This window comes from Schistocerca americana, chromosome 5 (assembly GCF_021461395.2).
Source record: "Schistocerca americana isolate TAMUIC-IGC-003095 chromosome 5, iqSchAmer2.1, whole genome shotgun sequence".
NCBI lineage: Eukaryota > Metazoa > Arthropoda > Insecta > Orthoptera > Acrididae > Schistocerca > Schistocerca americana.
Window position 1 is genome coordinate 406,919,390 of NC_060123.1, and position 72,089 is coordinate 406,991,478.

The window sequence follows — 72,089 nt, forward strand, 5'->3', positions numbered from 1 at the left end:
AAGATACTAGTTTTGGTACGGGGTACCCTCCGCCACGCACCGTATGGTGGATTGCGGAGTATGTATGTAGATGTAGATCTAGGCACCGATCAAAGTTTTATACCGCGTAAAAAGAAAGGGAAAGGCCATCTACAGCTAAGACACAACACGGACTGAAGTGTGTGTTTAGTGATCGTGACAGACGGTCATTGAAAAGGATTGTGACGAGAAACAAGACGATTGCAGCTGATGATTGTGATTGCAGAACTGAATGATGCACTCTAGAACACTGTCAGCACCAGAACAACTAAAATAGAGCTCCTTAAGCTAGTAAATACAGCGCCATCTGCAATTTCAAAACCACCGATCAGTACTGCAAATGTCTGCAACAGGAAAATGTGGTACCGCAGCCATAAAACCTAGACTGCGGAGTAATGGAAGAAACTCATGTGGTGAGATGAGTCTTTTTTCACACTGTTTGCAATTCCTGGCAGAGTTTACGTTCCGAGAGTGAAACGTGGCAGAGGTTCGGTGATGGTTTGGGCAGCTATATCAAGTGCCCACAAAACCAGTTCTGGACGATGCGAGGTGTGTTGACAGATGCCCTGTCGTCTTGGAACATATACTGTGTGATCAAAAGTATCCGGACACTTGACTGAATATGACTTCCAAGTTCGAGGCGCCCTCCATCGGTAATGCTGGAATTCAGTATGGTGTTGGCTCACCCTTAGCCGTGAGGTTCCACTCCCGCAGGCATACGTTCAGTCAGGTGCTGGAAGGTTTCTTGGGGAATGGCAGCCAATTCTTCACGGAGTGCTCCTCTGAGGAGAGGTATCTGAGTCGGTCGGTGAGACCTGGCACGAAGTCGGCGTTCCAAAACATCCCACATGTCTTCTATAGGATTCAGGTCAGGACTCTGTGCAGGCCAGTCCACTACAGGGATGTTACTGTCGTGTAACCTTTCCGCCACAGGCCGTACATTATGAACAGGTGCTCGATCATGTTGAAAGATGCAATTGCCATCCCCAAATTGCTCTTCAGCAGTGGGAAAGAAGGAGGTGCTTAAAACATCAATGTAAGCCTGTGCTGTGTTAGTACCACGCAAAACAATAAGGGGTGCAAGCCCCCTCCATGAAAAACACGACCACACCACAGCACCACCGCACCCGAATTTACACACGCTGGCAAATGACGTTCACTGGCTATTCGTCATACCCACAGTCATATCGCCAACAAATCTACACTTCATATCTACACCACGACCACGAAAAAATAGACAAATGTTATCATCATGACCAAGTTTACAAGATCTACGAGTCCTAACACACAATGGTTTATCAATAAAAAAATTTGTCGATGTTTCTCCAACACCACGAACTTGAGACATTGTAATCATGAACATCCTCGAAACACAGTCTGTCCTTTGAACACATCAACCAGAACGGACGAACTGACGTTCATATTATATTCAGCCTCGACGTCCAAAATAGACTTGTAAATAGTAGGCCTCCATCGGAAGACACGATGTATCCGGCGACGAGGCATGCTGCCGACTGCGCGCCAGCTACCGGAAACACGCTATTTATAGCCGACACGTCACCCAATGTCACGGACTTAGAAAAATTCGCAGCAGTAACGTGCGCTTATCCCATACTATTATATACAGTCATAACCCCAGCAGATTTGCACTTCATGTCTACACCACGACCACGAAAAAACAGACAAATGTTATCGTCATGACCAAGTTTACAAAACCTACGAGTCCCAACACACAATGGTTTATCAATAAAAAACTTTGTCGATGTTTCTCCAACACCACGAACTTGAGACATGGTGATCATGATAGTCCGATAACTCAAAACATCACGAGGAGGTACCTGCTCCAAATACGTTGCAGTAGACTTCGTAGTTGAATCAATACGAATTGTTGCAACAGTCATCCAACACTAACCAACAGGATTGTCAGTAACAGAAAATGAAAAGTCAAAACGACCTCCTCGAAACACAGTGTACCGTGATTCGTCACCCCACACAACGTTTTCCCACTGTTAAATCGTCCAATGTTTACGCTCCTTACACCAAATGAGGCGTCTTTTGGCATTTACCGGAGTGATGTGTGGCGTATGAGCAGCCGCTCGACCATGAAATCCAAGTTTTCTCACATCCCGCATAACTGTCGTAGTACTTGCAGTGGATCCTGATGCAGTTTGGAATACCTGTGTGATGGTCTGGAGATGTCTGCCTATTACACATTACGATCCTCTTCAACTGTCGGGGGTCTCTGACAGTTAACAATCGAGGTAGGCCTCTACGCTTTTGTGCTGTACGGGTCCCTTCACGATTCCACTTCAATATCACATCGGAAACAGTGGACCTAGGGATGCTTAGGAGTGTGGAAATCTCGCGTACAGACATATGGCACAGGTGACACCCAATCACCTGACCACGTTCGAAGTCTCTGATTTCCAAAGCGCGCCCCACTCTGCTCTCTCACGATGTCTAATGACTACTGATGTCGCTGATGCTGAGTACCTCGCAGTAGGTGGCATCACAATACATCTAATATGCAAAACGTATGTTTTTGGTGGTGTCCAGTTACTTTTGATCACATAGTGTAGCATCGCCTTTCGGGAACAAACATAACTCCGTTGGGTGGAGCTCATCAGCAAAATGTTCACCTAATGCTTGGCATTAATGCTTCTTTCCAGAGTAATCATCGGGCCGATGGAATACCACCAGACATTACTGAGCCTCTCTGGCGTACTTTCGAGAGAGGGGTGTGTGATCACTATCCACCTTCACCACAGTTACCTGAACGTGCCACTGTTTTGCAGGAAGAATGGTGTAAGATTCCCTTGTAAACCATGCAGGACCTCTGTTTATCCATTCCGAGATAACTGGAAGCTGTTTCGAATGCCAACGGCTTCCCTACACTGTATTAGGTGTGGTAATGTGTTTTTGGTGTTCCCATATTTCTGTCCAACCCTTGTATTTCAGGCAGTGTTCTTGAACTGCAGCGCTTTAGAAAATCAAGGCGCACGTATTAATATACTACCTAATCATGCTATTCACATAATGTACACACTGTAACAGATTTATCCTTCGACACAGGTTCATTTTCCGATTCTTAACCCCCACTGACACACACGGCTAATGTACGTAACCTATCAGCTGATGGATAAGTAACTGTATAATGCACCTGGTGATGGCAGCATGTTGCCGAAATGCAATGTGCTAATAAAATATTAATAAAAGTGACTGCAGCGGCATAAGTTATTCCACATAATGTTCTAGCTGTTGTTGGGCCTTGCCTTACTTTAATTTCTAGAGATACATGTTTTGTTACGTTCTTACTTAATGCTTATCCTTTTGCACTTTACTTATTACTTCTTCTATCGCCGTTCGTTTTAATCTGTCTGCTTGCACCAGTCTCTGAGGTATTTAACCTTTCTTATGTTTGCAGTTTACCTATATGTGTTGCCACCTAGTTTCATTCATTGTTGATAAGTGTATTTGATTTTTTTTCATCTAAAATTCGTAGGTCTCTTCGGTTCGCTACGGTCTTTATTTCTACAAGATGGCTCTGAGCACTATGGGACGTAACATCTATGGTCATCAGTCCCCTAGAACTTAGAACTACTTAAACCTAACTAACCTAAGGACAGCACACAACACCCAGTCATCACGAGGCAGAGAAAATCCCTGACCCCGCTGGGAATCGAACCCGGGAACCAGGCGCGGGAAGCGAGAACGCTACCGCACGACCACGAGCTGCGGACTTTATTTCTACAGCTAATTCTGAAAATACGGCAGTCACCCGCAGAAGCTGCAAACTGTGGTAGACTCTGTGATTTAAAACAGTCAAGTGACAAGGGCAATCTCTCACTTGTAACCGTTTTGATTTCGAATAATCGAAATGTTTCTCTCCTAAATTTTAATTTAGATACAGCACTATAATTATTGCATTTTCTGAATTATGTTCACAAGTTTGTGAAGAAAAATCTTTTCCAGATGTGTTGACTGGTTAACAATCTAACGGATCTAGCTCTTATGGTGTTTGTATATCTGCTACATTTGATACCACTTCTCTGATGGTTTCATGTACGGTTTGTGTAGCTACTGAGTCAATGCTTTCTTGAAGTATTACCGGTTTGCTGTTTAATATTCCGGGGGCGGGGGCAATAATTGATTTTAAATTGTACAAGTGTGATTTATTTAACCTTACTTGCAGGACGCCGGACTGCTCTGGACCTAATGACATGTTAATAACAGACAATATAGTCAGAGCTTAACTCGTACACTGGGACCGACTGCAGTATAAGTAATTAAATGATTTCTGAGCATTTGTATTTGCGTCGACAAGCACGGATTAAGGCATATAAATTTGTGTTACGAAATATCAGTGACAGTTTTCGCAGAACGTTTGCCAATAGACAAGACGCACAATTATTGATTGACAAACGTAATTCAGAGTTGCACTTACACGTGGTGTAGTTTTGACTATCCTATTCACTGTTAACAAGAGTCAGGTTGTACCATTCCTCATTTTATTTGTATTCTGACCATTCCTAATTCATTTAAATCATTTGTGATTTCCTTTGTTGTGTCACGTGGTACGTAACAAAGCTTACAAATTTTGGAATGCACTTCCGAGTGATCACGAAAGAGTCAGATGTAAATTGGCTGGTCTCTCTAATTATGTTTCTGGTTGGTGCGTAGTGACCAAAATATGGCGTTTTTACAGATTCTTCTTCAGAATCATCCAAAGTAATAGCATATTCCCCGTTGCAGAAACGAAAACTGTACACTATCAAAAGATCTAGAGGACTGTTCCCAATGCGGAACAAATAATTTGTTCTACAGGATTAAATAATCGATGTATTCGACATGCTATCATACCTGATTCCTGTGACTATAATGTTTGTTCAAGGAGGAAATTAAAAGTGATTCTTATAAACAATGGAGATACGATATCGAAAAATGACCCACCAGGAAACTCATACGTCTCCGTAAATTTCAGGTTTTCAAGCCACTAAAACGCAAACTTATCAAAAAATCTGATTTAACATTTTCTCGCTCAACTCTATATATACCGGAGTAGTAAAGGAATCTGTTTATTGCAAAAGTTTCACACTCTTGTAATAGTATGAGGCTCTCAGAAAATAATTTGCATAATATTGCATGCCCATTATAGTAAATTCTTGACGCCGTAAAGTATATATTCGCTCTGTAATTACTCGAACCCATTCACTTTTCACAACCAAGTCCCACGTGCTTCCTCGTAAAATTAAACATTGCAACCCGTGCCAAATGTAACGCAATAAAGCACTGAGCGTAAAAATCTTAGTAAAGTGGTCATAAAGTAAGAATTTCATTACTCAGTACTGAACACCTACGCGGCTGCATACACCCACATCACAGTTACTGCATTTTCGTTGACACAGCAGGACTTTAGTAACGTCTGGTGCGTGAATGTCAACATTGCCAACCCGTTGGCTACTTCTCTTCTCAGGTGACATAAATATCTACCTGTAATGAACATCAGATCAAGCAATTGCGACAAAAATGGTTGTAGGGACTTGTTGTATGATGTATAGGTATTGACAAAATGATATCTAAGACCAGTGTCCAGCAAATTTCAGTAGAACCAAGAACAATAATAAACGTGTATATACTATTGAATCAACACACCCATTCATAGATCAAAGTTCGCACCATATAAAAGGATTTGTAGTTAGTTAACAGAGCGTAGTAAATCTCTCGCTGAAAGCACATTAGACTTACTTCAAACAAATCATACGAAATATTTTTTCGGTGGAGTAACATAACTGGAGAGTCACCCTTACTCAAGACATTTAATCTCTGAATCCTACCATGTTGACAGCTTGCACAAGTACTCGCCTTTCTTAGTGATATTACACAACGACGGACGAAGGGAGAAAAGTTCTTATCGCTTTGCTGTGGAGATTTAGTGCCCTTCGTATGGGAACTGGCAGTTGGATACTGGTAAAACTTTTTTTCTAAAAACTAATGCTAATTCTAAGGTGCTTAGAATAAAATAAATGTTCTCATTATAAAGCAAACAAAATTTACATTTTTCATTTTCTCTTTGCTTCGTTTCAATGCAACTCAGTGCCTGAAATTGTTCTGCTGTTCGTGAATGAGGCATTTATTTCTTTGCCCCGACTGTCTTCCTAAGGCCACAGTGTCGTTTGAATCGGAATGCGAGAAGTATCATATCCTCTAGCTGTCTCAGAATTGCATAAATTCTGTTTCATATCTTTTCGTAATTTAACTTTGTGCTGTGTTACTGTCCCACATGTTGGCCACCAACGAGTGTGCGAAATTAAGAAGAAGTCCGCATATGATTGGCGTTAACCCGACGTGCTGGCCAATATGAGTCATGCAAATTACAGAACCTGTACTGCTAACGAACAGCTGCGTAGGATTGAAATTCAGTGCTTGTTAGAAGGTAGAGAGCAGAACTGAAAACTGTTGTTTCGACTACGTACTTTAAGAAGTAGCAAATGATGTCCGAAACAATGGCACTATGGGACTTAACTTCTAAGGTCATCAGTCCCCTAGAACTTAGAACTACTTAAACCGCACTGACCTAAGGACATCACACACATCAATGCCCGAGGCAGGATTCGAACCTACGACCGAAGCTGTCGCGCGGTTCCAGACTGTAGCGCCTAGAACCGCTCGGCCACCGTTAATGTTCGAACAAGCTGCTGAATGACGAATTAGACAGCTCTGGCTTGTGTCCGTTCTAAGCGTAATGAACAGCTCATGAGTTGTCTTCTATAGCGTGCTAACGAGTAAGAATCTACATGGTTAGCATGTAATATTTTTCCAACGTTTTACCATAGTGCGCTACAAGAAAGGCAGGTCGACGCTACGCATTTAAACGTCCACTTGGTGTTTTCTGCTGCAAGGGGTAACAACACCAACGTCTAATATTGAGTACTTTTAGTACATTATTTTTGCGACAATGCCATCTCATTCTCCGTATAACTACTTTATTATTTATTGACAGTTATATGCCATCCGTATCTGTAACCAGAGACAAAACAGACTCATGAAACGTATCTCGTACGGAGACGTGTGAGCCCGTCTGAACAGTGTATTCTTGCGAATCATGAACAGAAATGCCTATTCTCAGTTCGAATATAATGAATTTCCTTGAGACAGAGAAGTTGCTGTCCATGCATCAGCACGGCTTTAGAAAGCATCGCTCCTGCGAAACGCAACTCGCCCTTTTTTCACATGATATCTTGCGCACCATGGATGATGGGTATCAGACGGATGCCACATTCCTTGACTTCCGCAAAGCGTTTGACTCCTAACTAAGGTACGAGCATATGGGATTGGTTCCCAAGTATGTGAGTGGCTCGAAGACTTCTCAAGTAATAGAACCAAGTACGTGGTCCTCGATGGTGAGTGTTCATCGGAGGTGAGGGTATCATCTGGAGTGCCCCAGGGAAGTGTGGTAGGTCCGCTGTTGTTTTCTATCTACATAAATGATCTTTTGGACAGGGTGAATAGCAATGTGCGGCTGTTTGCTGATGATGCTGTGGTGTACGGGAAGGTGTCGTCGTTGAGTTGGCTGTAGGAGGATACAAGATGACTTGGACAGGATTTGTGATTGGTATAAAGAATGGCAGCTAACTCTAAATATAGATAAATGTAAATTAATGCAGATGAATAGGAAAAAGAATCCCGTAATGTTTGAATACTCCATTAGTAGTGTAGCGCTTGACACGGTCACGTCGATTAAATATTTTGGCGTAATACTGCAGAGCGATATGAGGTGGGACAAGCATGTAATGGCAGTTGTGGGGAAGGCTGAAAGTCGTCTTCGGTTCATTGGTAGAATTTTGGGAAGATGTGGTTCACCTGTAAAGGAGACCGCTTATAAAACATTAATACGACCTATTCTTGAGTTCTGCTCGAGCGTTTGGGATCCCTATCAGGTCGGATTGAGGGAGGACATAGAAGCAATTCAGAGGCGGGCTGCTAGATTTGATACTGGTAGGTTTGATCATCACGAGAGTGTTACGGAAATGCTTCAGGAACTCGGATGGGAGTCTCTGGAGGAAAGGAGGCGTTCTTTTCGTGAATCGCTACTGTGGAAATTCAGAGAACCAGCATTTGAGGCTGACTGCAGTACAATTTTACTGCCGCCAACTTATATTTCGCGGAAAGACCACAAAGATAAGATAAAAGAGATTAGGGCTCGTACAGAGGCATATAGGCAGTCATTTATCCCTCGTTCTGTTGGGGAGTGTAACAGGGAGAGAAGATGCTAGTTGTGGTACAAGGTACCCTCCGCCACGCACCGTATGGTTGATTGCGGAGTATGTATGTAGATGTAGATGAAATGTGCAGACTGACGCAGGGTAAGGAAGAGTCAGACGGTCAGCACTGCCCTTCTTCTAAACCAACAAAGCTGCATTGACCGTACACCTGTCACACGAAATCTCTTGTAGCGATAATGACAGCTGTTGGTCGATATGCGTCCATAAATTTTATCTGTAGGCGCTTCCATCAAGGGGAAACTGCCATGTGCTCCAACTGTCTAGCTTAACAATAGACGGTGTTATCAGTGGGAGATATCACTTGTGAAATGAACCAACGTGCAGGGAAAGACAAGGCAGACCGAAGTCAGAAACTCAGAAAAGGTCAGAAATGTTTCACTTATCGCCCCTACTCGAATTCCACAACTTGACCTGCAGGCAAAGAACGCGTTTCCACTGAGGGGTCGGTCAGCGTCCTGCATGGGCGACGGACAGCGCGCGTCTAGATTTGCGGCTCGCCAGCTACGACATGCCCGGGTGCCCTGCGTGCGAGCGACAAACTCCCACTGCAGCCTGAGCAATCTAGCTGACTTAAAATGGCGACCCGGGCCCGAAGAATATAGTTTCTCGAAATTACAGCGCCTAAATTCGCCTTAACTGAGAAAATAAGACGAAAAACAACGAATGGCATGTTCATGGCGAATTTCGCCATTTTTATCTGCAGATATGAAAACCACCGTGCAAATTCTTCGATACGCACAAACTAAAAACAGTGTACTTCTTATAGCAGTCAGTATGTATCGAATAAAGATTAATCCTTGCTTTAAATGAATTACTCATCCAAGTCGTAATCAGATTTTATACTGCGTACATGCATTTCTAAAGTAGTAAATTATTACCAAATTATTACCAACTGTCACCTTGCCTGGAGGAGAGATGTTGGTTGTCCCGCTGGCACAGCTGACGCAGCTACTGTGCAGGGCAAGCCGTGTACTTACTTGTCCTAAATAAAATCAAATAGCTCTAAGCGCTGTAGGACTCAACATCTGAGGTCATCAGTCCCCTAGATTTAGAACTACTTAAACCTAACTAAGGACATCACACACATCCATGCCCGAGGCAGGATTCGGACCTGCGACCGTGGCAGCAACGTGGTTCAGGACTGAAGCGCCTAGATCCGCTCGGCCACAGCGGCCGGCTACTTACTTGTCGCTGCGTGCAGTACGTTACACATACTCTCTATGAATCTGAGGAAGTATTATTAAATATTAATCTATTTTTTCATACCTAGTGTACCAAACTCTATGGATAATAAAATCATACTGCTAAAATTTCAGATCAATCATTTCACTACTTTCGGAAATAGAAATTTGTACCTAAACACTTAATAACCGTGCCGGCTGCTTGTGCAGCGAATAAGGTACTTTAATCTGTTTATCTATAGTATCAGTTGAAACTACAACCAAGCGGATAGGTTCATATAATCTGATTTTCTGGAATTTTCTTTGGTTGCATTGCCACAGATTTCTGACCTAACTGGAAAATTATTATTTCATTGTGTTTTGGAGAGGTTGAGAGAGTGAATGGAGGACACATGTTAAGTGAGAATGTGAGATTCTACAAAAACTATGCAAATGTTATCGTGAGAAAGCTGTGTAACAGGGGAATTTGTGACGTATGTCCGAGTGAACTTGATTTTACAAAAGGCAGCCAGAAGGGGCGTTGAGTATCAAATTCATTAGAAATTTATTTTGTGGAAAGATATAGTGTTTTGATTCATTGTATTTTATCTAGTTTCAGAATTACGAAATTTCTAGTCTAAATTGCTTGTGGTAATCTGATTGGCACACATTAGAAACACAGCGACAATAGAAGTGTTCGAGATGATCTGATTGGCTGCTTAGCTTACTAGTCGATAGGAACTCAACATTTCCTGAGCGTTTGAGTAGCGCTTGATGGCTCAGATGCAGGAGTAGATAGAGTTGCTCGGGAGCCGTCTTCTAGTAAAACATCTATGTTAAAAAGCACTGAACAAATCTGTACCAAAATGAAGAAATCTTCGCCTTTGATCGGTTCTTCTGTAGTTGATGAAAAGTGAGTACAGTGTTGAGTATTTTGAGAAAGTTTGACGTTTGTGAGTGATTTATTTTAGAATATTTCATGTGTGAACGTTTCAAGCCGTACATAAACTCCGCGTGGCTAGTTTCCCGCAAATTACGAGACATTATGGCGAGTACTTCTGTACAAGAGGCCTACTGAACGATTGACTGTGTCAACTCGCAAATAGTCGTGGTTCAGTGACTGTTAGGACGTTTAAAATATTGGGTCGGACTAAATATCTTCTAGCTGCTTTTGTCCGTAATATCGCATAATTAGTCTTGTGATATTAAATACGTACTTGATAGCCGTTTTCCTTGTTTTAGAGACAATAAACCAACAAAAATAAAATTTTTGACGATTGTTATCAAACAAGTCATGCAAGAATCCCGAACAATCGATAGTTTAACTAACTTTCAGCTACGATCCATGGACTGGAGTTATGTGGCGTATTTAACTGCCTTTTCGTCTACGCCGATTTTATCAGCTAAACCAGTATCTACCAGCTCAGAGTAAAGGGGCAGACAACCTGAAACCTATCCAGGTAGGTGGATTGACTGTTTAAAGGATAATGGGAGAGCAACCCGCCCCGCCGCACATTAAAGATCTAACATGCAAAATGCGACAACCAATTTCATGTGCCTTTTTCATTTAATATGAAGATGGTTCGGTAATTGGAGGATAATAATGGTCAGGGTATCAGTGAATACATTTTTATTAAAGTATATCGGATCGCAGTGACTCTACATACTGAGCTTTCTAGCTTTGTTTCTTTACATTTAACATGATGCCTGACAAACTTGTTTTTTGGATGATTTCTGAGAGCATAGAAACGCATAGCATGCTGGATTTGAGACAGGCAGAGCAGAAAATGCAGCGAAAACAGCCCAGATTGGAGTCTGAGGTAGTGTCTCTTGCCACCAAAAAAATGGCTCAGAGCACTATGGGACTTAACATCTGAGGTCATCAGTCCCCTAGAACTTAGAACTACTTAAACCTAACTAACCTAAGGACATCACATACATTCATGCCCGAGGCAGGATTCTAACCTGCGACCGTAGCGGTCGCGTGGTTCCAGACTGTAGCGCCTAGAACCGCTCGGCCACGCCGGCCGGCCGGCCTCTTGCCACCCATGGGACAGGCTACTGTGCGTTTTACAACCGAGCCCTGTCCAGCGTAGACCGCTGAGGCCCGGAGACGACACTAGCACCTGGAGAGTGGCGCTTTCTCATGTGTTGAAGACAGCTCTTTAAAGATAACCATGTCATGCTTTTCAGAAGAAACACTGATTGCAGAAAACAATGGCCTCGCCTCATGAGCAGCGTTCTAATTTCAGAGGTCCTCTGATATGAGGCTAAGTGTTGGGCACGAAAGTGCACCACTGGTAAATTTGTCAGTGACATCACGGAGATCGAGTTGAAGTGAGTTTTTTAGAAGTAGTAGAGTCCAAAGCCGCGCGGTGTAGCCGCGCGATCTAGGGGTCTTGCCACGGTTCAGGCGGCTGACCCCATCGGAGGTTCGAGTCCTCCCTCGGGCATGGGTGTGTGTGTTGTCCTTAGCGTAAGTTAGTTTAAGCTATGTTAAGTAGTGTGTAGGCTTAGGAACCGATGACCTGAGCAGTTTGGTCCCTAAAGAATTCACACACATTTGCAAATTTGAGAAGAGTCCATTCTAATGTGGTTGGCAGTTTATCACATGCATTGTCTTGGCAGAATTTTGTGTGCCTGAAGGAATCTCGCTATTGCGTTTACCGCTATTGTGGGGCATGTCCTGTATGCCAGGAAGAAATAGCAGTGTGTAAGGTTGAGCTAAAAATTAAGAGAACCGGCAAGAGACATGGGGGAGTGTAGTTTTTGTGCACATCTCGAAATTAGAGACCAAAGGGGCGATGAGGAGCTGTGCGAATTTTATGCATATCGGGTGTATACGTCAGAGATGGACAGCTACACGCATTTTGGCAGACAAGAGGTGTCCAAAGTTGTTGGGACAGCGCGACACTGCTCCTCTAACGCAGAGCCATTCTCACAATGGCGGCGTTCTACACGGATGTCGGTGAACAATTATCGTGATCATAATTAGTAACACCAGCGTGAAAGGGCTTTTCTCGGTCTGCACTCGCAGAAATCAGTATGAACACCTGTCTCAGGTCCAAAATTGTTGTAGTGAATGAACTGGCCGGCCGTGGTGGTCTAGCGGTTCCAGGCGCGCAGTCCGGAACCGCGCGACTGCTACGGTTGCAGGTTCGAATCCTGCCTCGGGCATGGATGTGTGTGATGTCCTTAGGTTAGTTAGGTTTAAGTAGTTCTAAGTTCTAGGGGACTGATGACCACAGATGTTAAGTCCCATAGTGCTCAGAGCCATTTGAACCATTTTTGAATGAACGAGTTTCTCAAAAATTACCATTGCCACAGGCACTTCTTTTCGTTGGGGTCAAGGAGATTAGAGGGTAGTTTTCAGAGCGCCATTAGTGGCATAAGGTCACACTTATTGTTGGGTCAAGTAACGCTGCACCTAAAAAAATCCACTACTTACAGCTTGCATGAAGACTTTGTGAATAAATTAATACGCATTCATGATCTGTTTGAAATAAATATGTTTTTAATGGTGTTTCTGTTAACACATTCCATTCATACTAGGCTCTGTTATCTGCTAAAGAAGAATTTCATAAATTCGTACAGCGAAAGACTAAACACTGCTTTGCTAGGATGTATAGCACGATTATGGGATCTAGAACTAAAGGCAATTATTATATATTTCGTATCTCAGTTTAAAATGTAAATACATTTTCATAGATCAAATATTATCCATTCCATGACAATTATTCTAATCGCATTCAATTCCCTGCAGTCCCCACCCCGACTAACAACAATCCCACTCTCCCTATCTCTTAATACAGGGCTTAAGAACTGGCCGGTTTTGAGCACGAGTACTCGCGTCTGCTCAGGCACGTGCTCGCGAGCAGGTGCAAGGTCGTGGAGCAGGGAGGGAGGGGAGGGAGGGGAAATGCACGCGCACGTTTGAATAGGGCCGCAGCGTGCCTATTGAATTCGAGCCGACTGTGTAACGTTTAAAGTACTACGATCACCTCTTAACAGTCACTTCGCTGGTTAAGAATCATGTCAAGTCGCCGTTGTGTAACCCCAACCATGCTTTCGCAGTTCAACCCCCATTAGGAGGAACTGTATCTGTTTACAGAAAAAGATGGTGTTGCAAAATGTTTAGTATGTCACAAAACGCTGAATACTTTTACGAAATTTAATTTGCAGCGACATTATATGTCGTACCACGCGAAAGACTACGGACGTGGAAAATGTGATTGACCAGATCGTGCACAGGAAGTTACTAAACTTAAAAGGAAGCTATCCGAAGATGATCTGGACGACGAAGAAAAATCAACTGAGGCAGCTCTCAGAGTGGGTTACAAAATTGCTTTGCTTTTAGAAAAATCCCTGCGCCCCTTATCTGATGGCGATTTGATAAAAGAATGTTTGGTAGTTGCAGCGGAACATTTGTGTCCATCTCAAGTTGAACAGTTTCGTATTGTGCCATTATCTAACATGACCATTATGCGTCGCATACAGGACATGGCAGACGACGTCCAGAGCCAGCTTGCAAATATCTGTAAAGATTTTATGGCGTATTCTCTAGCTCTGGACGAAAGTGTTGATATCACTGGAACAGCGCAGCTTGCCATATTTATTAGAGGTGTTAATAGAGATCTTCAGGTGAGGGAGGAGCTCCTCGATGTAGTAGACATGAAGAACACTACAACCGGAGTTGATATTTCAAGTAGTGTTGAAGAAAGTGTTGAAAATATAGGATTGTCGTGGAATTCTTTAGTTTCAGTGTCTGCAGATGGTAGAGGCATACACTAAGCTAATAAAATTATGTCGCACGTGTACATTCTCCTTTATTTGTTTCATTTGTCGCAGTAATAATTCGTGAGTGATATCCCTGCAGGTGGCCGCGGATTTACATCGACTGGCGGCAGCTGTTATGTACCCCACGTGACTCTCCCCACTCTCCGCCCCACTCTCCGCTCTGGTCCGGTAGTGGGGGTAGCGTGCTCACGCTGCTCCGTGCTCGCGCCTTGCTGCTCACAGCTTGCTCCGTGAGCACGTATGTTGTGAAGCCCTGTCTTAATACAATGTTGACATCTCTTTGTAACCTCCCCTCCGCCCCCCCCCCCCCCCAAATACTCACCCATAGAGAGACAGAGAGAGAGAGAGACGACGACGATGTCGACAACAAAGAGAGAATAGAAAGCGACAATCGTCAGATTGTGCAACACTTAATATAAACAGTTAGTCAAGAAGATACCAACTGAAAAAACAGTGTTAAGACGGAAATCGCCCACAGTTCCTGTAAGGGAACCCTGTAGATCTTGTCTGATCAACAGTGGTATTTGGCAGCAGTGCGGTAACTAAAACTGAAACTACAAAGCAAAAAAGTCGAGAAGTGAAGATGAGTCGAAGTTTCGTAGGTGACATTGCGATATCTGGTGAAAGTACGATCTCTGGTGTACGACCAGATGAGAGAAAACGCATATTTGGTCAAAGACACGAGCAACTGCGCTTAATAATTTATTAATTTATAAATCATGACGCGAACTATTTTCTGATCCATCGGTGTGACCTATAAAAACAAAACTGTATTATTCCCGTTTTTACCTACTAAAGGTGCCATAATATACAATTGGAAACGAGTGTGGTACATAGATAAATATTTATTGCAGCAGGAAAATGGCGTTTGAAATTATAAAATGCATATTTAAATATTATCGTTTGCTCAAAAATATCCTCTAAATAAAAATACTTACAATTAAAGTGCAGTATTATGTAATTTCCTTCATTTATGCACTTCTCATCACCCTACAGGTAGTTTTGGTGTAGAAGATAATAGTTTACCTTTTGTAAATTATGTAATAAAAATGTAATGATGAACGATAATCTTCAGCTAACATTATTACACTCCTATGATAACGATTACCAATATGTTACAGAGAGTGAACACGAGAATATTGCAGATTTGCTGAAAGTTGCGGAGTTCGGGTACTGAGAGTGTATGGACAGCATGGCCAAATTACGAAGTTCATATGTATGGCACGTATAACTTGTGGAGTCCTTGTGAACCAGTTACATGGTGCGCTGAATACATGGGGCACTGAAATTTGATTCATTACTTCACTATCACTAGCATATGACGTTTGTAGATTTTATCTTTTAGTCCTGTAAAGAAAGGGAAATCTACATTAGAATGACTTATGACTTCCTCCGCGTCAACCAGCGTATATTCGGGAAACATCTTTCGTGCGAAGTCCCGACACGCTTTTCCCACATAACATGTTGAAACCATGGATCAAGGCAGTCCGGCAGATTAAGTATTTCTTGATTACAGAAAAATGATTTAGTACTACACTAATACTTACTGACGAAAGTACGATCATACTGGTATCAAACGACGTTTTACGTTTTAAAATTGTAGTGAAAGCCGTTGAAAACTGATTCATGACTAATTTTCACTTTTTCAACTACCACTCCAAATGCTGATACATCCGTCTTCGAGCACCTGGACCGCCTCCTGCGTTTCTCGATTCTTCACGGAGAGATGATCCATTTCCTCTTCATCATGCAGACGCGTTAGACCACACTGGAAACTTCAGCGTCACTGTCTTATGATTGGTCAATGTTGCCGTACTGATCCAAGAAGTCAGCGTGCATTGTTGCTGTGTTTCTCCCCTTAAAATTCAGAAAACAAATTACCGTACAATACTCGACTTCATCGAAAGGCTAGGCCATTTTATCTTGGGTCCTCTAGCGTCGGGTTGTGGCAATGTACACGGGAATTTCAGAGTGTACCAAGACTACAAACATTTGCCTGCACAAGGAAACATTCATTACGTAACTTTATTTTCTCGAGGTGGTACTCAAAACTATATGATTATCCTTCGTATATCACGCGAAAAGAGTACTGTGGTATATCAGTCGTACTGTGGTATATCAGTCGTTATCTTCGCAAACACATTCTAATTTAATAATTGTTTCATAATGTGGGCCACAGTCATAATATACTTCTTTATATACTCAGTGATATACTCACTGATAAAACAAAGCAGTAGGCTTTTACCAGAAATATTGACCCTTAGACAATGTGTCTAGTAGCGTATTTTAAACACGACAGTATGCCATCTTAGGCACTGTATAACATTAAAACACTTGATTATGGCACTTAAAAGCCAAAGTCATGATCGTGGAAATGTAACACTGCAAATAAAAACAGTCTAATGGCGGTACTGACTTTAAAGAAACATTCTAATTTGTCTGCTTTATTCTCGGCTGGACTCGACAGACCAGCAGCCAACTGCCCGGACAAAGACTCGTGCATCGTACGACTATCGGAGTCCTTCTATGAAGGTGTTGGTTTCCGCGCTGCGCCAGAGAAAGAAATTGAGGCGTGTGTGAAACATTCTGCACTAAGGGCGCTATCACTTAACATAATTCGCCTTGTATTGCCTACTGTCCTGCATGGGATCACGACACTCGCAAACATTGCACTGACGGATAGGACGCTTTCTCTTAGAAGAGGAACAAGTGTCCCGTACCGTCAGCACCGACTGGTCAGTGCAACACTGAAGATTAGGGATTCACATCTCGTCGACATTGACTTAGGATTTAAGTCATATATTCTCTGGCAAGTGTGGAGACATCGATGATGGTGATATCTCTCAGAGGAACAGCGCGAATCTGCCGGAAGAGGAAGGAGCGGTGGACGGGTCGTCGACCAGGCGAGGCGGGCTCGCGCCCACGCAGGCGCGTCTGCAGCCGACAACAATAACCGCTCTTCGCGCTCCGCCGCCTCCGCGGGCGGGCACGCCTCCCCTACTGGAAGCTCAGGTCTTCTCTGGTCGAGCTCATGTTGTCCTCGACCAACAGCTTCTGTTACACTGCTGGCGAGTGATACTGCAACACCACGAATCTTAGCAAATGCGGAAAATTGGCGTATCAGGCATCCTGAACACTTCAAGATTATATGTGTGGGTGATTTAGGTATAGCCTGGGTATGAAGTGTAGTACATACGGCTGCCACCTCTGAAGCAACAACGGCTCTAATACGGCTGGCCGTCGAGTCGAACAGCTTGGATGACAGAAACGGATACGTCATTCCGTGTTGCTTGAAATCTAAGACAGAGCTCGTCCGTCGTAGCGGCTCGTCAGTGGCTCGGCAAGCCATGACCAGGTGTTTTAAATGGGCGAAATATCTGCAGAATGTTCTGTTCAGGTCAAGAGTCGACCATCTTCTCAGTCGAGGCATCTCAGGATAGCGCGGTCAACAAGTGGTCTTGCACTATCTTGCAACAAAACTTACAAGGTAGGACGTTTCTACCAGCCTTAACACGTCTGAAATGCAACGCCTGCTTTCCAAATTAACGGCTATCAAACGAAATGAGATTGTGTTATGAGCGTCACTTCACACCATACTATCGTACCAGGTTTGGGGCTACATACCGTTGAAGAACGCAGTGTCGTAACTTTCGTGCTCCTATGACCACTTGTATGTCCGTCATGATGCTGTGCACAAAACATGTGATCGTCTGAAAAACACGTTGTGCAATTTCTATGTCGTTTGGACCCACGTTCACGTGGAGCCTCATTATGCTGCTACCTCAGCGGAAGTCACATAAATGGTCGCTATGGTGACAGTCGAGGGCACTTCAGACGTCGTCGCAATGTCCGTGTGGATACTTGCTCTAAACATTTCCTGCAGGCCCACGCGAACATTGGTGACTTTGGCTCTTAGATCTTCATTTTGACCAAACTTTTCTCTTGACACACTGACACAATAAAAAAATCCTTTTAACAAGGAAATTACTTTCCGCTTAGCTTCTCCATTTGCTGCCACCGACATTGCCAGTCCCTTTTATTGTCCAGTATATTTCCTTTATTTGGAATCACGTCTCAACAGTACACCGTAATATTATTTTTTGTCAGTTTTTCCTGCAAGATTTTAACATGTTAATGTACACAGTATTAACATCAAGGACATCACCACCGTTTTTTACATCCCCTTCCGTTACTTCTTACTGGATTTTGTGAAAAATATTTAATGAAAGATGTCAACTCGAACCTCATTAAAAACATGTTCTGTTCGGTTTTATGTTGTCCAGTATTAATCTTCCTCAAGAATAAACGGGGAGAAGCTACACTTCACCTATCATTTACACGAAGATTATTGAACTAAATTAAAATTACTTAACTTTTCTCTCGTTGTCCATTGTACACGCTGTGTTCGTTTGTGTTCGTTGTCAGGACATGATTCTGACTTCGCTTGGCTGCGAAGGTGCTATTGGGTTCTGCTTCTGTGATTTATATCAACATGATGAATGAAAGTTGCAGTTGATTATACCACGTTTTCCAGTCTTGCTGTAGACCGACACCACTACTTCACATATACACAGCATTTAACCAACCAATATGTATCTCTTCTATCTAGGAACAGACAGACTCACATGCAAAGTGAACGACATTAACACGCCCCAAAAATCAACCACTTGGATACAGTAACAACAAAAGTCGTTAGATTGATGCATATGCTGTATAAGCTCTCTGCTGATATTGTACTCTAGTGTATCTACATAGTCTAGATCTTTGGTTGTGTAAATATAATAATTATGTTAATTATTTTGCCGTTTTAGGAAATTATGTTGTAACTGTACCTCTGATTTTATATGTAACACTCTGTGAATGTAATTATTTGTAGAAGTTCTATATATATTCTTTTTCTGGTCACCAGTCTTCTGACTGGTTTGATGCGGCCCGCCACGAATTCCTCTCCTGTGCTAATCTCTTCATCTCAGAGTATCGCAGAATCCTCAATTATTTACTTTTTATATTCCAATCTGTGTCTTCCTCTACAGTTTTTTTAAAGAATCTCTGTCTTCCTCTACAGTTTCTGCCTTCTACAGCTCCCTCTAGTACCATGAAGTCATTCCCTCATATCTTAACAGATGCCCTATCATCCTGTCCCTTCTCATTATCAGTTTTTTCCACATATTCTTTTCCTCTCCGATTCTGCGCAGAACCTCCTCATTCCTTACCTTATGAGTCCACCTAATATTCAACAATCGTCTGTAATACCACATCTCAAATGCTCCGATTCTCTTCTGTTCCGATTTCCCCACAGTCCATGTTTCATTACCATACACTGCTGTACTCCAGACGTACATTCTCAGAAATTTCTTCCTCAAATTAAACACGATATTTGATATTAGTAGACTTCTCTTGGCCAGAAATGCCATTTTTGCCATTGCTAGTCTGCTTTTGATGTCCTTCTGGCTCCGTCCGCCGGAAGTGGAATGATCACATAAAACAAATAGTGGGAAAAGCAGGCGCCAGGTTGAGATTCATAGGAAGAATTCTAAGAAAATGTGACTCATCGACGAAAGAAGTAGCTTACAAAACGCTTGTTCGTCCGATTCTTGAGTATTGCTCATCAGTATGGGACCCTTACCAGGTTGGATTAATAGAAGAGATAGACATGATCCAGCGAAAAGCAGCGCGATTCGTCATGGGGACATTTAGTCAGCGCGAGAGCGTTACGGAGATGCTGAACAAGCTCCAGTGGCGGACACTTCAAGAAAGGCGTTACGCAATACGGAGAGGTTTATTATCGAAATTACGAGAGAGCACATTCCGGGAAGAGATGGGCAACATATTACTACCGCCCACATATATCTCGCGTAATGATCACAACGAAAAGATCCGAGAAATTAGAGCAAATACGGAGACTTACAAGCAGTCGTTCTTTCCACGCACAATTCGTGAATGGAACAGGGAAGGGGGGATCAGATAGTGGTACAATAAGTACCCTCCGCCACACACCGTAAGGTGGCTCGCGGAGTATAGATGTAGATGTAGATGTAGATGTAGTTAGCTTACTGCCTAGGTAGCAGAATTCTTTAACTTTATCTACTTTGAGACTATCAATCCTGATGTTAAGTTTCTCGCTCTTCTCATTTTGCTACTTCTCATTGATTTCGTCTTCCTTCAGTTTATTCTCAGTCCATACTCTGTACTCATTAGACTGTTCATTCCGTTCAGCAGATCATGTAATTCTTCTGCACTTTCACTCAGGATAGTAATGTCGTCAGCGAATCGTATCATTGATATCCTTTCATCTTGATTATTAATTCGACTCCCGAAGCTTTCTTTTATTTCCATCACTGCTCCCTTGATGTACAGATGGAACAGTAGGGGCGAAAGGCTACATCCTTGTCTTACACCCGTTTTAATACGAGCACTTCGTTACCCCTACTTTTCTCAGAATTTCGAACATCTTGCACCATTTTATGTTGTCGCACGCTTTTTCCAGGTCGACACATCCTATGAACGTGTCTTGATATTTCTTTAGCCTTGCTTCTATTATTAACCGCAACGTCATAATTGCCTCTCTCAAGCCTTTACCTTTCCTAAAGCCAAACTCACCGTCATCTAGCGCATCCTCAATTTTATTTTCCATTCTTCTGTATATTATTCTTATAAGCAACTTGGATGCCTGAGCTGTTAAACTGATTGTGCGGTAATTTTCGCACTTGTTATCTCTTGCCGTCTTCGGAATTGTGTGGATGATGCGTTTCCGAAAGTCAGATGGTATTTCATGAGTTTCGTACATTCTACACACTGAAACGTCCCCTTAGAAAAATTATTGAATTACTGTGCTGATAAATCTCTTACATTATTTGTTTTTCAAACAGCTGAGAAGAACTGAACGTACTCAGACTTTTGCTCTTTACCTATTCTGATCAACACTAAACTGACACACAATATTTTTGGCGCAACGCAATTTGACTTTCAAAAATCCCTACAAAAGAATGGCCCTGACTAACATTAACCTATACCTTTCACAAATCACTTACTTCACAAAATCCTCGTTACTCGAACTACTGCAATACAGCGAGCGCCACTACTGCCAGCTAAATAAAAGATTCAAACTACTGAAGGCACTAACTACTGATAGGCATAGTTAGCAAATGAAGGGTTTTGATGGCGAACAAACAATGTATTTACCTTAATAGTGTTCAAATGTGATAATATATATATATCAGTCCATGATATCCATTCTTACAAATGTACTGTTTCTGACGGACACACGTCCAGATCATCCGCTATCAAAAATCCGCCATCTCACTTCCCCACATCCACCACTGCTGGCGGCTCACCTCCAACTGTACAACGCTATGCATTGTTAACAGCCAACTGCCCAACACTACAATAGCCAACAACAATGTAAACCAGCCACAGACTGCACACAGCACAGCCAGTGATTTTCATACAGAGCGCTACGTGGCGTTACCAATAAAAAAACCTATACAGCCTACTTACATAGCCCCCATGCTCCCCACAAAAAATTTTACAAATTGTTTTACACACTGGACAATACATATTTGTTAAAATTTTTCATAATTACAATAATAAAGATATCAAATGCACACACTTAATGATACAATGTTGGTCAAAAGCTAAAATTTTCTCACAGTCCATAAAGACAGTCGTGATCATTCATCACAGTAGTAACTGCAGTTTTTTTTTTCTCTAAGTCTGAGCAGTAAAAGAAAATGCACACGGAAGTAGTGGATTTCCATGCAGTCTTGACGCAGTAGTGTTGTCCTTCCAACGGAAAGACAGTGCTGACTCTTGACATCCAGACAGGTAATGGGCCACAACAGAGCAAACTCACCGCAGAGTCAGTCGAAGTTTTGAAGAATATTGGTAGGTAGGTCGTCACAGAGCAGACCCACTGTAGTCCTGGTAGCGATTACGGTAGTGGTGGGCCACCAGAGGTGAAGACCCACTGCAGTCCTTGTAGAGACGGCCAGCAGCCATCTGTTGCGACTGTGCAGGTGCACAATCACCATTGAAGAGTCTTGCGGACAATATAGCAAGTCCATGAACCACCACTTGTGCACACACAAAAAAAATTTTTTTTGAAACGTCCTTAGAACCAGCAATGCTGTTAATCAGTCCCTTGCTGAAATATTAACACACGTGCAAGCACTAACAGTCCCAACTTCTCACATACCGTGCATATATTATGACCAACAGAAACGTGTGCAGTGAAATGATACTTAATTTGAAGAACTGGTGTCTATTACAATTTTATAACATGAGAATACGATCACAAAGGTACAGAAAACATAATGAAAACACATAATAATACAGATAACATCTGTGGTAATATGGGCTTTACAAAAGAATCGAAATAACAAATACATCAGTGTTACAGGAATTATGACATAAGTAAATATAGAAAAGGACAGAATAACTTTCGAAACATCAACTTCACGCGTGAGCATTAAACAAAACAGAATAAATAATGTCTAAACATCTTTAAAAAGTAAATAACATATTATTAGAAAAATTCTACAACATAACTCTTTATCAGCTAAACACATAAAGACAGGAAGAACACAAATACACAAGGGTACACAAACACATAGTGGAATAACACAAGGAAAGGACAAGGTTTGTTTTACTGCAATATTTTTCAAATAAAACTTTCTTTACTTCTTGGAGATCTCCCTTTGTTCTTCATTATTTCCAAAAAGTCCTATCTATACCTGCTTTCTCTACTTTTTTCGTTTAACTTCCCAATGCATTTCTCCCAATTCATCGCAACTCATTCTATTATATAGTCTACCCCCTCTTAAGCTAACTTAAATCTACTGAGCTCAGATGCATAAACTATGGGACGAGGCAATGCAGCAGGACAAAACAATTAACACAAACAGCAATAAAAATGCAGATTGGCGAAGCTAGCAGCAGTAAATCTAAATTAGCAAAGCAAATGCAACATTACAACTAATATGAGCCAATGTGCAGCAACAAGAAAAATAAATCAGTAGTAAAATTGGCTTAACAGAGTAATACAAAGTGAAATTTAGTAGCACTATGCCTGGCAAGCAGCAGCAGCAAATGCAATGACTTATAGCTAAACATGACAAAGCTCAAGCAGAAAAAATATTACAGTAAAAATGGCCATGTTAAATACATATGTCACATCTTAACACTAGAGTGATGCATCACCTTGATTTATCTACGAAACAAGTTACCCAGTCATTGACAAAAATTATGTATGCAATTCCTGTGAAGGGAAATGTCTTTTTGTGCTCCCTCGTTTTTTAGGAAGTAGATCATAAAATTATTATTTACTGGATCTGTAGGCAAAAAATATTTATATTAGTACATCTATTACATTTTATTTTAACCAATGCTGCAGTGCAGCTAGAAACTAGATATTAAACGAAATAAGCAACTATGTACAAAGCATAAAAATATCATTCAATAGTCATGTGGCATTTCATAAATTAGTAGAAATTCTCTCAATTCTAGTATAAAGACACTTGTCATAATCAGGTGTGCAGATGTAAGAATATTTCCCATCAATTCATAAGCATTTCAGTAAGTAGCACAAAGTACGAGCTCCACAGTATAATCATATGTTTCCAAGTAATAGCGTGTCATATTTGCGATGCTTCCTACAAGGGAATAGCAATAGCGAGGTTAATGGCCTCTTTCTTCTCCACCTAATGGCTTTTTCTCAAGGCGGCTAGCACACCTGGCCGCTCACAACGAATTACGTCACGGTCACTTACCTTTCTTACCAAAATATTTACGACAGCAGTTTGCACTACAGTGACAGTCTCATATAAAAAATTTCACAGGTCGAGAATTTGCCCAAAAAATTTTCGTCGGCATTGTAATACATTCACGCATTTACACACATTTCATAACTCTTAAAGTACGGTTCTTGATTTCTAACATCCTTTTTCAGAAATCAGAGTCCCTAACCACTACTCATTACTCATATACATATACAAACGTAATCACATTCCTCATATATGGTAGCATCATCTTATTGATCATAAACATACCTCAACAGCATAATACACATCGTCGTCGTAATAATGTCATAACACCTCAGTAAAATCTCAAAATCGTCGTAGCTTTCTGCAATAATTTCAAACCTAAAAAGAATTCTCTGCTCATTTCAATAGTGTCATCTACCTCAAACGTACTTTAAAAATCATGATCCCATACCAAATACATCATTCAAAGCTGTCATAGTATCACAATGGTTCCAAAAAATATGAAGGGTTCACACAGTACAGACAAAATACAATTTCATAAGTGTGAAGTTATCCAGCTGTGTAATTGCGTAAACATCTGTCGCTGACACAGTAAAAAAAATGTTTGTCTCTCTCAGTTAAATGATCAGATAGCTGTGTATTTTATATTTTAGAGAAATATGGTACCGATGTGTAAAGTTGTATAAGCAAATACCATATTAGCTACGGCTCCTTGTGCTTGCTACACACATGGTACACAAAGTAAGTGTGTCCCCCCTCTGAGGTTTAATGTAATTATACCGTCAGGTGTTACAGATTACAGCATTGGAATGCAATGTGTTACGGAAAACACTTGTATCTTTATGATTCAAAAATCTTTAGAAATAAAATTAATCACTCAAATAAGTGTCCTTTAGCGCTAAATGTGCGTCTTGCTCTAGTACAATCTCTGTCATTACTTAAGGGTAAAAAATGTGCCAAGTGTCGTAATTATCGTCGTCTGTAAGCAAAGTTCTGTAGAAGTCAATGTACTTACCTCGTAATAAACAAAGTGAATTGCTATGCATATAGATATAGTAGTTATTACGCTTATTGCCGTGATGAAGTAAGTACTGTACTGTAACGTATTGTTGTGCTACAGAAAAGGCTGTCTCGTTGTAGCCATACCACAAAAGTTACTACTAAAACATGTATTCCTTTCCAGAAGAATTCAGAAAAACTGTGCAGATATAAAACAGATACACCGCAAAAGCAACCATGTAAATTGTGTCACACATTAGTAGCGTCGTGATATAGTCGTGTAGCTGTTAAATAAACTAGCCACTGTGTCATCTGGTATCTCTCAGAAAGCACCTTAAATCCATAGTGTATTCTCAGGTAAACCAAAATGTTGCATTAAAATCTCGTTAGCAGTACTGGTATATGTTCTAAGTATGTGAGCCTTATAGTTACATAATCATACAACTAACAAGCAAGAATGTACACACACAATAACACTGTGTCGTTTGTTCACTATAACAATGCATTCGTAATTACTGTCTAAATATGTTCCCTAGGTTCTAGACTGGATAGTTCTTTAAAACATAGTTGCATGTTAACAGTGTCAAAGTCTGACGAAGCGTACTAGTAATGTGAAGTGAAAAATTTTATAGCAAAGACTAAGTTAAAAAGCAGATTATCTTTCAATAAATGGTTTTACTTGTGAAATGTGATGCAATCCTTTACCCTTTCTAGTACACAGAGTTTCAACTTCAAAGTAATTATCATGTTGTATACGTCGGTAAGAAATGCTAAAGTTTTTCTCAAGGTTAGCGTCTATGTTATTTTTCGCTGAGCCAGCCGGCCCACGTGGCTGCCTGCGGTGCGAATCATTGTCTGTCTCTTTGTTGGCGCGCGTCGTTATTGGGATTAAGAGACCTGAATACTACAGATTCACCTTGTAGAGAGGGCCCTGCCCTGTTCGAATCCCGCCAGTTCTGACGAAATTCAGGTCTGTCGTTTTGTCGGTAGTTTACATAGTTTCTTTTTTGTCGGTCATGTGGTGGAGAATTTCTCCCGGAATCGTAACTGCACGGTGGACCGTTGCGTCTGAAGTTATTCTGTCTCCCTTGATAATAATTATTTTGGTTCCCATATTGTCTGTTTCTATGATTGTCTCTGTGATAGTCATTACTGCGGAGAGGTGGTCTTTCCCTGTAATTCTTACTACTCTCCCAACGGTTGTCATACGGGTAGTGTCTGTTTTGGTCATGATTTACGTTGTAAGAATAGCCTTGTCGTGCCCAGTTATTATTTCTGTCATCGCGGAATTGTGACGGATGTGACCTGTAATTGTTGTGCTCCTGCTTTTGCGTTCCGCGATTGTCAGTGTCAATTTCCAATTCTTGTAACAGTCCCTCAAAAGCTTCAATGTCGTCTTTGCAAACATCCTGCCAAAATAATATGTCGTAAATGTTCAGGCAATTTGATTAAACAAATGCGGATGAGTTCTGATTTACTCGGTCTTGAGTAGCTTGAGACCAATATGCTGAGAGGAAGGCATGATAAAATTCTCCTTCACTGTGACAATCGTGAATGACCGATCGCATTCTTCCAGCTGGTTCATTCTCTAAGTAGCCACACATAAATTCTAACCTGTGCTCTAATGACCAGTTGGGAGGAAAACAATGAGAGAATTTATGGAGCCACGCTTGTGGATGAATGTCGTTGCCAGAATTCTTAAATGTTTTGAATTTACGTGTAGTAATGAACAGCTTATAGTCAAAATCATCGTGTCGACGAATCGCATATCGGTCATTGTTACGTCGTGTTGGCGGTTCCATCTCAAAATTCGGAGCACCTTGCCAATTTCTTTCATAATTTAGGAAATGCCCTGTGTTATTATATTGCGGCTTTTCCGTATTTCTAAGTCCATCTTCCCGTGATGGATCGCGAGTGTCCTCTGAAATATGTAGTTTTTGTATTACTTGTGCCAACTGATCTTGTACTTCCCGGATTTCTCTTCTGTGTTGCGTATTAATTTGATTCTGATCTTGAGTGAATTTCTTTATTTGTTCATACTCTTCTGTGTCAATGATAGCTACAGGTCTTGTGTCATTCAGATCATCATCAACCTTTGTAGATAAGCTAGTGAACTGATCCAAAAGTTCGGCTGCTTTCTCCGATAGTGTACTTATTTCCTCAGTGTGTTTTTCTGAACCATGTTTCAGAGTGTCCATTTGTGTTGATATCGTATCTACTGTGTCCTTTAAGTTTTGCTGAGTTCTTGCAAGTTGCGTAACACAATCGGTAGATGCAATTGAGTCAATTTTACCTTGCAAGGTGTCGTTATTTTGATGAACAATAGTTTGCAGTTCCTTTATGGCTGCTTCGTGATTCTGTAATGCATTGTCATGACGCGAAAAAAAAAAAATAGGTTGGAAATGCTCACAAATTTGTGTTTTTACGTCATTACAGACTTTTTGACATTTCGATTCGATTTTATGTAACTCAGTAGTTATATCTTCACGTGTTTATTCAAGCGTGGTGTCTAGCTTTTGTAGCCTTTATCCCATTTCTTGCATTAAATGTAATAACAATGCACTGGTGTCTGAAACATGTTCCTCAGTGCTATTCGGCAGTGCATTTGAACCGGCAATATTCGCACTTTGAAAAGCAGAAAATGTGTCTTGACGTATTTTAAAAAAACGGTGAGGACACAAAACCTGAATCTACAGTATTTGCAAGATTGTGTCCTGTCATTTCGGGTTCCTGAGGCGAGCTGTTGCCCGACCGATCGATCGATAATGCTTCCCTGTTCACTAATTGCTTCACTGTCTACACCATTATTTGCAGCCGACTCCATTTCCCTATGCACAATTACCAAATTACTATGTTGAACATTAGTTAATTCACTACACGGTGGCGCTAACACACTGCTTTCGTCTTCACTGTCATGTCTCAGTTTACTTTGGAGCCTAGTGTTACGTTTTTCACACGCCATAATTATCACGTATTTCACACGATAACAAGAAAGGAACAATTTGAAGAGCAAAAGTAAGAAAACACATTAACATAGCACTGAAAATAATATCTAGTTAATCGCAAGCGCAGCTGCGAAATACTTGGTGCAAATCTACATGCATGCCACAACTGTTTTACTGTACAACAACGAAAAACTACAACTACAAAGGAAATTCTCTCTATGATTACGCGCTAGCAATAAACAATAGCTACACTAATTACACAAATTACAAGAAAAAATCGGAAGATTCCAGTGAGGTATCCTCGGCTAATGGTCTACATATGAAACGTCCCCTTAGAAAAATTATAAATGACTGTGCTTAAACTGACACACGATATTTTTAGCGCAACGCAATCTGACTTTCAAAAATCCCTACAAAAGAATGGCCCTGACTGACATTAACCTATACCTTTCACAAATCACTTACTTCACAAAATCTTCGTTCCTCGAACTACTGCAATACAGCGAGCGCCACTACTGCCTGCTAAATAAAAGATTCAAACTACTGAAGGCACTAACTACTGATAGGCATAGTTAGCAAATGAAGGGTTTTGATAGAGAACAAACAATGTATTTACCTTAATAGTGTTCAAAAGTGATAATATATATATCAGTCCATGATATCCATTCTTACAAATGTACTGTTTCTGATGAACACACGTCCAGATCATCCGCTCTCAAAAATCCGCCATCTCACTTCCCCACATCCACCACTGCTGGCGGCTCACCTCCAACTGCACAACGCTACGCGCTGTTAACAGCCAAGTGCCCAACACTACAATAGCCAACAACAATGCAAACCAGCCACAGACTGCACACAGCACAGCCAGTGATTTTCATACAGAGCGTTACGTGGCGTTACCAATAAAAAAAACCTACTTACAACACCAACGTGAATAGTCGTTTTTCTGCCATTTCCCTCAATGATTTTAGAAATTCTGATGGAATATTATCTATCCCTTCTACCTTATTTGATCTCAAGTCCTCCAAAGCTCTTTTAAATTCTGATTCTATTACTGTCTCCCCTACTCTTCTAAATCGACTCCTATTTCTTCTCATATCACATCAGACAATATTTTACTCTCATAGCGGCTTTCAACGTAGTCTTTCCACCTATCCGCTCTTTCATCTGCATTTAACAGTAAAATTCCCGTTACATCTTAATGTTGTTACCATTGCTTTTAATGTCACCGGTTTTGACTTTCCTGTATGCTGAGTCTGACAGCAGTATTATTTGACTTTGAATGGGTTTGTAAACTGGTAATTGTTGGTTTCTTCGTATACGTTATTTTAAGGTAGTTGTTCTAGTTGTGCAGTAATTTACAAAGCCAGTTTGAGTCCAATGAGAGACTAGTTGCTTTGCCCCCTCGTTAGCTGTTGCACTATTCATTATACTTAAAGTTCTTACTAAAGGTATCTGTCATTTTCTTAATTTTCTGTGTTACCATTTGCAATTGATGATGGTTCTTCAAACCATTGCCTGCCGATGTGGCTGAGCAGTTCTAGGCGCTTCAGCCTGGAACCGCGCGACCGCTACGGTCGCGGGTTCGAATCCTACCTCGGGCATGGGTGTGTGTGCTGTCCTTAGGTTAGTTAGATTTAAGTAGTTCTAAGTTCTAGGGGACTGATGACCTCAGAAGTTAAGTCCCATAGTGCTCACAGCCATTTGAACCATTTCAAACCATACCTGTTTCAGGAACCCCATAAGCTCCTTAAATTATGTAATAAATGGAAGTAAAGGGTATTTCTGAGCAAGTGCAGCAACCAATACAATCATTAATTATGCACCAAAACTTTTCTTGTCAATAATAAATGTAATTCCCATTTGTATAGAGTAACTTCATGTGCAAATTTCTGAAGCTCATACTAATTAGTACTGTTTCAATTCATGATCCTTCTTGTGATAGTTAATTATGGTTCATGCTGTTGCCAGTCAGACTGTGTTAGTACGTTGATACGCCCTTCTGCATTTGTTCATTATTCAGCTCAGTAGTTTTTGTCATCAGCAGGCGTTAGTGTGAGACAGCGTGTATTGCTCCATTTATTGGCCATTGTACGTTCTGCATAAGGGTTAACTATTGTGTTTGCTAGGACAAGTTATTGTATAATACTGAGAGTAATTGTTGTAAAAGGGATTAGTTAGGATATCAAATGAGGTTAATTTTCTTAGGTGATATCTATTTCCGCTTAGCTATAAGGCCTGATACTGCATTGTCTAAAAACGTTGGCGACCGCATGTATACACAATCACAATTTATTTCGTGTTAGTAGAACGCAAGTTCTAAAAGCTGAATACTTTGCTGTTGTTACTGTTTCACTTACTCACTCACTTTAATTATAATCCCTTTAATTATAATGCAATTCATTGTCATTAGGTACAGTCACGGTCAGGCTAAACCCTTCACAGAATGTCAAGATAATCGGCGGTTGCCAACTTGATAAGGGCCGGTAGTGTTGCAATATAAAGTGACTAGCAATGTTCATGTCACGCCGTAATTCATAAATGTTACAGTTACACATCTATTATTTACGCTGGAAGATATAATTTGTAATTCAGTGACGTTCGATGGTTGTGAAGAGCTACTGTCTTTTATATAGGGAATGACAGCTAGATGCTGGTGAAACACAATAAAACTTTTTTTCTGGGAAAGGATGCTCATTCTGTTGTATATGTCGCTTAGAGTAAAATAAATGTTATCAGAATTAAGAAAACGTAATTCAGAGTTTCATTTACGATTTCCTTGCTTCCGTTGCAGGTCTATGCCTGAAACAGCTTTGCTGATCGTGAATGAAACACTGATTTCTGTGTTCCCACAGCCTTCCTGAAAGCAGAGTGTCGTTTTAATCTGAAGGCGAGGAACACTGCGTTCTCCGGCTGCCTGAAAATCGTGTAAATTCTGTTTCATAAGTGTTAGTAATTTAACTTCGTGCTGTGTTAGTGTCCTAGATACTGGCCACCAACAGTTACGCGAAACCAACAAAAAGCCCGCTTGGGGTAAGTGTTAACCCAACGTGCCGACCAATACGAGTAGTGGTTACCTCCCTATCATGCACATTACTGCTCCTATTTGCTAACAAAGAGCTATGCACGATAGAAATTCACTACGTGTCAAGTTACTGAGCAGCCTTATCTCTCTGTCAGACTCCAGCTAAATTACCAGCAGATGCAGATGCACGATTTTCCGAGCACCGCGGTGGAGCATCACCCTCGCATTTATCGCCATGCGTGGAAGGCACGACTACTTACAACCAACACTTTTCTGCAACCACCAACCCAACCAAAATAAACAGCAGAACGACCAACAGCAAGACGAGAGTCATTCCTGGCCTTCGAGACTTTATTTAGTCTCGGTTTCGCAGACAAGAGCAGAATTGTCTCTTGCGCTAGTCCAGAACATTAACAACCTGACCTATCACTGGGCGAGAGCCGCTTGGTGCAGTCAGTCAAACTTTGGAGGCGTTCTGGCCCTGCAACTCGAGCGTTACCGACCCTGCCACCTAATTTGGGTTTTAACAGCTGGACCTGCTCAAAATCTATGTGTCCGGTGCCTTCAGTTTGTATTCTGGCTGCCATTTGCAATTTTTTTATCTTTTTCGTAGCTAATGGTCGATTCAGGAAGTCCTTTTTCTCCTCTACATAATTTAATTAGTAATGGTCACTTTACGTTGAACAGAACATCAGCAGTATTTGAGATAAGGTTTCATTGGTTACTAATCAATCAGACAGCACTAATTCCAATTACACTACCAGTCTGGCCATATTAATTGTGTTCAAATTACTGATGACGCTTTTAGATGGTGACCTTAAAAGGGTGTACTACTGCAAACTCGTATGTCTTCTTATAAAACTCTAAATGCGCATGTGGAAAACATGTGGAAAAACAAAACTTCAACGGAACCACTATCGAGTATCACTGCTTGCCGTAGAATCAATAGGTATTGCACAATATTTGCTCTCTGGCAATGAAGAAGATAACATGTTCGTAAACCTTGACGTCATATTGCGACAGATCATTATGGTAGTTTCGATCGTAAAGACACTTTTTGTAAATGTTCCGGTTGTCTTGAATAATAATCAAGTTGCAACATTCTATCCTATCCACTTATATTAATCCATGGGATTGAAGCAAACAAGGCGACTCAAACGCCCTGGAATACGAGACATCAACACGGGAAAAGAAGCTCTGGTCATATATCGTGTAATCAAGACATTCGGTTATGATAGTTCAGCACATGTAAATATAATAATATATACAGTGATGAGTCAGAACATTATCACCATTGCCCAGAGCGAGACGAATGTCTGGTGACTTTACGGAGACATGATACGGGAAGGAGAGCAGGGACAAATGGGAAACCTTTCTAGCGACGCTACGATCCGCAAAATGGGAAATACTTTGACGTAAGAAGCTTTCACAAAGGTCCGGCACCATCGAAGAAAGTGTACCTCAGAAATGGCAAATCTGGTCGAATGGTAGCGTGCTACTATCGTACACATATCGGCTGAAGGAAGGTGAAACAACGTGTAGGTGAGCTAGCGTTGGATGTCCACGCCTCATCACAGAACGTGGAGGGTGGAGGCTTGTCAGCTCTGTAAAGCAGGGTGGTTGGCCATCTGTGGCCTTCTAAGGACACAGTACATTGTTGACGCAGGCAAGTTTGAGAGCAATTCGTGTAGCATACATTGTTGAACATGGGGCTCCGCAACAGACGACCCCTACGCGCTCCCATGTTGACCCAACAAAAGCATCAGTTACGATTACATTGGACACGGGATTATCGACATTCGGCCGTAGATTAATGGAAACGTGTCGCCTGGTCAGATGAATGACGTTTCGTTTCTTGCTACACCAGGTCGATGGTCGTGCCGAGATACACGGTTATCCAGGTGAATGGCTGCTCTTAATATGGACTGGCCTCGGTCGTAACCCAGTGTGAGCACCTTTATGTTACGTGGGACATTTAGCTTTAAATGGACGTCGATGAGAGCTGTTGTAGTACACTGCAGTACGACACCAGCACAGCTATGGACTACGCCAACATTATTGTGGTCCACTTGCAGCCCTTCAAGCTATTTCCCATACGACGATGAAATCTTCCAGGAGGATAAGTGTCAGTGTCACAAAGCCAGAACCGCGCTACAGCATTTTGAGGAACGTGATAGTGAACTCACGTTGATGTCACAGCTAATATACTCCCCTGATGTGAACCCGATGGAACACCTCTCGGATTCTGTACGGCGCAAGCTCTGCACCCACAAATTACTGGGCCGTAATTTGCGGGAATAGTGTGACCTGTACACAGACATCTGGTGCCACATATCTACTGAAACTTGCAAAGCACTTTTAGACTCCATCGCACTCCCAGTCTCTGATGTATCGATTAGTGAAACTGAACCAAAACGGTATTAAGCAGATGGTCATAATCTTTTAGTTCATCAGTGTGTACGCTATGTATATTGACAAGAGAGTGTTGATTTCGTTAATCTCAAACTCAATTAACAAATACTCGCCAGTAATGTCGATAACCGATGACCAGTGTTATTAACTGAACTTTTTCAAGACTAATTGTAAGATGTCGACGCCTATTCGCCTGACTACACCTAATGTCCAATACTATTTACACACTCTTAGTCAAATGTGCGGTCAATAAATTGACCTAGCACCCATCTCGATGAGTTTAGGCTAGGTGCAAAACAAACCACGTAAAAACAGTGAGGTACATGAAGTTTCAACACTTTGATAAGTTGTATCAGGGGAATGAAATCATGAAGCATAGCAGAGCTACGAATGTCTCTAGAATCATGGACTTAACAAGGAAACAATATGCACAAGAGAGACGCCAATGATTTTGTCAACGGAATAACTGGAAGAAGTTAAGAAGCTTGCTACTACTTTCGTCAGACATTCACACCAAATGAACTGCTGCCAATACTGTTTTGTAATACAGAATAAAACTATGGCCGTATATTCTCGCTATAATGTGTGAGCCGTTTACCGAAAGAGAAGGAAACAACAGGCTCAATGATTTTCGTTTAACACTTGAACACATCGCGAAATTCTGTATCACATAGTAAGAATTTCACATTCTCTAATTTAATATCTACTCTCTCTCTCTCTCTCTCTCTCTCATACGATTCTGAGAGACTAAATGATTTCATTGACGTGTAAAATACTGAACTAGGTGGCCAAAAGTCACGAGCAGTGTTGTCCCATTCGAAAATGACACCCGAATGTAGCGGCCAGAGCCATCGTAAGGTGCGACAGTTGACACGATATCTGATCCTTCTATCGAGACAGCTGTATAGTGCACACGGCTATACGTCGCAAGTTAACGGACTTCGAACGTGTGAAGACACACAGTACAAGACTAAATGGATATAGCATTTCGTAGATTACCCAAGAATACTTCAAAACTACCTAGGGTGGATCTTCAATATCGTAGTGTTACCACGTGTGCATTAAGCCACGCAGAACGATCTTAATTGTCGGGTGAATGGTCGTCACATCGCCTCCCCCCCCCCCCCCCCCAAAAAAAGCCACACAGTGCCTTCTAGTGAGTTTTGGCCACTCAGTGCATATTGCCAACAGGAAACATGGTAGCTTGGCGTTACTTTAGAACAGAAACAATACCACACTGTCACAGAATGGAAAGATCTCGTTTGAAAGGACTGCTGGCTGCATGAGGTGTGAGCAGGTTTTGCAGTGAGATCGCCCGTAGCGAGCGGTGCTCACAGGACGTTACGCAAGTCGAAGTGCCCGTTTCCAGGGTAACACCAATTAGCGACTCCTTGCGTGGATCCGCTCCCATAGCGCCGCCGTTACATCACCGTTGCGCAACAGATGACTGGAGCCGTCTATCCGAGGAAAGGGTTCTACAAGTGCCAGAGTGTCTCTGTTCACGCTTTCTAGTCGCGTTAAGTCACGGACACTGCACGGATATAACAGCTGATCATGAGCATCTGATTGTGTAATGTCGTTCCTACAACCAGTAGACTGCGTACCGCAACTTTGTAACAGATGGGCAGTAAAATCTTTCGACGTTAAGAACTAATCAGCAGTTTCACAGTAATACTTTTCAGTGGAATATGTGAAGCAGGAAACGGTAGGAATGGAAAGTGGCTAGGGGTAGTGTGAGCGAAACTACTTAACAACTTTTAAAAATATTTATTAATAACAGAATTCAATAAATTGGAGCGTATGAGTAAAATCAAAACACAAGGAAAATGACCATCGTTCAGTTTATAAACACGCATTAACTTAATACCTAGCATAAGGTGCCAAACCGTGAACTACCTGCCCTTGAATATAATTTTAGCTTAACAGCAACAAAGAGCACACAAGACATTATGACAACCATGCTCCTAATAAATATACATGCTGTAAGGACGACAAGAGAAATAAGGCAGCAAGGTTCTAGCTCAGGACGCAGTACCCAAAATGAAACTAAAGCCCAAAGCTAATATTCATACGATTTATGAACAATATAAATAGTAAATGCATAACTGGAGCACGTTACAGAACGCTGGCCACAGGACCAGACAAATCAGGTCAGTAATTCTACAAGGCCCAGCAATCTGGAAGTGAGTAAGGTAAAACAGTTAAACACAACTGACAATAATACAAGGGGCATCCACAGTACTTAATTCACATATAGTCTTCTCCCACTGAATTTATTTCAGATAACAGAATTGAGCCTTGCACTGACTCAGGCGTTATGACCATTGAACAACTCGCACAGTTTAAGATGAAACACAGCCAGACAAAGGTTTCTACAAGCAGAAGTTTCCACCGAGCACCACTAGTACTACAGCCCTCTTATACACCGTTGTCCACGAAAACACTCCACGGTTAACCTATGCTTGTGTCTCGTTCAGTGGACCTCCTCTCGAATTAATATGCCAAGCACTATCGACTCGCGCAGAACGGGAACCGACGCCTCATGTTATCAAATTCGTGCTGTTCGGACTCAGACTCCAGCGGGTTGCTTTCACTTTTCGGTTATCTGCTCACTGCCTCGATTTTTCTAGTGAGTCTGTTAGCTGATAACAGGGGCCACCTCATCCTCCAGAGCATAACGGCTGCTATCAGCCAGCTGCCAGTAGCCAAACGCCTCACCTTCCCGGGCATCACTTCCTGCTATCCAGATCCCTGAATCAGCCACTCGAGTGTGTAAACAAAATTGGCCGGATCACCATCCATGGCCCAGCATTACATGAATAGTCTCGTCCTCACACTGCTGTCCACAGCCCCCAGTGCAGGCTCTACATAGTTTCCACTTCCTTGTCTCGCACCATCTTACTCAGTGCTGCGACTTAAGCCCATCCATCACGACGCCGAGGTTCTGTGCTCAGCTATTTTGCAATTTCGCATTTGCTCTGCTGCGATGGGAATGCATCACCAGCACTGGCGCCAACTGTCAATCAGGGCGGGACTTCAGCTATGGCTTGAATCGTTAATTCAGAGCACTAATGCATTAAACATATTTCGTCTTAATTTTTTCAAATATATGCGGGGTGCAGAAAAAAACTTAATAATGAGGTCACAACAGGTTAGGCATTCGAATCGATCAAGATTTTCCAGATAACCATAGGTTGGTAATTTAGCGTTGTGAAGAGGCGCTCATGAAAGGACAGCCAATCAGCAATGAGTAAGCGAGAGTGTGTGTCTTTAAACTAAGATGCTCAGGATGATACCTGTTGTCTTATAAACAGCCAATACTACTTACGTCAGTGGAAGGTAATGGTTTCAGGTGAAAAGTAGAGCTAGGCAAATCTTAAATTCCTGTCCTTTAAATTATTATCCATGACTGGTTATGCCAGATGCGAATTTTCTTTGATGTCTACTGGATAACGTTTGACCAGCTTCGTTAAAAGTACCATAATACCATTAATTTTTTTGGGATAGTAATCTGTACTGCAGAAACAGCACTGCAGTAAGATGTATATGCAACATGTGGTACTGTAAGGTTCAGTCTTATTAATAATGGAATTCAAGGGCCACATTTATTAATTTTTGCTAATGTACAGAAAGTATGCATGAATTTTTATTCTAGCAATTGCAGCTCCGCACAACGTCTACAGCTAACACAACAGTAGCTTTGTCGTACGAAACAGCACTGACAGACACGCCTGAAACTTTGGATTACCTGACAAACTTACTCGCCTTCGCTGCTGACTGTTGTTTCACGGACGTAGCTCCACAAAAGTGCATTTCCTATCTATGGCTGTTTGGAAAATTGTGCATCATTGTGATTCCTCTACCCTGCACCGACCTTTTTTTTCTCTGCACTGTACATAACGTCTCAAATGATCGAATGAACATGTATTCTTAATATAACTGAGGTATGCCTGCAACACAAAACGTGCCTTTAACTCAGACACAGCAAACACTTGGAGAAATCCCTACAGAGGTAAGATTGCATTTTGCTCCGTATTACCAGTAAGTACACTGGTATGCGAAACTTAAGGACGAAACTAACTTTCGCATGGTCGCTGCCAAACAACACATCTCGACGAAACTTGGACCATACGTAGAAAGAATGCTACGGTAAAGTACAGGAGGTAACTGAAAGAACTACTCAATGAGACGAACCGAAATGACAGTTTTTTCCCCAAAAACTGATGTTACACTGAAGCCATCCCGATTTCTGGTGGTCTCCTGGACATTATAAAAAGCGGATCATGGTTCATAACAGAATCTGCATGCTCTGCAACATGCTCCCATTCCGGACGAAAGGTTGGAAAAGAGCTCTTGTAGTAGGCCTTTCGATTCCTCCTTCCTCCAACAGAACGGTTGGCAGCTGCTGTATGGTCATTAGTGCATGAGAACGTGCTGTAGTACTTCCCTGTAACGCAACAAATGTCATCAATACTAGTTTCCACACCTGACAATAAAAAAAAATTATTCAGAAAGTCATGTGGGTGGTTAGCCCCTTTGCTCCAATGCGTACATTGTACAACTGTGTTATCGATTTATGAACCAGTATAAAGCGAGGAATATAGGATTATTCTATAGTCCCCTACATATTACCACCGCAGGGACCGTAAAGACCAAATTAGACTTGTTACGGCACGTACAGAAGGATCTAAACAATCATTCTCCCCCTGACCTACACACGAATGAAAACAGAAGAAGCTCTAGTACGTGGTGGAATGGGAAGTCCTCTTCAGTCCCACTTCACAGTGATATGTATGGACGTAGATGCACTTTTAAATTTAGATGCGGACGTGTGAGTGCCAAAGCAGACTCTTTGGGGTTGGACTAGTGTTTACCATCCCGTTGACGACTAGTCATGATTAAATTATACTCCGCTCTCTTTGTTGGCGTTCATTGTTCCGCGCTGTCGCCTCTGGGAACTATCCTGTTGTTCATGAGATGAAGACAGTCAGATTACTTCCTGTAATCATTAGTTGAGAGAGGACATAATATACTCGAACAAAGCTACTAAATGCCTCAGTGACACGTGTTCAATAAATAAGAAGGTAAAACCATTTAAGGTTTATGACTAGCTTACATCATTTAACTATTTGTCAATGATTACTTAAAATTGCAGATTCAATCTCAAGTTAAAGTGCTTTGTAGTCTCCTCTCTAAAAAAAGTAAACGACAATAAGCAAAAAGACTGAAGCAGTCTTCTCATAATTAAATCAAAACTGATATATTAGATTTCGGGCGTACAACCGTAGAAACACTATTCCCTTATCTAATAGTTCGGTCGATTATCTGTATCCTATCTTCCGAGTATTGCGACACAGAGGCCATCGGCTCCTTCGGAAGTTGGCAGAAAGTTGTATGGCCGAAGTGTCAGTGAAAGAAATAGGGTTTCTGCGGTTGCACACCCCAGATCTAATGGGTCACTCATTCCGCCACGAAAACTTGAATATTCACTAAATCAAAATAAGTAAAAAGGAATAATACGTAGGTCATAGAGCCGGTACACGAGCTGGGATTAAATGGAATAGTGATGAGAATCGAGCATGTTTTTTGTAAAGGGATTTGCCTTCATGCATTTAAGGAAACAACATGAACCAAAAATTATGATGGTCGGACGGAGGAACAGAACAGCGGTACATCCGGATGCGATTGCGATATACCCTCTTCTGTGTGAATTACTTGAGTAGAGTTAAGAAAGCGAACGACGAGCAATATCGGGTATGATGTACGTGCCATAAAGCAGTGGTTGCCCGTCTCCAGAGGAAACCGCCCAGGAGATTTACGTGTGGTGACCTCACACGCTAGAGAAATGGGTCGTAAAACGGTAAACTGCTCATCGTCACAGCTAGCTAGGCGAGCCCGTTCTGACGTCACAGCAAGGGGTCCTAGCGAAGTCCAACTCACCACGCGTTCGGTGACCGTTTTACTCTTCTTTAATACTGTGAAACAGAATTCGGTGGTCATAGATGATTCTCTCGTATAGTACGTAAGAGTTTACCACTTACGAGGGGACCCTCCATACTGTAAATAACGGATTTTTATGCGCTCCAAATATATTGTAGAGGCACTTATCCTGAGTACCTGGCTATCCGGTTTTTTAGCGACGGGCCTTGAATTTTGAAAAAATCGATTTTGAAGTTCATTGCGAGCTTTGTATGCCCGTAACATTACATATATTCCGAGCCAGTCAGCGTAGCGCAGCGGTAAAGTTTCACGGCTAAGGTGCTGGAGGAATCATAATCCCATATGTTTTTATTGTGTATGCAAGAACCGTCAGGAAAATTTGGTCCTAATGTTCAAAAACGAGTAGACAAATTTACTGGGAAATACAGATATGTAGTCGTTTCCTGCACGAAATCCGGGAAGTTCGCGAAACTGGTGTACGAAGAATTTTTGCGTTCTGTAACTCTCTCGTAAGGGGAAAGAAAAAAATTTTGAACATTATCGATTCGTGGGGAGGGCAAAACGATTAAACTTTATACGATTATTTATTCACTGATGAAATGAGCGAGCACCTGAACCCTAAAAGCGGTCCCACCAAAGTGCACTCCTTATTGCCAGCCCTTCGATGTTTATTTTTACCGACAGGTAAAAACTTCACGAAGATTATTCAGAATGCTCCCGACTTCATGAAAGACAATAGAGAGATCGCTACTAGGGAAGATTCGATAAAATTACATTCACTAATCCTACATCAATTCAGCGCACCTAATTTTGAAAGCTTGATTAGATACGCATGTTCGCATCGAAATTAGCGGATGAAAAAGAAATCTTTTTGAATTGCAAAACAATTGTGTTTCCCGGTATCGCTCATGAGGAAACCGTGCGCCTGCAAGACGGTTGCTTCCATAAAATGCACGTGGTGCTGTGAAAATTTGTGCTTCGGTTGTTTCTATGATAAGTTTGTTGTTGTGGTCTTCAGTCCTGAGACTAGTTTGATGCAGCTCTCCATGCTAATCTATTCTGTGCAAGCTCCTTCATCTCCCAGTACCTACTGCAACCTACATCCTTCTGCATCTGTTTAGTGTCCTCATCTCTTGGTCTCCCTCTACGATTTTTACACTCCACACTGCCCTCCAATGCTAAATTTGTAATCCCTTGATGCCTCAGGACATGTCCTACCAACCGATGCCTTCTTCTAGTCAAGTTGTGCCACAAACTTCACTTCTCCCCAATCCTATTCAATACCTCCTCATTAGTTACGTGATCTACCCACCTAATCTTCAACATTCTTCTGTAGCACCACGTTTGGAAAGCTTCTATTCTCTTCTTGTCCAAACTATTTATTGTCCATGTTTCACTTCCATACATGGCTACACTGCATACAAATACTCTCAGAAACGACTTCCTGACACTTAAATCTATACTCGATGTTAACAAATTTCTCTTCTTCAGAAACGCTTTCCTTGCCATTGCCAGTCTACATTTTATATCCTCTCTACTTCGACCATCATCAGTTATTTTGCTCCCCAAAATGCAAAACTCCTTTACTACTTTAAGTGACTTATTTCCTAATTTAATTCCCTCAGCATCACCCGACTTAATTCCACTACATTCCATTATTCTCGTTTTACTTTTGTTGATGTTCATCTTATATCCTCCTTTCAAGACACTGTCCAGTCCGTTCAAATGCTCTTCCAAGTCCTTTGCTGTCTCTGACAGAATTACAATGTCATCGGCGAACCTCAAAGTTTTTATTTCTTCTCCATGAATTTTAATACCTACTCCAAATTTTTCTTTTGTTTCTTTTACTGCTTGCTCAATATACAGATTGAATAACATCGGGGAGAGGCTACAACCCTGTCTCACTCCCTTCCGAACCACTGCTTCCCTTTCATGTCCCTCGACTCTTATAACTGCCATCTGGTTTCTGTACAAATTGTAAATAGCCTTTCGCTCCCTGTATTTTACCCCTGCCAGCTTTAGAATTTGAAAGAGAGTATTCCAGTCAACATTGTCAAAAGCTTTCTCTAAGTCTACAAATGCTAGAAACGTAGGTTTGCCTTTCCTTAATCTTCCTTCTAAGATAAGTCGTAAGGTCAGTATTGCCTCACGTGTTCCAACATTTCTACGGAATCCAAACTAATCTTACCCGAGGTCAGCTTCTGCCAGTTTTTCCATTCGTCTGTAAATAATTCGCGTTAGCTGTGGCTTATTAAACTGATAGTACAGTAATTTTCACATCTGTCAACACTTGCTTTCTTTGGGATTGGAATTATTATATTCTTCTTGAAGTCTGAGGGTATTTCGCCTGTTTCGTACATCTTGCTCACCAGATGGTAGAGTTTTGTCAGGACTGGCTCTCCCAAGGCTGTCAGTAGTTCTAATGGAATGTTGTCTACTCCCGGGGCCTTGTTTCGACTCAGGTCTTTCAGTGCTCTGTCAAACTCTTCACGCAGTATCGTATCTCCCATTTCATCTTCATCTACATCGTCTTCCATTTCCATAATATTGCCCTGAAGTACATCGCCCTTGTATAGACCGTCTATATACTCCTTCCACCTTTCCGCTTTCCCCACTTTGCTTAGAACTGGGTTTCCATCTGAGCTCTTGTTATTCATACAAGTGGCTCTCTTTTCTCCAAAGGTCTCTTTAATTTTCCTGTAAGCTGTATCTATCTTACCCCTAGTGAGACAAGCCTCTACATCCTTACATTTGTCCTCTAGCCATGCCTGCTTAGCCATTTTGCACTTCCTGTCGATCTCATTTTTGAGACGTTTGTATTCCGTTTTGCCTGCTTCATTTACTGCATTTTTATATTTTCTCCTTTCATCAATTAAATTCAATATTTCTTCTGTTACCCAAGGATTTCTACTAGCCCTCGTCTTTTTACCTACTTGATCCTCTGCTGCCTTCACTGCTTCATCCCTCAGAGCTACCCATTCGTCTTCATCACCCACAATATTGTTTTGGCACATCAAGCAATGTGGACGATGAAAAATAATATTTTGTAATATTGTAAGCCAGAAGAAATTAATAGCTGAATATATCTTTATAATTTCATACACCTTGCTATGTTTGTCGATATTATTTGAAATAAAATTGAAAAATTCCGTCGATTTTGAAAAAAAAAGTACACGAGTAGTAGACGACCACAGTATCTCCAGCGCAATAGCCGTGTACCCTTACTGCTGTGCTACGCTGACTTGTACGGAACGCATGTAATTTTACGGGTATACAAAGCACGCAATGAAGTTCATAATTGATATTCTCAAAAACCAAGGCCCGTCGCTAAAAAACCGGATATCCAGGTACTCAGAGCAAGTGCCTCTACAACATATTTCAAGCACATCAAAATCCGTGATTTACAGTATGGTGGGTCCCCTTGTTAGTTGGGACTGAATTTCGGACAGGGAAAGTTAATTGGTTTCCTCTGGCTATGACCAGCTGCTTTTTCATCTAGATATTCGTGAAAAGTCTGGCTACGTCACCGCTTCTTCAGTGATATCTGAGAACGATCGACAGGACTTACAAGTGATATTGAAACTTCACAACAGATTAAACCTATATACTAGATTACATTTGCATATAAATACTCTTGAAAGCGTTTACCTTGCAAGCCATACGTCCCGGTTCGAGTAAAGTCCCGACTTAATGTTTTAGTTTGACCATAAGTTACAATGCACTCAACATTCCGATGTATAAATAAGGCTCCATTCTCGAAAGAGTCTCCACGTAACATCTTAAAAACTGTACTCCATACAATTTCTTCCAAAACTGCTAGTCCAGTAAGTGAAGAGTGCTTCGGTAGAACTTGCAAAATAGAAGAGAGGTGCCAGATGGAGTGTGTATTTGGTTCAATGGTTAGCCGTGGAGTCAAAGGCCAAGTTTCAGACTCAGACCGTCACATGGTTTTAATCCATCAAGAAGTTTGAAAATAGCTTACAGGTCACTGCAAAATAAAAGATTCCTCCTTCCTTCTGGAAATAACTAATTACAGTCACCAAAGCGTAAAGACACAGATACCTCTGTGAAAAGAAGTATGGGAAAATGATATGAGTAAAAGTAGTTGTTGAACAGTCAAGTGCCAACGATCACATCAAAAGAAAAATGTCATTGGTGCACAACACGAAGGAAACATTCATTCTGAATTATCGCACCCTGCCATATTTTCTGTGACGTCATTTTCAAGATTTCTGCAGTTATATATTACATTGTTTGAGTATTAAAAGTAATGAGTATACAAAGATCTCTAAATTTAATAATCACCTGGAAAGATTTTTTATGTCATTACCTTGTTAATTTTGAGAAAAGCATCATTGAATCAGGATTCTTGGTCACAAAATGTTGTGTACATAGTTCCGCGTAGTCAGCGCCTACACAACTTTCCCACTAGAGCGCGCCCCGCTAAGCACAACAACGCAGGCGCAGCGTTCGTCCATCTCCGCACTACAAGATGGCGCTGCCTTAGAGATGGACCAAATTCTGCTTCCGCCGATCCACGTATTAATATGTAACGCAGCCAATGAGATTGCTGCTAACGTAGAACCTTTTCTCCTCGTGGATCACACTCGCGCAGTGGTACATGAATGTGCGAGGTATTATAACTAGTGTACAGACCTCCGATTAGTCAGTCTGCATCAGTCTGTACCAGTCTGTATTAGTCTGTACCAGTCTGTATGAGTTCTACATTTGTCTGTACCAGTCTATAGTCAAGTTTCAGTCTGTGCCTAATAAGATCACCATATTCTTGTACATAGCCATGAAGATAAATGTATAGACACTTTTGTCAAGTATCAGAGATATAAGTGAGAATAAGATTAACGTACCAATACCAAAGGAACAGATTGTCAATTGTAAATAGCATCCAGAACCAAGTTAAGTAATTTTTATGCTGGTTATTATTTTAATAAATGTGTGTGAAAACTAATCAAGTTCTGTTTAAAGTTGGTCACCGTCAATGTGCTACTCTAAGCGTGCAAGTCGCATTTCTATTGTCTGACCTAATGGCAGAAGATAAACACGCCACGATAAGACCACGAGACATATTGCTGACACTCGCCTACTTCGTTAGAGCGACAAGTCAAATAACCTGATGGTGTGTGTACCGAGGTCTTACAGTACGTACACCACACAAAATGATATATTTCTCTTTCTTGATTATCACAAACAAAACTAAAATACAAAAACGAGTGTTATCGCAAGTCACCACGGAAATAACCTACCGTATGTGGCCTGTCGCATGCTCTGTTCGAACGTGGGGCAATGCGCTATGAGTAGAGGCCGAAACGAAAGAAATCAATAGGAAACACAGAAAAGTTTGTTTCATAACTCGTTGCAAGACGTAGAGTGCGTTTAGGTGAGAATTGTCTTCCACTCTGTAATATTTTTGGATTTCAAATGCTTTGCATATGCGATATTTGTCATAAAAGAAAAGGACAGCCAACGAGCTGTAGTTCGTAAAGATGCTAAGCATCATAACGGGAGAGTAAATAGACGAAATAGTTTTTTAATGTGCGCCTATACCAAGACTCGCGTCCAGCGTTTAAATACTCTAAAGAAACACTGTGTCCCGCTGGGCTCAGATATTTAAAATCATTGCCGCAGCGCTTGATAGCAAGAAGCTGCGAAACAGAACAAAGAACAATATATCTTTTGTTAAGAAATATTCTAGAGACTTCATCATCCCTTGTACTTTTTGTCGCAGACATGTTAAGACGTACTACATAGCATTGCTACAAGTTGTATTTTTATTTTGTGTCAAAACTATGTGAAACGACGAACAAACATTTCGGTAACTCGGGTGTGGATACAATGTACTTACGCACACTCAAGGACATTTAATTTTAAGAAGGAACGGACTGACAAAGCAGCGATTACTGGACTGCGCCATGTACAAAAGAAATATCAGATGTAAGTTTAAAGCCAAATTGTTCAAAATATATTAATATTTTACGACGCAGTAATTTTCTTCTTATTCTTTTCTTTCACTAACCAGAAATAATGTTCAAATAGTATATGAGCCTTGTTACAGGTTCGCTCTTTATCGCGGTGTCTCGATTGTATTTGGGAGACCATTAATAAGTTCAACTTCCGATCTGTTAATCTTTCTCTTACGAAATTCCACTAATTTGCTTTCATTTCCATTTTTATATTCAAATAGGTCCCTTAGGTATTTTGATCGAAGTTTCTGATTGCGTGAAGGCAATCCGGCTCAGAAGGTCAATTAAGAAAACCCCTTCACGTAATCAATCAGTACGTCTCCTGAACACAATCGAGAACCGACTCATCGGTGATCAATTAATGATCTCTCTTTTTAAGTCGTACTCACACAGGATAGCCGTAAGTACGCAATCTAGCGTTAGGTTGCATTTTGTCAGTAAATATTACCAAACAACAGTTACAGCATCGCTATTATTATTTACTACTATTTCTTATACAGAATAAGCAAGTTCTTAACGTCAGAACTCGGAAACCGAATTTGATCAGACGACGTTATCACTTTAAAATAATGGATCACGACTAGATAATAGATCACAAATATTACAGAAGAAGAAATTTTCGTCGTTCATTGGTGAAGAGAAGACAACGTAAAAGTGCTGACCAACAGCATGTGCGTCAAACCTCTGGGGAAAAATCCAGATGTCTGTACAGTGTGTTACAGAATGAAGTCGTAAAAACACTGTGGATGCAGATACCTAAATCGAATGGAAATGTTAAGCCTTGCGACCCGCTTCGTGTCATCGAAGAAGAAGAAGAAAGTTGAGTTTCCTTGTCACAGGCATCTACAGGGTGTTCCAAAAATGACCGGTATATTTGAAACGGCAATAAAAACTAAACGAGTAGCAATAGAAATACACCGTTTGTTGCAATATGCTTGGGACAACAGTACATTTTCAGGCGGACACACTTTCGAAATTACAGTAGTTACAATTTTCAACAACAGATGGCGCTGCAAGTGATGTGAAAGACATAGAAGACAACGCAGTCTGTGGGTGCGCCATTCTGTACGTCGTCTTTCTGCTGTAAGCGTGTGCTGTTCACAAAGTGCAAGTGTGCTGTAGACACCATGGTTTATTCCTTAGAACAGAGGATTTTTCTGGTGTTGGAATTCCACCGCCTAGAACACAGTGTTGTTGCAACAAGACGAAGTTTTCAACGCAGGTTTAATGTAACCAAAGGACCGAAAAGCGATACAATAAAGGATCTGTTTGAAAAATTTCAACGGACTGGGAACATGACGGATGAACGTGCTGGAAAGGTAGGGCGACCGTGTACGGCAACCACAGAGGGCAACGCGCAGCTAGTGCAGCAGGTGATCCAACAGCGGCCTCGGGTTTCCGTTCGCTGTGTTGCAGCTGCGGTCCAAATGACGCCAACGTCCACGTATCGTCTCATGCGCCAGAGTTTACACCTCTATCCATACAAAATTCAAACGCGGCAACCCCTCAGCGCCGCTACCATTGCTGCACGAGAGACATTCGCTAACGATATAGTGCACAGGATTGATGACGGCGATATGCATGTGGGCAGCATTTGGTTTACTGACGAAGCTTATTTTTACCTGGACGGCTTCGTCAATAAACAGAACTGGCGCATATGGGGAACCGAAAAGCCCCATGCTGCAGTCCCATCGTCCCTGCAAATTCAAAAAGTACTGGTCTGGGCCGCCATTTCTTCCAAAGGAATCATTGGCCCATTTTTCAGATCCGAAACGATTACTGCATCACGCTATCTGGACATTCTTCGTGAATTTGTGGCGGTACAAACTGCCTTAGACGACACTGCGAACACCTCGTGGATTATGCAAGATGGTGCCCGGCCACATCGCACGGCCGACGTCTTTAATTTCCTGAATGAATATTTCGATGATCGTGTGATTGCTTTGGGCTATTCGAAACATACAGGAAGCGGCGTGGATTGGCCTCCCTATTCGCCAGACATGAACCCCTGTGACTTCTTTCTGTGGGGACACTTGAAAGACCAGGTGTACCGCCAGAATCCAGAAACAATTGAACAGCTGAAGCAGTACATCTCATCTGCATGTGAAGCCATTCCGCCAGACACGTTGTCAAAGGTTTCGGGTAATTTCATTCAGAGACTACGCCATATTATTGCTACGCATGGTGGATATGTGGAAAATATCGTACTATAGACCGCACCCAGACCGCAGCGCCATCTGTTGTTGAAAATTGTAACTATTGTAATTTCGGAAGTTTGTCTGCCTGAAAATGTACTGTTGTCCCAAGCATATTGCAACAAATGGTATATTTCTATCGCTGCTCGTTTAGTTTTTATTGCCGTTTCAAATATACCGGTCATTTTTGAAACACCCTGTACAATGTACAGATATAGTTAGGATTTATTTGTCGTACTGTCGTACCGCAGTAAGATTATCTGAGCAAATGCGTTAACTCCCAGCCTCGTGTACCCTTTTCATGCGCCTTCGCTTATACGTGTGTTCAGTATCGCTGTTTCGGTCAACCCGTGTTCAGAGTATACCTCCCCATCATAAGAAAGTGTGACTAAGTGTGGTATCAAAGCAGGAACCCCTGCATCAGTAGCCAGTGACCGCGGGGTAGTGGTCATTGTCGTACTTACATAAAACATATCCAGTCCGTCTGGTGAATAACCGCAACGGGTCTGCCAATCAATAGCGCCTCCCGATTGTTTCCTTTTTACCCTTTACGTGTAAGTTCGTGCAAACCACCGGCACTCAGTTGTGGCCGCACAGACCAATTTATTCTTTTTAGAAGGATAATGATGGACACAGTCACTAGGACAGGCTCAGTCACGAAAGCCAGAAAGAGCTGACTTGGGTGACGTGACAGCTAAACACAGGTTTCTTTAGAAAAAATGTGGCGTGTTTCTGACGATTTGTCGGCGGCATTCCAGGGAGTTCGTCCGCCAGGTGCAAGTCTTTTTATTTGACATCATTTCAGCGACTTGCGCTTCGTTGTTGGTAAAAAGATGATAAAAACAACACATTTTTTCCAGTTCCGAGCAGATAAAATATTTATGTCGGGAATCGAACACGTAGCCCCGTGATCGAGAATGAGCAAGCTAACCACAAGACCACGGGTCGCTAAGCTTGGCGGTGTCGTGGTATTAGTGGTACCTTGGCCAATGTCACACGGGATCTTAATCCTGTGGCAAGCAGACGGCTCCTAGTGGTGCCTAATGACACAGCAGGTGCAACATTTACACACATTTCTTCCCTGGATAATGATCGGTCGACCATTGCTGCTCTCATAATGCTTTGATCTTGACGAAAGTTTGCACTACGCGGATGTGCGGAACCTGATCTACAGGTGTAGGCATGTTTCACAGACCACTGTTGAATTCAGAAACACACAAAAATGGTTCAAATGGCTCTGAGCACTATGGGACTTAACATCTGAGGTCATCAGTCCCCTAGAACTTAGAACTACTTAAACCTAACTAACCTAAGGACATCACACACATCAATGTCCGAGGCAGGATTCGAACCTGCGACCGTAGCGGTCGCGCGGTTCCAGACTGAAGCGCCTAGAACCGCTCGGCCACACCGGCTGGCAGAGACACACAACTGATACATTGTGGTGTACAGCGATCCGTCGATACATCTATCCAGCTCCCGGAAACCTCACAATGCCACCCCATTCATATGGCTGAAGTGTTCAACAGGAGAACCTACTCCTCATTGAGGTATGGCAGTTTTCTAGTATGAATCTTGCAATCACCGTTCAGCTCTAAACTTAGCACAGTTACCTTCTGCAGATTAGAAACAGAGGGTGCACAGACAGATCTGTGCATCATCTGATCGCCGATGGCTGTAAATCACAAATACTAAGAACCTTCAGTACTCGCGTGTTATACGCTCGCACCACTGAAAGTTCTTGTCGGTGCTTCATTTTCTTTCTGGCAGTGTATTTTCTCGTTATGAGACAAAGAACTGAATTTACCAAGTATCTACACGTAACACTTGTGTTAACTCACGAAGATAAACTAGAATGCAACAGTACCCTGGTGGAATAAACCCATCCGGCTAGCCGCACGGTCTAACGCCCTGTTTCCCGAGCGGGAAGACTTGCCAGTTCTCGGCACGAACCCACCCGGGGGATTAGTGTCGAGGTTCGGTGTGCCGGCCAGTCTGTGGATAGTTTTTAAGGCGGTTTTCCATCTGCCTTGGCAAATGCAGGCTGATTCCCCTTATTCCGCCGCAGTTACAACTGTGTCGGCTATTGCTGTGCAAACACCATTTCCAAGTACACACACACACATCACCATTACTCCACCACTCAAACATTTTGGGTTACACTCTTCTGGTATGACACATTTCCCGGGGGGAGGGGGAGGGGGAGATCCACTGGGGGCCGAACCGCACAATAACCCTTGGTTCGGTGTAGGGCGGCGGTGGGGTGGGTGGACTGCTGTAGCCTGTTGTGGGGTTGTGAACCACTGAGGGCTACGGCGGAACGAAACCTCTCCGTGGTTTCTAGGTCCCCGGTTTAATACAATACAATATAACACCCTGGTGGAAGCTTTGACCATGGAAAAATGAATCATAGTCTGGTACATGTTCATGGAAAGATACCACTGTGTGATAAAAAAAAAAAAAGATCGTTTGGCATTATTAGCCAGGATTGTTCGATGGCCTGCGGCATGTCTTTCTATTTGACGCCACTTAGGCGATTGGTGCTTCGTTGAAATGAGAGGATAACACCCTGTCCCCAAGCGAAGACAATCTCCGACTGGGCCGAGAGTCGAACCCAGCAAACTGCGATGCAGAGATAGTGACGCAACCATAAGCATATGGTTGGCAATGTAGTCTGTGAAGTCTAGCTGAGGCCGATGGAAACATATTACCGCTTAAGTGTCCTTGTACTTCTGCTACTGCTCTCCACAACTAAGAGTAATGGAGGTGTACGACACAACATGTTCAGTGTTTGAACATTCATTTGATTGAATACAACACCGATGAACTCCCGCATTCGCCTCAGGAGATCTGCTCCGGCCACGGCCAATCTCCGTGAGTTATAGACATTTTTCACATCACGATGTTGTTTCATTATGAGTGGGGTAAAATGTGAAACGACGCAGCACTAAAGATGCTGTGCCGGTGCGTAGTGATGTAAGCGATGCTGATGACATGGAGACAGCAACACTGGCCGCGCCGCCGAGTAGGTCACGTAATCGGCGATTTATGTGACATAGGCCATACCTCTCGTTACGGAGTGGTCTTAAGCTAGACGCGCATAGCAGACTTCTATTCCATGCTAACAGGTTTAACTCGTGCCTATCACAAATGTCATTACAATGAGTTACGAACACTGCTTGTGTTCCGAGCACCGTTTAGACTTTCTAAACTACTGCTGCAAGATTACATTGTGTTCTGTTGAAACGGGGTCGTCTAGTTTCTGGTGAGTTTACTTGCTATTGTAATCCCGCTTTGCGCAACGGAAAAGAAAGGCCACTAACTAGAGAAATTATCCTGCTGTTCTTTACTGTTCATACATTCAGAGCTACGCTGTTATTCTGTGAAATGCACTACCTGGTACTACCAACACTACGTGCAAGGCGTAGGAAACAAGAAAACTGAAAAACAAAGAGAATTTCCCGAAGCAACAGAAATGGACGTCTTAGCAGTCCTTTACATTTATTGACAGTTCATAACAAAATTGGACGTTATAAGCCCTTCTAGGCAAAAGTTCGTAGACTGTTTCACAATCAGTGAGAGGCATCAAAGTGCCTGGTAAACACAAGGAGCTGAAGTCTCAGGCTAACGAAATGCATGCCCAATAAATAATGAATTAACAAATAGTTGTACATTTAAATATTCTCTGTTCTGGAAACGAGGATCCTGTCGCATGTATATAATATTTGTCGTGTGTATCACAGTCACACCTAATCCCATCTTCATAAACCATGCCAGAATGAAGAGAGAAAGCACAGTAGATTTAAAAAGAATAGCACTACCAAAGTTGTTAAACAAAGAGACACAATGGTCCCACCTGCAGCTCCAGATAAACCGTGAAAAGGAAGCTAATCATATAAGAACAAAAAATACGAGTGATCAGCAATGTAATTCAACAAGTACCCTGTGAAATTTACAGGGTGAGGAAAATAAAAGTGGCCCGCACGAGTAGATACGATTGAACGTGAATGTACGCATATAGCCACATCCCGTGACGGGCACACGTCACGTGATCCACACCGGTTCAGAGTGTCGTGCGGACTGTGTCAGTGTGAGTGGAGCAATGCAAAGGTAAGGATGGTACTCACTCTGGAGCAGTGGGTGTTCGTTGTGGCAAGTTACGTGACAACATAGTCGTGGAAACGGTGCAATCAGGTGTTTGCTGAGAAGTGTAATGGTGTCAAAGTGCCAGCAAAGAGTGCCTTGAAACGCTTAGTCCGAAAAAGGCGTCAGACGTGATATCTTTTGAACAAGTCAAAAAACATTCCGAAATATGCCGGCACGCCAGAAAATGTGGCTGGAGTTCACCAGAAAATGCTTCAGAGTCCTACCAAACCAATTTTACGACTGTTGCAAGAGGCCGGAATATCACGTCGATCACGTGGAGCTGGCCGGGGTGGCCGAGCGGTTCTAGGCTCTACAGTCTGGAACCACGCGACCGCTTCGGTCTCAGGTTCGAATCCTGCCTCAGGCATGGATGTGTGTGATGTCCTTAGGTTAGTTAGGTTTAAGTAGTTCTAAGTTCTATGGGACTGATGACCTCAGACGTGAAGTCCCATAGTTCTCAGAGCCATTTGAACCATTTTTTTGTTTTTGATCATGCGGACGAATGGTCCACCTGTACCTGCATATGCATCCCTACCGAGTGTCTGTTGCTCATGCATTAAAACCAGCAGATACTCCTCGGTGCCTCCAGTTTTGTGAGTGGCTGTTCACTGACATAACAATGAATGGCTTGGACATGACTCTGTGTATGATGGAGCGTGGTTTCACCTGAGTGGTTATGTCAGCTCACAGAATCACAGGTTCTGGGCAGCGCAGAATCAGTGTAACTTCCACGAAACACCATTGCGTGATCAAAAGTTTGAGGTTTGGTGTGCAGTGTCTACACGCCGCTTTATTAGTCCGATCTTCTTTCATCACACACTGATTACGGCGCGTTACATTGCTGACATTTTGAAATCATTTGTAGCACCATTAACGGAGGATGAAAAGACTTACAGTTAGTTCAAACATAATGGAGAAACTGCCTATACAACCGGCCGAGCCTTGGAGCACATTTACACAGTCTTCAAGGCTGACGGAGTTGTTAGCAAAATGGTTCTAATGGCTCTGAGAACTAAGGGTCTTAACATCTGAGGTCATCAGTCCCCTAGAACTTAGAACTACTTAAACCTAACTAACCTAAGGACATCACACACATCCATACCCGAGGCAGGATTCGAACCTGCGGCTGTAGCGGTCGCGCGGTTCCAGGCTGAAGCGCCTAGAGCCGCTCGGTCACAAAGGCCGGCTGGTTGTTAGCAAAGGTCATTCTGGTTGTGGTTCTACCCTTGCCACTCAGGTCACCTGATCTTGTCATTATCAGATTGCTTTGTGTGGGGAGCCCTCAAGTCTAAGATGTATCGCAACAACCCTTACAGTCTACAACAACTGTGGCAGAAGATTTAGAAAGAGACTGCAGCAATCCATCATGCACCTGCCTTCAGTAACTTGCTGATCAGGGCCCAAAATGCCAAGTGATGAGTGGTGGTCACTTTCAACGTCTGCTATAGTCAGGTTAGGTCCTGTGCTGTGTTTCTCTGCACCTTGGAACTCTGTCCCCGGGCCACTTTTATCTGCCCCATTCTGGGCCTTGAACAGAGAAAAGGAAAATAGATATGTCCGTACTACTACTGTTGTACACTCAGAGACCAGTCGCGTATACTGCATTATCGTAGACAGGTAGCTCAGTGCTGGCACACGTTAACTGTTCATCACATACACGTCTGCTTGTTGCTGCATCAAAAAAAATGGCTCTCAGCACTATGGGACTTAACATCTGTGGTCATCAGTCGCCTAGAACTTAGAACTACTTAAACCTAACTAAACTAAGGACATCACACACATCCATTCCCGGGGCAGGATTCGAACCTGTGACCGTAGCAGTCACGCGGTTCCAGACTGAAGCGCCTAGAACCGCACGGCCACACCGGCCGGCAAGTTGCTGCATCCCGAAGGAAAAGAACTCTCACCTGAGAGAAAGCGAGGACTAAGTGTTCACTGGAAATCGTGATACCACATCACGTGATGACGTGTACAAAGCGAATCGTTGTCTAAAGCACACACCACAGGTGTCAATCAAAGGCAACTGACAGAACAGGTCTGAAAAATAATTAACTCTAACAACTTAGGCAAACTGAAGTTTAAAAAATTTACATAGAAATGTATGTTGGTGACAACGAACTGCGTTTTCCTTTTCTGAGGACACAACTGTCTACGAAATATTAAAAAGATTGAAAAAAGTTTATAGTCTCATAAATGAAGGTATCGCATTATTTTTTTACAACTGAAGGTTTGAGGTTAAAACATTGTCACTGCACATGGAACGTAAAAAAATGCAAGTAAAGCTGGTGAGTCTCTAAGGAGCAAGCCAGATAGTTCTGAAAGACGATACCACGAACAGGGGTTGGCGTTAAAGACATTTTATCTACATCTACATGCATAATCCGCAATCCACCATACGTGCGTGGCGGAGGGTACCTCGTACCACAACTAGCATTTTCTCTCCCTGTTCCACTCCCAAACAGAACGAGGGAAAAATGACTGCCTATATGCCTCTGTACGAACCCTAATCTCTCTTATCTTTGTCGTCTTTCCGCGAAATATAAGTTGGCGGCAGTAAAATTGTACTGCAGTCAGCCTCAAATGCTGGTTCTCTAAATTTCCTCAGTAGCGATTCACGAAAAGAACGCCTCCTTTCCTCTAGAGACTCCCACCCGAGTTCCTGAAGCATTTCCGTAACACTCGCGTGATGATCAAACCTACCAGTAACAAAGCTAGCAGCCCGCCTCTGAATTGCTTCCATGTCCTCTCTCAATCCGACCTGATAGGGATCCCAAACGCTCTAGCAGTACTTAAGAATAGGTCGTATTAGTGTTTCCATAAGCCGTCTCCTTTACAGATGAACTACATCTCCAAAAAATTCTACCAATGAACTGAAGATGACTATCCGCCTTCCCCACAACTGCCATTACATGCTTGTCCCACTTCATATCGCTCTGCAGTGTTAACCCCAAATATTTAATCAACGTGACTATGTCAAACGCTACACTACTATTGGAGTATTCAGACATCACAGGATTCTTTTTCCTATTTATCTGCATTAATTTACATTTATCTATTTTATGTATGGATACCTGCAATATAAGTTTTAATAAAAAAATTGAAACAAAGAAATATAAATATTGCCGTAATCATAGAAACAAAGCAGAAATTGAGGGGAACAAAAGATTTAAATAATTACAAATTAATTTGCAGTGGAGTCGGACCAACCCAAAGAGCAGTGAGTTCGTAGGTATTCTTATAGATGAAAAAAGGGAAAGAAAAATAGATTTTTATGACTATATATATAGAGTGTTGGATTTAGAGCGGATAGAGCACTTTTATGCATCATGACAGTAAATGCTCGTGAAGAAGGAAAACGTTGTTGTTGTTGTGGTCTTCAGTCCTGAGACTGGTTTGATGCAGCTCTCCATGCTACTCTATCCTGTACAAGCTTCTTCATCTCCCAGTACCTACTGCAACCTACATCCTTCTGAATCTGTTTAGTGTATTGATCTCTTGGTCTCCCTTTACGATTTTTCCCCTCCACGCTGCCCTCCAATACTAAATTGGTGATCCCTTGATGCCTCAGAACATGTCCTACCAACCGATCCCTTCTTCTAGCCAAGTTGTGCCACAAACTCCTCTTCTCTCCAACCCTATTCAGTACCTCCTCATTAGTTATATGATATACCCATCTAATCTTGAGCATTCTTCTGTAGCACCACATTTGGAAAGCTTCTATTCTCTTCTTGTCCAAACTAGTTATCGTCCATGCTTCACTTCCATACATGGCTACGCTCCATACAAATACTTTCAGAAACGACTTCCTGAGACTTAAATATATACTAGATGTTAACAAATTTCTCTTCTTCAGAAACGCTTTCCTTCCTATTGCCAGTCTACATTTTATATCCTCTCTACTTTGAACATCATCAGTTATTTTGCTCCCCAAATAGCAAAACTCCTTTACTACTTTAAGTGTCTCATTTCCTAATCTAATTCCCTCAGCATCACCCGACTTAATTCGACTACATTCCATTATCCTCGTTTTGCTTTTGTTGATGTTCATCTTATATCCTCCTTTCATGACACTGTCCATTCCATTCAACTGCTCTTCCAAGTCCTTTGCTGTCTCAGAGAATTACAAGGTCATCGGTGAACCTCGAAGTTTTTATTTCCTCTCCCTGGATTTTAATACCTACTCCGAATTTTTCTTTTGTTTCCTTCACTGCTTGCTCACTATACAGATTGAATAACATCGGGGAAAGGCTACAAACTTGTCTCACTCCCTTCCCAACCACTGCTTCCCTTTCATGTCCCTCGACTCTTATAACTGCCATCTGGTTTCTGTACAAATTGTAAATAGCCTTTCGCTCCCTGTATTTTACCCCTGCCGCCTTCAGAATTTGAAAGAGAGTATTCCAGTCAACATTGTCAAAAGCCTTCTCTAAATCTACAAATGCTAGAAACGTGTGTTTGCCTTTCTTTAATCTAGCTTCTAAGATAAATCGTGGGGTCAGTATTGCCTCACGTGTTCCAATATTTCTACGGAATCCAAAGAGATCTTCCCCGAGGTCAGCTTCTAGCAGTTTTTCCATTCGTCTGTAGAGAATACGCGTTAGTATTTTGCATCCGTGACTTATTAGACTGATAGTTCGGTAATTTTCACATTTGTCAACACCTGCTTTCTTTGGGATTGGAATTATTATATTCTTCTTGAAGTCTGAGGGTATTTCGCATGTCTCATACATCTTGCTCACCAGATGGTAGAGTTTTGTCAGGACCGGCTCTCCCAAGGCCGTCAGTAGGTCTAATGGAATGTTGTCTACTCCTGGGGCCTTGTTTCGACTCAGGTCTTTCACTGCTCTGTCAAACTCTTCACGCAGTATCGTATCTCCCATTTCATCTTCATCTACATCCTCTTCCATTTCCATAATATTGTCCTCAAGTACATTGCCCTTGTATGGACCCTCTATATACTCCCTCCACGTTTCTGCTTTCCCTTCTTTGCTTAGAACTGGGTTTCCATCTGAGCTCTTGATATTCATACAAGTTGTTCTCTTTTCTCCAAAGGTCTCTTTAATTTTCCTGTAGGCAGTATCTATCTTAACCCTAGTGAGATAAGCTTCTACATCCTTACATTTGCCCTCTAGCCATCCCTGCTTAGCCATTTTGCACTTCCTGTCGATCTCATTTTTGAGATGTTTGTATTCGTTTTTGCCCGCTTCATTTACTGCATTTTTATATTTTCTCCTTTCATGAATTAAATTCAGTATTTCTTCTGTTACCCAAGGATTTCTACTAGCCCTCGTCTTTTTACCTACTAGGTCCTCTGCTGCCTTCACTACTTCATCTCTCAAAGCTACCCATTCTTCTTCTACTGTATTTCTTTCCCCCATTCCTGTCAATTGTTCCCTTATCCTCTCCCTGAAACCCTGTACAACCTCTGGTTCTGTCAGCTTATCCAGGTTCCATCTCCTTAAATTCCCACTTGTTTGCAGTTTTTTCAGTTTTAACCAGTATATTGTGATCAGAGTCCACATCTGCCCCTGGAAATGTCTTACAATTTAAAACCTCGTTCCTAAATCTCTGTCTTACCATTATATAATCTATCTGAAACCTGTCAGTATGTCCAGGCTTCTTCCATGTATACAACCTTCTTTTATGATTCTTGAACCAAGTGTTAGCTATGATTAAGTTGTGCTCTGTGCAAAATTCTACCAGGCGGTTTACTTTTCATTTCTTAGCCCCAATCCATATTCACCTACTACGTTTCCTTCTCTCTCTTTTCCTACTACCGAATTCCAGTCACCCATGACTATCAAATTTTCGTCTCCCTTCACTACCTGAGTAATTTCTTTTATTTCATCATACATTTCCTCAATTTCTTCGTCATATGCAGAGCTAGATGGCATATAAACTTGTACTACTGTAGTAGGCGTGGGCTTCGTGTCTATCTTGGCCACAATAATGCGTTCACTATGCTGTTTGTAGTGGCTTACCCGCACTCCTAATTTTTATTCATTGTTAAACCGACTCCTGCATTACCCCTATTTGCTTTTGTATTTATAACCCTGTATTCGCCTGACCAAAAGTCGTGTTCCTCCTGCCAGTGAACTTCACTAATTCCTACTGTTGTGACTTGGCAAGGCAGCCAAGCCACTAGGAGAGGAAGCCGAAAGGCACGCGTTTATGCTCACGCAGGCTGGCGTGAGGTCTGGAACTGGTAAAGTAATTGAGACTAGCAAATAGAGTACGAAGCTGCTGGAATACTTAACTTTAATCCATAATTGGTGAAAATCGGTCTGACGACACATGCATCACAAGATAAATAGCAAATGATAATGGCGCCTTGCTAGGTCGTAGCAAACGACGTAGCTGAAGGCTATGCTAACTATCGTCTCGGCAAATGAGAGCGTAATTTGTCAGTGAACCATCGCTAGCAAAGTCGGCTGTACAACTTGGACGAGTGCAAGGAAGTCTCTCTAGACCTGCCGTGTGGCGGCGCTCGGTCTGCAATCACTGATAGTGGTGACACGCGGGTCCGACGTATACTACCGGACCGCGGCCGATTTAAAGGCTACCACCTAGCAAGTGTGGTGTCTGGCGGTGACACCACACCTACTATATCTAACTTTATCCTATCCATTTCCCTTTTTAAATTTTCTAACCTACCTGCTCGATTAAGGGATCTGACATTCCACGCTCCGATCCGTAGAACGCCAGTTTTCTTTCTGCTGATAACGACGTCCTCCTGAGTAGTCCCCGCCCCTTCGGAATATTTTACCCAAGAGGTCGCCACCATCATTTAACCATGCAGTAAAGCTGCATACCCTCGGGAAAAATTACGGCTGTAGTTTCCCCTTGCTTTCAGCCGTTCGCAGTACCAGCACAGCAAGGCCGTTTTGGTTAGTGTTACAAGGCCAGATCAGTCAATCATCCAGGCTGTTGCCCCTGAAACTACTGAAAAGGCTACTGCCCCTCTTCAGGAACCACACGTTTGTCTGACCTCTCAACAGATACCCCTCCGTTGTGGTTGCACCTACGGTACGGCTATTGAGGTATTGAGGAAAGGTGAAGCGCCAAACCGGAAAGTGGATTTGGAAATTCGAAGAACAAAAATAGTCAACAATATTAAAGAAAAACAAAATGCTCATAACGTCTACTTGAAAACAGCGGAGAAGGAACCCTGGGAAATATATAAACAGTAAAGAAATAAAACAAAGTATTTAATAAAAAAGACACCATAGTGAATAGGGATAAGATTTATTATTAATGTTGAACATAACATTTATGGAAGACTGAATACGGCGTTTGAACTTTTGAAACATGAGAAAAAATGGAGAGAGATACTGGAAATATAATATAATAACAGAAAATCGATTAATACAACATTACAGGAAAATATATTATGAAGACAGTGAAGAAAGTAACTATATAAAACTGACAGTAACTCTGTACATTCTGTAGACGTTACAGAAGTTAAAGCCGCTCTAAATGTACGAGTAACAAAACAGTAAAGCTGCTTGCCTAATTGGAATTTATGTGGAGTTAATTAAATACGGGGGAATCATCTTTGACTTCTGCTTCCTCAGGTTTTTGAATATGTGTTGGAGGAACTGTTCTATATCTACAGTATGGTACACGGCTGAAGTTATTATGTGGGTCCGCCACTGTATTGCCATTGTAATTTCAAGCTAAGGAGAAGTTTCGCTGGGAAACATTTACACATCTTCCATATAGTTCCGATCCCTCCCCATGTGATTTTCATATTTTTAGTGCCCTGAAGAAAGACATTCGAGGTCGTCGATTTGCTTCGGAAGAAGAGATTGTCCCTGGGTACAATCACGGTTCGCAGACCAACCGCAAACATTTTACCATGATGGCATTGATCGTCTTGTCTCATAGTGGGATAAATTTATCAACAGTTACGGCAAATATATTTGGAATAATAAATAGTTTACTCACTTTTTTCAATCTGTCTCGTTTTCATCTGACTTGCTCTTACGATACTACAGTTTAACTATACTACAGTTTAACTATATCTGCTAACAAGATAGAGATAATGACATTCAAAGGGAAGAATACAATCAGATCGAAATCAACAGTAAATGAGAAAATTTTAAAACAATTATCCGACTTCAGTTGCCTAGCATGTTACGATAGTTTTAATTGTGACAAAGACATTAAGAAGAAGGTTAGTAGATTTCAATCTATATGAGGAACAACTAGGATAACGTTGGGAAGGAAAACAAGAAAGGAAACACAAATGATAATCTATGAATTTATGGCCGTACAAGAGTAACTTGCACTTGTATATGTTTCGAATCATAAATAGTAAGAAAAAAATCACATATACAGGCGCCACAGATGAAGTTCATGGGATATGTGGGGGGCTGTAATAAAATGGAAAAATAAGGAATGCAACAATAAGATCAAATACAAAAATCTTTTCACTTACTGACAACACAGAAGTGAATTAAATGAAATGGCAGGACCATGTTGATAAAATAATAGAAAAAACATTACAAAAATATGAATTATTGGTCGATTGGAAAGATTTTGCTGCTGAGTAAGTATTGAAGGAGACCAAACAGCTATGGTCATTCTTCTTTTCGCCCCCTCCCCCCCCCCCCCCCCCCACAAGACGGAAGCAGTGTACCCAATGTGTCTTTGTAAAATGTAAATTCTGTGTGCAAGTGTACTAAAAGTTCGCATGGATTGTTTCTGAGGCGCAATGTGGGAACCAGCCAGATGGGACGTGGTAAACCGCCTAAAAACCACATCCAGGCTGTCCGGCACACTGAACCTTCCTCTTTAACTCGATGGCGGTATTCGGTCCGGGGCAAGCATACCTCCCCGTGCCGGAATGACCGGACGAATGACTGGAAAGAGAGAACTAGGAAGACATCGTAAGAGGAGAAAGGAAGATAGAGACCACAACAAGTAACTATTCTTGCAAGGAGATGATGGTGATGATGATGATGACGAACTTAGTGGTCGTTAAGAATGTGTCGCATGTACTACAGTTTCACAAAGCATCAAATTATTAGCTCAAACATAGATATGAATAACTGGTTTCCATGAACAAGGCTTCAGTGACAGCATTAATATCTATGGAATTAGGTTATGCGTGATGTCATCTTTCATAGAGATATTCAACACCGATTTTTCAGTGACAATTCAACTACGTTGCTGAAGGACCGATTCGGCCGATTAACTGGGTGGTAACGTGCTCACCTCCCATGCGAGCGGACCAGCGCTCGGTTCCCGGCCGGGTTGGAGATTATCTGCGCTCGGGGACTAGGTGTTGTGTTGTCCTAATCATCATTTCATCCTCATTACCGTCGCGCAGGTCGCCCAATGTGGCATCGACTGAAATAAGACTTACACTTGACGGCTGAACTTCCCCGGATGGGGCCTCCTGGCCAACGATGCCATACGCTGATTTCATTTTTTTTCCAACAAGTTTTCATTGATCATATGCACAAAAGCTGTCCGCCTCCCTAGCTGAGTGGCCATCACACCTGAATGCCATGTGGAGGACACGGGTTCGATTCCCGGCACTACCAAGAATTTTTCGTTGGTGGGAGGACTGGAATGGGATGCACTCAGCCCCGAGCTGGCAACTGAGGAGCTGCTTGGCCGAGTGGTAGTCCACATCGCGTCTACTAAGCCCACAAAGGTAGAGGCAGTTGTGTCCTGACCCCACGTCCTTCCATATTGCATCTCGATGACGCCGTTGCCCGCATCTCGTGGTCGTGCGATAGCGTTCTCGCTTCCCACGCCCGGGTTCCCGGGTTCGATTCCCGGCGGGGTCAGGGATTTTCTCTGCCTCGTGATGGCTGGGTGTTGTGTGCTGTCCTTAGGTTAGTTAGGTTTAAGTAGTTCTAAGTTCTAGGGGACTTATGACCACAGCAGTTGAGTCCCATAGTGCTCAGAGCCATTTGAACCATTTGACGCCGTTGGCTGAGGATGACATAGTACCTCGTCGGATCCGGTTGACACCTCTGTAACCAGAACGGGGGTGATTCGAATAAATTTATCTCACTTTGAGATAATATGGTCAGTTTTCGGTTGCCTACGGAACTATGATGGAGAAAGTGATCAAATTGAGCGATATGTGACACATGTGCAGACAAAGGTTTGCGTAAGACTTAATGAAAGGAATGGAAAAAGTGCTTAGAAGGGAATATGGGTTAAGGATTAACAGAACAGAGCTGAAAGTGACCAAAAAGTAGACTATAAAGTAAAGAGAATACCGATAGGTTCAGCATTCAAATTAAGAACGGCACAGTAGTATGATAAATAAAAGATTTCACCCGTATTGAAAGCAAGATTAATCAGACTAGTCGAAGTAAGGGAAATATCGTAAGTACACTACCTGGTCAAAAGCATCCGGACACCATTTATTGGTCCTTGGGGTGTGTTCACCCTTTCCCAGTGGCAGCCCACAGCTCCACAAGAGCCGAAACAAGAGAAGATAGTGATGTTGGACACTGCGACCTTGAACGAAGTCGACTTTCTGACTCATCCCAAAGGCCATCTACATCTACATACATACTCAGCAAGCCACCTGACGGTGTGTGGCGGAGGGTACCTCGAATACCTCTATCGGTTCTCCCTTCTATTCCAGTCTCGTATTGTTCGTTGAAAGAAGGATTGTCGGTATGCTTCTGTGTGGGCTCTAATCTCTCTGATTTTATCCTCATGGTCTCTTCGCGAGATACACGTAGGAGGGAGCAACATACTGCTTGACTCTTCGGTGAAGGTATGTTCTCGAAACATTAACAAAAGCCCGTACCGAGCTACTGAGCGTCTCTCCTGCAGGGTCTTCCACTGGAGTTTATCTATCATCTCCGTAACGCTTTCGCGATTACTAAATGATCCTGTAACGAAGCGCGCTGCTCTCCGTTGGATCTTCTCTATCTCTTCTATCAACCCTATCTGATAGGATTCCACAAAGCTGAGCAGTATTCAAGCAGTGGGCGAACAAGAGTACTGTAACCTACTTCCTTTGTTTTCGGATTGCATTTCCTTAGGATTCTTCCAGTGAATCTCAGTCTGGCATCTGCTTTACCGACGATCAACTTTATATGATCATTCCATTTTAAATCACTCCTAATGCGTACTCCCAGATATTTTATGGAATTAACTGTTTCCAGTTGCTGACCTGCGCCGGCCGCGGTGGTATAGCGGTTCTAGGCGCTCAGTCCAGAACCGCGCGACTGCTACGGTCGCAGGTTCGAATCCTGCCTCGGGCATGGATGTGTGCGATGTCCTTAGGTTAATTAGGTTTAAGTAGTCCTAAGTTCTAGGGAACTGATGACCACAGATGTTAAGTCCCAAAGTGCTCAGAGCCATTTGAACCATTTTTTGCTGACCTGCTATTTTGTAGCTAATGATAAGGGATCTATCTTTCTATGTATTCGCAGCACATTGCACTTGTCTACGTTGAGATTCAATTGCCATTCCCTGCACCATGCGTCAATTCGCTGCAGATCCTCCTGCATTTCAGTACAATTGTCCATTGCTACAACCTCTCGATACACCCCAGCATCATCTGCAAAAAGCCTCAGTGAACTTCCGATGTCATCCACAAGGTCATTTATGTATATTGTGAATAGCAACGGTCCTATGACACTCCCCTGCGGCACACCTGAAATGACTCTTATTTCGGAAGATTTCTCTCCATTGAGAATGACATGCTGCGTTCTGTTATCTAGGAACTCTTCAATCCAATCACACATTTGGTCTGATAGTCCATATGCTCTTACTTTGTTCATTAAACGACTGTGGGGAACTGTATCGAACGCCTTGCCACAAGATTCGGGTCGAGAGTCTGGGCAGGCCAGTCCATTTCAGGAACGCTATTGCCAACAAACCACTGCGCCACAGGTGCTGCTTTATAACAGGGTGCATTATCAAGCTGATACACACAGTCATCGTCTGCGAACTATAAGCAGTACGCAATGCTGTAAGATGTATTCACATCCTTTCGCATTTAGCGTTTTCTTATGCTCAATAAGGGGCCACACACTAACCACCAGATCACACCCATTCTGTAACAGCACCTTCTCCGTACTTCGATGTTGGCACTATGCTTCCTGGCAGATGAAATTCCCCGTCATTCCCAAAATCCAAACACTTGTATCGAATTTCCACAGTGCAATTTATCACTCCAAACCACTCGTTTCTAGTAAGCCATTATCCATTGTCAACACTCCTCATCCCACAACAAAAATTGCTTAGCGTTGATTTTGTACCTCATTCTTTTCAACTCCCTACGCAGAATCATTGTGTTGCAACCATTTTGCAATGCACTACGGTTCCTGTCCATCAGTACATGAGGCGTGCTGGTCTTGGTTCAGATGTGGTTGCGTTCGCGTTCGCACTTAACAGTCACATCGCCAACAGTGGACTTGGACATATTTAGAAGAACTGAAATACCCTTGACGGATTTGTTTCTCAGGTGAGATCCAATGACTCACCGACGTTCAAATTCAATGATACATCCTGACGGACCCATTGTGCTGTTACTGCTTCTTCACTAACAACACAGTAATCGCCGCCTTCTTTCATATCAGTTGTTCCTCGTCTCGTGTCACCTAGTGTTCAGTTTCGTATTGCATAGGGGATTCCAGATACTTTTGATTAGACAGTGTAGATTTACACAGATGAGAAAATGGTAGATATCGAAATAGATGACAGAGCGGTAGAGAAACAATTAAAATCGCTCAAAAGAGGAAAGGCCGCTGGACCTGATGGGATACCAGTTCGATTTTACACAGAGTACGCGAAGGAACTTGCCCCCCTTCTTCAAGAGGTGTACCGTAGGTCTCTCGAAGAGCGTAGCGTTCCAAAGGATTGGAAAAGGCCACAGGTCATCCCCGTTTTCAAGAAGTGACGTCGAACAGAAGTACAGAACTATAGACCTATATCTCTAACGTCGATCAGTTGTAGAATTTTGGAACACGTATTATGTTCGAGTATTCTGGAGACTAGAAATGTACTCTGTAGGAATCAGCATGGGTTTCGAAAACGACGATCGTGTGAAACCCAGCTCGCGCTATTCGTCCACGAGACTCAGAGGGCCATAGACACGGGTTCAAAGGTAGATGGCGTGTCTCTTGACTTCCGCAAGACGTTCGATACAGTTCCCCACAGTCGTTTAATGATCAAAGTAAGAGCATATGGACTATCAGATCAATTGTGGGATTGGATTGAAGAGTTCCTAGATAACAGAACGCAGCATGTCATTCTCAATGGAGAGAAGTCTTCCGAAGCAAGAGTGATTTCAGGTGTGCCGCATGGAAGTGTCATAGGACCGTTGCTATTCACAATATACATAAATGACCTTGTGAATGACATCGGAAGTTCACTGAGACTTTTTTCTGATGATGCTGTAGTATATCGAGAGGTTGTAACAATGGAAAATTGTACCGAAATGCAGGACGATCTGCAACGAATTGACGCATGGTGCAGGGAAATGGCAGTTGAATCTCAATGTAGACAAGTATAATGTGCTGCGAATATATAGAAAGAAAGATCCTTTATCATTTAGCTACAATATAGCAGGCCAGCAACTGGAAGCAGTTAATTCCATAAATTATCTGGGAGTACGCATTAGGAGTGATTTAAAATGGAATGTTCATATAAAGTTGATCGTCAGTAAAGCAGATGCCAGACTGAGATTCATTGGAAGAATCCTAAGGAAATGCAATCCGAAAACAAAGGAAGTAGGTGACAGTACACTTGTTCGCTCACTGCTTGAATATTGCTCACCAGTGTGGGATCCGTACCAGATAGGATTTATAGAAGAGATAGAGAAGATCCAACGGATAGCAGCGCGCTTCGTTACAGGATCATTTAGTAATCGCGAAAGCGTTACGGAGATGATAGATAAACTCCAATGGAAGACCCTGCAAGAGAGACGCTCAGTAGCTCGGTACGGGCTTTTGTTGAAATTTCGAGAACATACCTTCACCGAGGAGTCAAGCGATATATTGCTCCCTGCTGCGTATATCACGCCAAGAGACCATGAGGATAAAATCAGAGAGATTAGAGTCCACACAGAGGCATATCGACAATCTTTCTTTCCACGAACAATACGAGACTGGAACAGAAGGGAGAACCGATAGAGGTACTCAAGGTACCCCCCACCACACACCGTCAGGTGCCTTGCGGAGTATGGATGTAGATGTAGATGTAGACAAAGAAAGCTTTCCTGAATCAAACGTCAAAACTGATATCAAATATTCCAATGAAGCTGAGAGGAACATGTTGAAAGGCTAAGCCTGGAGCTAGCATTCTGCGGAAGTGAAACTTAGGACATCATAAATCCGAAGAAGTATTTGGAAGCATTTGAAATAATGTGCTATCAAGAAAAACTAAAAATTAAGTAGACAAATAAAAAAAAGAAACGAAGAATAGCTAAAAATAAGAGGTAAGGAAACAAGTCTACAGAAAACTCCTACCAGAAGAAGTGACAGAGTTATAGGACACATAGTAAGTAAATAGTTAACCTGTTTATGGAAAGAGCAGCAGAAGGGAAAATAGTGGGACCAATCCAAACTAGATTGTACAAATAAGTTTACACTGAGGTGATAAAGGCATGGGACAGCGATGTGGACATCTACAAATGGCGTTAGTATCGCGTATTAAAGGGCACCGCTGTCATTTGTACACTGGTCATGCATGTGAAAAGGTTCCCGACATGATTATGGCCGCAAGACAGGAATTAACATGCTTTGAACTCAGAATCGTTGCTGGAGCTGGACGCATGGGACATTCCATTTCGAAAATCGTTACGTAGTTCAGTATTCCAAAATCCACAGTGTGAAGAGTGTGCCAAGAACACCAAGTCTGAGGCATTACTTCTCACTACGGCCAACGTCATGACCGACGGTCTTCACTTAACGACCGAGAACAGCCGGCCGCGCTGGTCTCGCGGTTCTAGGCGCCTAGTCCGGAGACGTGCGACTGCTACGGTCGCAGGTTCGAATCCTGCCTCGGGCATGGATGTGTATGATGTCCTTAGGTTAGTTAGGTTTAAGTAGTTCTCAGTTCTAGGGGGCTGATGACCACAGATGTTAAGTCCCATAGTGCTCAGAGCCATTTGAACCATTTTTTTTGACCGAGAACAGCAGCATTCAGATAGAGTTGTCTGTGCTAACAGACAAGCAACACTGCATCAAATAGACGCAGAAACCAGTGCAGGACAGCGAAATTCGGCATTAGTGGGTTGCGGCAGCAGATAAAGGACACTAATGCCTTCGATTACAGCACGACATCGCCCGCAGTGCCTCTCATGGGCTCGTGACCATATCGGTTGGACCATAGACGACTGGAAAACCGTGGCCTGGTCAGCTGAGTCCCGATTTCAGTTGTTAAGAGCTGGTGGTAGGGATCGAGTGTGGCGCAGACGCCACGAACCGTTGACCCACGTTGTCAACGAGGCCCTGTGCGAGCTGGTGGTGGTTCCACAAAGGTGTGGCTATGTTTGCATGGAATGAAGTGGGTCGGTCCTCTGATCGAAATGAGCCGCTCATTGACTGGAAATGATTATGTTTGCTTCTTGTAGATCAGCTGTTGAGAATTTTTCCGGTTGTATGGCCGTGGTCCATGGAACTCTTCAATCCTTGAGGTTTCGTCCAAGGCTACGTTGGACATCTTGGGAGGTTCTCCTGGTTCTTGGACGAAACATCAGGGATTAAAGAGTTTCATGGATCACGGCCATGCAACCCGTAAAAATTCTCAGCAGCTGAAACATTCGGTCGTGAAAGCCTTCATTGTTCTTGTAGATCACATGCAGTCACTCATGGACTTCATGTTCCGAAAAAACGATGGAATGTCACCGTGACACAGTTGCCAGTGACTGGTTTGAAGAAGAACAACTCGAGCGAATGATTTTCCTCCCAATCGCCCGATACGAATCCCATCGACAATTTCTGGGACATAGTCGAGAGATCAGTTCGTGCACAAAATTCTGCACCGCCAACACTTTCGTTTTTATGGACTGATTTAGAGACAACATGTCTCGATATTTCAGCAGGGGATTGCCAGTGACTTGTTGAGTCCATGCGTCGTCGAGTTACTGCACTACGCCGGCAAAAGGAGGTCCGACACAACATTAGGAGATATCCCATGACTTATGTCACCCCAGTATGTAGAGGACGTTGAATGTTGTCGTTCAGAAGCAATGAAAAGATTAGCGGAAGATGAAAAAAGATGGAAGCCTCCGTTAAATCCGTCGCAAACCTAATGTCAAACAAAAACAACAGGCATGTTGATAATTTTTACTTATGGACCGTCTGACAGCAACTGAATAAAACACAATTTTAGTGCCATACGCGTTTCGCCTTTATTTTCTGCAAGGCATCATCAGTGGCCTGGAATATGTACACATGTTAGCTATTTAATTTGCATGTTTGTCACTGACAACAGAAACCAAAACATTGCATTGAAACAAGCGTTCAGTTCATAGTGCTGTGGAATGTGGGCAAAAAAAACCACAAATTGGCATTCATAAGAAGAAGAACAACGTCAAAAATACAACAGGAGTGTAATATGTAAGAAATTGTCCACGCAACCTGTAAGTACAGTTCAAAACATTACTATTTAGTAGGAAATACCAACCACCAGAACTGTTTATAACCTATAGGCACAGTGATAAAAATGTAAATTAAATAGCTAATATATGTACATATTTCAGGCCACCGATGATGCCTTGCAGAAAATAAAGGCGAAACGCGAATGGCACTAAAATTGTGTTTTATTCGGTATACCGTAATATTACACGCAACTGAGGAAGACAGGACTACAAAAAATGGTTCAAATGGCTCTGAGCACTATGGGACTCAACTGCTGAGGTCATTAGTCCCCTAGAACTTAGAACTACTTAAACCTAACTAACCTAAGGACATCACAAACATCCATGCCCGAGGCAGGATTCGAACCTGCGACCGTAGCGGTCTCGCGGTTCCAGACTGCAGCGCCTTTAACCGCACGGCCACTTCGGCCGGCGACAGGACTACAAAAGTTGAAGATGTAAAAACAACAGGCTTTATAAATTCACTGCCATGTTTTACGAATCAGTTAACAAGTAGCCAGGTGCTACTTAAAACAGACGGAGAGAAGCAGAAACAATGAGTCTCATCAAGCTGCTCTGAATGATACCAAGTCAAATATTCGTGAAGTTACTCTTATCCCCATCTGAATGCTTCATCCTACGATACGCGCCGAAATCTGCTCAATCGTAGCGTCGTTTTGAGCAGAGACATAAATTTTGCAACAGGCGACTTAAACCTCCCCTAAGCATACAATTATAATTATACATGGGTCACTTTGTACCGAATTCGAAGCAAGAAGAATAATTACAGGGCACTTAGTCAAGAGGGCGATACGCGTATCTAACACGTAAATTAATGGGCGTCAGCCACATGTGTAATAATTGCCGTCCCTCTCCTCAGGCCGGTAAACCGTGGGCAGCGCCGCGATTCAGTGTCACGATACAGGCACGCTGCTTTTGCCTCTCAGCCACTCCGGCCTCGCATACTTCAATGTGCGTCGTCCACACTTAAATGTAAACACGAACTGTTTCTTCCTTCTGCAACAATGCTTGAGAGAAGTTACTGCATTTAGCATTATTAAGTGATTAGTAAAAAAACGCCTTAGACCAATTGCTGTCTCTATGAGAATTAACTGATTAGTTTTCCAACGTAGATACATTACGGTAACCAGCTCATCTTTCCCAGTCACCTGTTAACATCCATTATTCAAGGTGTTAGGTTGGATCTCCTTTCTTTTTTTGTCTGGTCTTCTGGCTGACTGGATGCGACCCGCCACGAATTCACCCTGCGTGACAACTTCTTCATCACAAAGGACCATCGGCACCCAGTGTCCTCAATTATTTGCTTAATGTTGTCCAGTTTCTCTTTTCCTCTACAGTTTTTTTCCCCCTACAGGTTCCTTTAGTACCGTGGAGGTCATTCAGTGATGTATTAATGTATGTCCTTCCTTCTTCTTTTTAATATTTTCCATATGTTTCTTTCTTCGCTGACTCTGCAGACAGCCTCTTCATTCCCTATCTTTTCAGTCCACCTAATTTCAGCATCCTTTCATAACACCACATCTCACACGCTTCCATTCCTGTCTTTTTCAATTTTCCCACAGTTCATGACTCACTATCGTACAATGTTGCGCTCCAAACGCACTTTCTCATAAATTTCTTCCTGAAATTAAGGCTACTGTTTGATACATTACTGGCCATTAAAATTGCTACACCAAGAAGAAATGCAGATGATAAACGGGTACTCACTCGACAAATATATTATACTAGAACTGACATGTGATTACATTTTCACGCAATTTTGGTGCATAGATCCTGAGAAATCAGTACCCAGAACAACCACCTCTGGCCGTAATAATGGCCTTGATACGCCTGGGCATTGAGTCAAACAGAGCCTGGATGGCGTGTACAGGTACAGCTGCCCATGCAGCTTCAACACGATACCACAGCTCATCAAGAGTAGTGACTGGCGTACTGTGACGAGACAGTTGTTTGGCCACCATTGACCAGACGTTTTCAGTTGGTGAGAGATCTGGAGAATGTGCTGGCCAGGGCAGCAGTAGAACATTTTCTGTATCCAGAAAGGCCCGTACAGGACCTGCATTATCCTGCTGAAATGTAAGGTTTCGCAGGAATCGAATGAAGAGTAGAGCCACGGGTCGTAACACATTTGAAATGTAACGTCCACTGTTCAAAATGCCGTCAATACAAACAAGAAGTGACCGACACGTGTAACCAATGGCACCCCATACCATCAAGCCGGGTGATACGCCAGTATGGCGATGACGAATACACGCTTCCAATGTGCTTTCACCGCGATGTTGCCAAACACGGATGCGGCCATCATAATGCTGTAAACAGAACCCGGATTCATCCGAAAAAATGACGTTTTGCCATTCATGCACCCAGGTTCGTCGTTGAGTACACCATCGCAGGCGCTCCTGTCTGTTATGCAGCGTCAAGGGTAACCGCAGCCATGGTCTCCGAGCTCATAGTCCGTGCTGCTGCAAACGTCGTCGAACTGTTCGTGCAGATGGTTGTTGTCTTGCAAACGTCCCCATCTGTTGACTCAGGGATCTAGATCTACATGACTACTCTGCAATTCACATTTAAGTGGCAGAGGGTTCATCGAACCACAATCATACTATCTCTCTACCATTCCACTCCCGAACAGCGCGCGGGAAAAACGAACACCTAAACCTTCCTGTTCGACCTCTGATTTCTCTTATTTTGTTTTGATGATCATTACTACCTATGTAGGTGGGGTTCAACAAAATATTTTCGCATTCGGAAGAGAAAGTTGGTGACTGAAATTTCGTAAATAGATCTCGCCGTGACGAAAAACGTCTTTGCTTTAATGGCTTCCATCCCAATTCGCGTATCATATCTGCCACACTCTCTCCCCTATAACGTGATAATACAAAACGAGCTGCCCTTTTTTGCACCCTTTCGATGTCCTCCGTCAATCCCACCTGGTGAGGATCCCACAACGCGCAGTAATATTCTAACAGAGGACGAACGAGTGTAGTATAAGCTGTCTTTTTAGTGGACTTGTTGCATCTTCTAAGTGTCCTGCCAATGAAACGCAACCTTTGGCTCGCCTTCCCCACAATATTATCTATGTGGTCTTTCCAACAGAAGGTGTTCAAATGGTTCAAATGGCTCTGAGCACCATGGGACTTAACTTCTGAGGTCATCAGTCCCCTAGAACTTAGAACTACTTAAACCTAACTAACCTAAGGACATCACACACGTCCATGCCCGAGGCAGGATTCGAACCTGCGACCGTAGCGGTCGCGCGGCTCCAGACTGTAGCGCCTAGAACCGCTCAGCCACTCCGGCCGGCAACTGATGTTGTTCGTAATTTTATCACCCAGGTACTTAGTTGAATTGATAGCCTTGAGAATTGTACTATTTATCGAGTAATCGAATTCCAACGGATTTCGTTTGGAACTCACGTGGATCACCTCACACTTTTCGTTATTTAACGTCAACTGCCACCTGCCACATCATACAGCAATTTTTCCTAAATCGCTTTGCAACTGATACTGGTCTTCGGATGACCTTACTAGACGGTAAATTACAGCATCATCTGCGAACAACCTAAGAGAACTGCTCAGATTGTCACCCAGGTCATTTATATAGATCAGGAACAGCAGAGACGTGGGATCGAGACGTGGCTGCACGATCCGTTACAGCCATGCGTATAAGATGCCTGTCATTTCGACTGCTAGTGATACGAGGCCGTTGGGATCCAGCATGGCGTTCCGTATTACCCTCATGAATCCACCGAATCCATATTCTACTAACAGTCATTGGATTTCGACTAACGCGAGCAGCAATGTCGCAATACGATAAACTGCAATCGCGGTAGGCTACAAT